General features: G+C 47.3%; 3 protein-coding genes and 1 non-coding gene across 4 annotated transcripts; 2 read left to right on the forward strand and 2 right to left on the reverse strand.

Moving 5' to 3' along the window:
- The first annotated feature begins 8,805 nt into the window (after nucleotides 1–8,805).
- TIPIN (TIMELESS interacting protein) lies at nucleotides 8,806–20,765 on the forward strand. Its single transcript, XM_004578337.4, has 7 exons — nucleotides 8,806–8,966; nucleotides 9,084–9,162; nucleotides 10,074–10,149; nucleotides 13,091–13,213; nucleotides 13,467–13,530; nucleotides 17,015–17,221; nucleotides 20,581–20,765. Exons 1-7 carry the CDS (start codon nucleotides 8,837–8,839, stop codon nucleotides 20,763–20,765), a joined length of 864 nt encoding a protein of 287 aa, XP_004578394.2. The 5' UTR covers nucleotides 8,806–8,836.
- On the forward strand, nucleotides 14,684–14,819 carry LOC118759367 (small Cajal body-specific RNA 14). The gene has a single exon (XR_004996159.1). It is a non-coding gene; the product is annotated as a small Cajal body-specific RNA 14 (non-coding RNA).
- A 2,775-nt stretch (nucleotides 20,766–23,540) lies between the features above and the next one.
- On the reverse strand, nucleotides 23,541–31,310 carry LOC105942242 (DIS3-like exonuclease 1). Its single transcript, XM_058665276.1, has 11 exons — nucleotides 31,167–31,310; nucleotides 30,302–30,377; nucleotides 29,497–29,649; nucleotides 28,969–29,144; nucleotides 27,928–28,089; nucleotides 26,181–26,425; nucleotides 25,586–25,678; nucleotides 24,923–25,456; nucleotides 24,194–24,348; nucleotides 23,927–24,102; nucleotides 23,541–23,552 (listed from the first exon to the last, which is right to left on the reverse strand). Exons 1-11 carry the CDS (start codon nucleotides 31,308–31,310, stop codon nucleotides 23,541–23,543), a joined length of 1,926 nt encoding a protein of 641 aa, XP_058521259.1.
- Nucleotides 31,311–33,733: 2,423 nt separating this feature from the next.
- Nucleotides 33,734–39,584, reverse strand: LOC131480440 (DIS3-like exonuclease 1). The gene is made up of 5 exons (XM_058665277.1): nucleotides 39,243–39,584; nucleotides 38,684–38,840; nucleotides 34,964–35,146; nucleotides 33,982–34,114; nucleotides 33,734–33,838 (listed from the first exon to the last, which is right to left on the reverse strand). The coding sequence occupies exons 1-5, from the start codon at nucleotides 39,514–39,516 to the stop codon at nucleotides 33,734–33,736; spliced, it is 852 nt and encodes a 283-aa protein (XP_058521260.1). The 5' UTR covers nucleotides 39,517–39,584.
- Nucleotides 39,585–70,009: the final 30,425 nt, after the last annotated feature.

Below are 70,009 nucleotides of genomic sequence, written 5' to 3' on the forward strand. Positions count from 1 at the left end.
CATCCAAATGCAGTCAGGGAGGTTTTATGTTGAATAATGTCCCTCAGACTTCTGGTCTTTAAAATACGCTTCTTGCTTACAGAAAGGCACTGGGAACAGCTCTCTAGCTCCCTCACCTGGTGAGAACACATATCTCACCATCACACACTTCATAGTTTTGAGTGAAAAAGTACCTACAGTTTCTGATTTTTCAGAATTTTAAAATATCTTACCATTTGGGCCAGCTATGTGACATAGTAGGTGAAGCTTCCGGTGCGGCTCCCTGTTGATGGCCTGGGAAAGCAAAGGAGAATGCCTGAAGTCCTTGGGCCTCTGTACCTACATGAGAGCTTCCAAGAAAGCTCCTGGCTTTAACTCGGCCCAGCTCCAGCCACTGTTGGATATCTGAGGAGTGAACAAGTGGGTCGAGGACTTACTTCTCTGTCTCTCCTCTCTGTCACCATGCCTTTCATTTAAAGTAAAATAAATCTTTAAAAAAAAAGGTCAAATTGTTCTGGCTTCTCTCTATAATTGAATGTCTAATTCCACTCTATCTCACTTTTTTTTCCCTTTATTTTTGACAATCTTTACATAGTTGATTGGGGTACAAAAGGTTAAGGGCTACAGGAAAGTGGGTAAGACTATTATTTCCACATTCTTATTATTTTTTCTATATCTGGGGTAAAGGAGGAAATAAAGAGAGAAGTCCCACCCAGCCTTCCACCCATCCCAGGTCCCTGATATGGGGCATGCTCCAATGGCATGCTCAAGTGGTTTTGATAATTCAGCAGTTATGAATTGCTGCCAATCTTACCATTCTAAGCATGATGAAATCACTGCAGAATCCACTGGTTAACATAGTCCAGCTTGAGGGCCCTGCGGCGTGGCCTAGCGGCTAAAGTCCTCGCCTTGAACACGCCGGGATCCCATATGGGCGCCGGTTCTAATCTCGGCAGCTCCACTTCCCATCCAGCTCCCTGCTTGTGGCCTGGGAAAGCAGTAGAGGACGGTCCAATGCTTTGGGACCCTGCACCCGTGTGGGAGACCTGGAAGAGGTTCCTGGTCCCGGCTTCGGATCGGCATGCACCAGCCGTTGCAGCTCACTTGGGGAGTGAATCATCGGACAGAAGATCTTCCTCTCTGTCTCTCCTCCTCTCTGTATATCTGACTTTGTAATAAAATAAATAAATCTTAAAAAAAAAAAAAGTCCAGCTTGGAGTCTCCGTTTTCCCAGATTTTCACTTCCAACATACAACTGGGGTAGTTGACTGAGTTGTTCTGTCCTCTGTTGTGGTACCAGGTGTCCTCTGCAGGTTCCAATGGACTGCCATATCCTCCATGTGCACCTAGATGTGCTGTCCACTGCTCCATCTGAGCCTCTGAGGAAGCTCAGCTTTGACACTTGAATTCCATGGTCAGACCATGGAAGCTGCACTTCTCTTCGTGGTTGGGGTTCTGGGCCCAGCAGTTCGATTGGGGGGAATCCCAATCCCAGGTGAGAGTCTTGTGTGTACTTGCCAAAACAGGGCTTGGCACAGTCCGTAGCCCCCAGTCAGCTGGTGGTTGCAATTGGTGGGTCAGTTCTGTTTACAGCCCTGTCTTCTACTGAAACCAATGGGTGTTGCAGTCCAGACTGGTTCTGCCCAGCATACACTCGGCCCCCACATAAACCAGTGGGAGCTGCAGCCTAGTTGGAGCAATCATAATCTATCTCACTTTTGGAATTCTTTCTTATCACTCTGCATTTCCATCCAGTTTTATTTGCAATTGAAATTCTTTAATTTTCCCTACCACTAATGCACACGGAGAGAAAGAGAAAGAGAAAGAGAGAGAGAGAGGGAGAAAGAGAGGGAGAGAAATCTCATGTAGTGCTTTACTGCCCTAATGTCACAATGGCCAGGGCTGGGCCAGGACCAAAGTCTCAGACTAGGAACTCAATCCAGGTTTCTCACACAAATGGCAGGAACCCATTACCTGCTGCCTCTGAGCAGGTGCATTACAAGGAAGCTGTAATCGTAGACAGACACAGGCACTCTGAATGTGGGATGTGAGTGTCTTGACTTGGTCTTAAGCCCTGCCTCAAAGCCCTCTTCTGGGAAGCCTAACACAGGGGAGAAAGGAGTGCGCTTGCCTGAAGGAATATTGTATTGTAATAGGTACTTAATTTTTAAAATTTCTTTTCTTTTCTTTTCCTTTCTTTTCCTTTACTTTTATTGGAAAGGTGTATATACAGAGAAGAGACAGAGACGAAGATCTTCCATCTGATGGTTCACTCCCCCAAGTGACTGCAACAGCTGGAACTGAGCCAATCCGAAGCCAGGAGCCAGGAGCTCTTCTGGGTCTCCCACATGGATGCAGGGTCCCAAGGCTTTGGACCGTCCTCGACTGTTTTCCCAGGCCACAGGCAGGCAGCTGGATGGGAAGCAGGGCTGCCGGCATTAGAACCAGCAACTACATGGGATCCCAGTGGGCACATGCAAGGCGAGGATTTTAACCACTGCACTATGGCACCGGGCCCCGTAATATTCAAATTGGTGAGACTCCACCTACACCAACTCCGACTCCTGTCCTAGTGTGTCAGTTAGCTCCAAGCCTGGGAAAGCTATCTGTATAACAGACCAGATGGAAAGGAGAGAGAAAAGCAGGGCAGCCTGTATGAGGTGAAGACTTTGTCAGATACAATGTAACTTGCCCCCAGGAACACCAGATGAGTGATTCATTCTTGAAGCAGGACCAAGGACCTGAAGGGGTGCAGAACAGAGGTGAGATTGAGAAGATGTGAATTGGTAGAAATCTTTAGAAATCTTGGGGGAATGCTGTCAGCTTCCAGTTGCAGTGGAAGTGATCAGTGTTTAAGTGTGCTTACTCCATGAGAGACTTCTGTTTGAATTCTAGGCCCTTGCATAACCCCCAGTGGTAAGCCTCCGACACACACTCCACTCCACTTTTTAAAAGGTGATAGGAACAGTCTGGTTATAAGTGTTTATTTATTCCCATCTGCATCTATACTGTTCTATCAATAATATGGTTATAGATAAAAATGAATCTATGGGAGATATGGGTAGTAATATTATCAATAATCTTAATTATACCCTTAATATTACTACACTTTTGTCTGAGAAATATGACCCAGAAATAGCTATAATAATAGACCTTTTATGTAAATTATGCTGTGACTTAATAATGGATATAGTATGTATGTGGAGCAGCCGGGACACAAACTGGTGCTTGTAGGTGGAGGATCAGGCTGTTGAGCCATTGCTCGCTCTGTGCCCAATATTGGTACTTTAATTGAAAAATGTTATTAATATATGGGGCCCAGCATGGTACTGTAATGGTTAAGGTCCTCGCCTTGAACGTGCTGGTTCGCATACGGGTGCCGGTTCTAGTCTTGGTGGCTCCACTTCCCATCTTGCTCCCTGCTTGTGGCCTGGGAAGGCAGTTGGGGATGGCCCAGGGCCTTGGGACCCTGTACCCGGGTGGAGACCTTGAGGAGGTTCCTGGTTCCTGGCTTCAGATTGGCACAACACTGGCCATTGCAGCCAGTTGGGAAGTGAATCATTGGACGGAAGATCTTCCTCTCTGTGCATCTGCCTTTCCAATGAAGTAAATAAATATTGAAAAAAATTTTATTAATATATAATACACTTTTCTTCCCCTGAGGAACAGTGTAGCAATTTGATACATATGCGCAACATAAGCCAATCTACCCAGGCGTCTAGTCTGTCGGCTTTCTTCTCTTTGTATTAGGAGATCACCTGCTTCTTTTATCCAGGACACAATACATCATTGTGCGATGTCTTTATTAAAACACAGGAAAGTAGAAAATAATGTCTCCCAATTATCTGCTAGATTTATCCACACTTGTTATTTTAGTTTCAGGTGATGCTCTTAAATTTAGCTTCACAGCTAATATACTATATCAAAACAATATATAGTTAGATTCCTGTCCCACATTATTTGTGTGTATTTCCCCCTATGTATGATTCTAGCCAATGGAAAGCATGTCAGGACTCGCTGTTTCTAAAACAGAAAAGATGACATAGTCAGGGGATTTTCACGTGTGCACTCCTACCTCTCAAATCCTTATTTCTCTTGTGTTTTGTTAGAGTGTGGGAAAAACGTTACTGTTGGGCAGTGTGAGATTCCTTTGTGCTGAGATTACTGTCACTTTGCTAGGCCAGGAGGCGCCTGGACTTTGGGAGGATTCCGCTTTGGCAATAAATCTGTTCCTTGTTGCCCTGCAACCTTGTGATCTAACCCAGGTGCAGGAGGGCAAGGGCACAATTCTTCTCTGGTCCCAGGAACAGGAGGAATGTAAGGGTGTGAGAATGGGATCAGCCATAAAGATAATGGTCATGCGAACTGAACAGACTGCCTGCGCCTGAAGCCCATAAAAACTAACATGTCTAAGGTTGTTACTTTTGATGTATTTCTCAGCCCAAAAGGGCCTATGTAATCTTCTGTCTTGGGCTCCTTCGGGGTAAGTCCGCTGCTTGACCGGCCTGCTTGCCCCAAGTGCGGTCTGACCCCAGCATGCCGGCGAAATAAACTCTGTTTGTTGTTTGCATTAGCAGTGAGACTCTGTCGTTCTCTGGGGGTTGACTAGCTCGCACCGGGGCTTTAGCTCGTCCGGGACTTTAGCCTGGACTCCTATGTTCAAGGAATCCTATTCACTCTCCAAAAGTGGCAGTTTCTTATCCAGTACTGGGCCTTTTAACCTTTCTATTCCGATTGCAATTCAGTTTTCTAAAAACCGCAATTCAGTCCTACAGCTTAAAAATTTGCCACAAACCACGCACCGCACCCAGCGAAGGGGCGGACATCGCGCATGCGCCTTCGGAAGGGCACGGGAGGGATGCCGGAAACGCGGAGCCGGACGTGAGTGGGCGGGCCAGAGCAAGCGCAGATTTGGCGCCAAACTGCGAGTTATTTTCTCGCGGCGGCGGCGGCGGCGGCGGCGGCCTGGAGTCTCACGAGGAGCAGCACGGCCCCCTGTAGCTGGATCTCCGCGTTGGGTTTGTGGCTGTTGTCCGGGAGGTGAGAGCGCGGGGTGGCCGGCGGGCGAGGGGGCTGAGGCGGAGGGGCGGCGGGCGAGGGGGCTGAGGAGCCGAGCGGAGAGGCCGGGCTGCGGGGCCGGCGGGCGAGGGGGCTGACGAGCTGGGCAGAAAGGCCGGGCGGCGGGGTCGGCGGGCCAGGGGGCTGAGGAGCCTAGCGGAGAGGCCGGGCGGCGGGGCCGGCGGGCCAGGGGGCTGAGGAGCCGGGTGGAAGGCTGGGCGGCGGAGCCGGCGGGCCAGGGGGCTGAGGAGCCGGGTGGAAGGCTGGGCGGCGGAGCCGGCGGGCGAGGGGGCTGAGGAGCCGGGCGGAAGGCTGGGCGGCGGGGCCGGCGGGCGAGGGGGCTGAGGAGCCGGGCGGAAGGCTGGGCGGCGGGGCCGGCGGGCGAGGGGGCTGAGGAGCTGGGCAGAAAGGCCGGGCGGCGGAGCTGGCGGGCGAGGGGGCTGAGGAGCCGGGCGGAGAGGCCCGGCGGAAGGCCGGGCGGCGGGGCCGGCGGGCGAGGGGGCTGAGGCGGAGGGGTGAGGGGCTGGGCGGCCAGGGCCAGGCCTGCGGAGCCGCGGGGGAGCGCCCCGAGGGACTGAGGCGGACACCTGGCTCGAGCGGGACTGGATGGACGGGGAGGCCGGCCCGCGTCGCCCTGTAGGGCAGACTCCTTGCTCTGCTGCTCCCTACAAGAGCCTCTCCCCGGGAGGCATCGTGTTCCTGATGGGTCCCGCGTCCCCAGCTTCTACCTGGGATTCTCCAAACCTTGCGAAACGCGCTGGGAGTTGCCGGGGAATTTTTAGGGGTACCACCCGGGGAAGGGGTGGGGACGTCCACTCAGCCTCGGGAATTTGGACACGGGAGGTGGAGGAGACTGGGAGCGAGTTGTGTTTGGGAGATTAAACTTGTGGCTGGCTCTTGCTTGGGAGTTTCTTGTTGTCTGTGTATTAAGACAACTCACTTTACTGATAACCCGATATCTAATATGTCCGTGCTTGTCCTCGACTTCAGAGTTCCTTGTCGGCCTTGAAGAAGTATGAATCCCGCTTCCCCCAAAGGGGTTTCATCAGGATGGAGCTAAACCAACTCCTCCGGGCGAGAAAGCCGCCTTAGATGAAGGGAGGCCTAGCTGCCTTTCTAGTTGGTTCACTCATTTTTCATTGGGGATTTTACACAGACGAAGAGGCAGAAAAATCTTCCGTGCGCTGGTTCACTCCCTAAATGGCCACAACAGCCAGAACTGCGCTTATCTGAAGCCAGGAGTCAGGAGCTTCTTCTGGGTCTCCCATGCAGATGCAGGGTCCCAAGGCTTTGGGCTGCCATCAGCTGCTTTCCCAGACAACAAGCAAGGAGCTGGATGGGAAGTGGAACAGCATCCCCCATATGGGATGTCAGGGCCACTGGACTGAGAACATAAGTGCCACATGGAGTCTCCCAGCCCTGCCCCTGGCCAGGAGTGTTTTTTTTTTCCCAAAGATTTATTTTTGTTGGAAAGTCCGATGGATGGTTCACTCCCCAAGTGACCACAGCGGCCGGAGCTGAGCTGATGGGAAGCCAGGTGCCAGGAGCTTTTTACAGGTCTCGCACATGGGTGCAGAGGCTCAAAGACCTGGGCCATTCTCTACTGCTGTCACAGGGCACAAGCATGGAGTAGTTGGGACAGGAACTGGCACCTATATTGGATGCTGGCGCTTGTCGATGGAGGATTAGCCAGTTGACCCGTTCTGGCTCTTTTCTGCAAATCTGCCTTTCCAATACAATAATAAATTTAAAAATGTCAAAGATGACGTAATTGACATTGAAATGGGAACAGTGAGAAGTTTAGTTTTGTACATGGGGAGCTATTGATGCCTTTGAGAGTTTAGAGTTGAAAATGGAAAGTCACTCAGAGTGGAGGCCTTGTGTAGAAATAAAAATTAGTTCTCCATAAACAAATAATTGTTCACGTGCATAAATGAGTAAAGGGGGCCTGAGGCAGAGTCTTAGAGCTCAGTGGGAGATTGGAACCCACAGATAACTCAGCAGAAGTGTCCAGGAAGGGAAGGGAACTTGTGTGTGTGTGTGCATGTGTGTATATGCTGTGCTTGCGAAGTAAAGAAAGAAGCTTTGGGGCCTAGCACGGTGGCCTAGCGGCTAAAGTCCTCACCTTGAACATGCTGGGATCTTGTATGGGCGCTGGTTCTAATCCTGGTATCCCCGCTTCCCATCCAGCTCCCTGCTTGTGGCCTGGGAAGGCAGTCAAGGACAACCCAAAGCTTTAGAATTCTGTGCCCGTGTTGGAGACCCAGAAGAGTTCCTGGCTCCTGGATTGGCTCAGCACTGGCCCTTGCAGTCATTTGCGTAGTGAATCATCGGATGGAAGGTCTTCCTCTCTTGCTCTTTTCCTCTCTATGTATCTGACTTTCCAATAAAAATAAATGAATCTAAAAAAACAAAAAGATATAAACCTGGGGGGAAAAAAAAGAAAGTAGCTTTCACAGAAAAGAGGATTGGCCTGGTGTGTAAGGATGGTCGTGAAAAGCATGCTTTTGAGTTACCCACTGTGGGTCATCTCCCCTTTTTTGAAGGACTTCTGGAAGACCAGATTGTAAGCAGACACACCTAACATTATTCAATAGTAATTCCAATGGTGTGGTCTGCGTTAGAATTCAGTTTTTCTATTTCTGGCTTAGTCATTTATTTTTCTCTATGTATTTCTTTTTTTTTTTTTTTAAGATTTACTTATTTGAGGGCCCAGCGTGGCCTAGTGGCTAAAGTCCTCATCTTGAATGCGCCAGGATGCTATATGGCGCCAGTTCTAATCCTGGCAGCTCAACTTCCCATCCAGCTCCCTGCTTGTGGCCTGGGAAAGCAGTCGAGGACGGCACAATGCTTTGGGACCCTGTACCTGCGTGGAAGACCTGGAGGAAGTTCTTGGCTCCGGATTGGCGCAGCACTGGCCATTGCAGCCACTTGGGGAGTGAATCATCGGACGGAAGATGTTCCTCTCTGTCTCTCCTCCTCTCTGTATATCTGACTTTGTAATAATAATAATAAAAAAAAAAACCTTAAAAAATTTACTTATTTGAAAGCAGAGGTACAGAGAGAGGGAGAGAGGTCTTGCATCTGCTGGTTCACTTTCCAAATGGCTGCAGTGGCTGGAGCTGAGCCCATTCAGAGCCAGGAACCTGGTGCTTCTTGGTCTCCCACGTGGGCGCTGGGACCCAGGGACTTGGACCGTGTTCTGCAACTTTCCCAGGCATATTGGCAGGGAGTACGATAGGAGGTAGAACATGGGGGACTCAAACCCTTGTTCATCAGTGTGGTATGTCAGCACTCCAGGTGGCTGCTTTACCTTCTGTGCTGCAGGGCCAGCCCTTAAATTTTTAAGATTTATTGATTTTATTGGAACATCAGATTTACAGAGAGGAGGAAAGACAGAAGTGGCCACAATGGCCAGAGTTGCGCTGATCCAAAGCTCGGAGCCAGGAGCTGCTTCTGGGTCTCCCAAGCAGGTGTAGGGTCCTAAGGCTTTGGGCCATCCTTTACTGCCTTTCCATGCCATAAGCAGAGGGAGCTGGCAGGGAAGTGGGACAATTAGGATATGAACTTGTACCCATATGGGATCCGAGCACATGGAAGGTGAGAACTTTATCCACTAGGCTACCACACCAGAGCCCCCTGAATTGTGATCTTCTTTTTGTGGTGTGTGAGTTGTGACTGTTTGAAAGAAGAATTTGCTATAGATGGAAGTTGACTTATATAAGATGGAGAGATGAATGCAATTTTATACATTTAAATGAATTTTGAAAAGGTACATTTTTCCACTGCAGGGGAAGAGATGCTAGAAGCGCAGGAGAATGGCCTGGTTGACCTACCAGATTATGAACATACAGAAGATGAAATGTTCCCTCCTTTCCCCGCTCCGGCCTCTCCAGAGAGACGAGGTGAAGAGGCAGAGCGTGAGGAAGGTCTGTATGGAGCTGCAGGTTAGGGTTCCATGTCCTGTTACGTGCTCACCAGCTTAGCTGTGTTGCAATTTGTGAGGCTTCAATTATGTAATACTAAATCTTAGTGTATTTCATTAGCATCAGGGAGTGGAGTACCTGTTCCTGTACCTCCAAAGAGAACAGTTAAAAGGAACATGCCCAAGCTGGATGCTCAGAGGTACAGTCACGATTTTCTTGTACATTTTGTATTTTTTCTTTATGCCCATCTTTTTTCTGTTGTTGTTAAAGATTTACTTATTTTTTGGGCCCGGCGGCGTGGCCTAGCGGCTAAAGTCCTCGCCTTGAAAGCCCCGGGATCCCATATGGGTGCCGGTTCTAATCCCGGTACCGCCACTTCCCATCCAGCTCCCTGCTTGTGGCCTGGGAAAGCAGTGGAGGACGGCCCAAAGCCTTGGGACCCTGCACCCGCGTGGGAGACCCAGAAAGAAGTTCCTGACTCCTGGCTTCAGATCAGCGTGCACCAGCCATTGTGGTCACTTGGGAAGTGAATTATCAGATGAAAGATCTTCCTGTCTCTCCTCCTCTCTGTATATCTGACTTTCCAACAAAAATAAGTAAATCTTTTTTTTTTTTTAAGATTTTTTTATTATTATTGGAAAGCCAGATATACAGAGAGGAGGAGAGACAGAGAGGAAGATCTTCCATCCGATGTTTCACTCCCCAAGTGAGCCGCAACGGGCCGGTGCGCGCCAATCCAGTGCCGGGAACCAGGAACCTCTTCCGGGTCTCCCACGCGGGTGCAGGGTCCCAGTGCATTGGGCCGTCCTCGACTGCTTTCCCAGGCCACAAGCAGGGAGCTGGATGGGAAGTGGAGCTGCCGGGATTAGAACCGGTGCCCATATGGGATCCCAGTGTGTTCAAGGCAAGGACTTTAACTGCCAGGCTACTATGCTAGGTCCGAATTTTTCTTTTAATGGTAGAACTTTTAGTTAGAGTGATTTAGAAGTCAGAGATTGCTAGAATTTTTTGTTTTTCAAACTCGGTAGAAATGATGTTTTTTCTTCTTGCTAGTCTTGGTTTGGACATGACGTTGGAATCGATATATTCAAAATATGTTTTTGCCTACAGGTTAATTTCTGAGAGAGGGCTTCCAGCCTTAAGGCATGTGTTTGATAAGACAAAATTCAAGGGTAAAGGTCATGAGGTAAGAAATTCCTGGATTTTATGTTATTTATTTTCTTATGGAAAGGCAGATTTACTGAGAGACAAATCTTCATCTGCTGGTCCACTTCCAAGTGGTCGCAGTAGCTGATCTGAAGCCAGGAGCCATCAGTTGTTGGTCTGTCTCGTGGGTATGGAGGCCCAAGGACTTCAACCATCCACGGTTGCTTTCCTACACCATGGCAGGAGCTAGATTAGACGTGGAGCAGCCGGGTCATAAACTGGTACCCATATGAGGTGCTGCCGCTGCAGGTGAGGATTAACATGCTACACGCATGCTATGCCACTGCATCAGTTCCTGGTTTTCATTTTAAACTTACATTTTTAAAAAATAGCAATAGTGGGGCCTGGCGCAATGGCTATATGGCTACATTCTCACCTTCAAAGTACTGGGATCTCATACAGGTACTGGTTCATGTCCTGGCTGCCCTGCTTCCCATCAGTTCCCTGCTTGTGGCCTGGGAAAGCAGTGGAGGGTGGTTCAAAGCCTTGGGACTCTGCACCTGTGTGGCAGACGTGAAAGAATTTCCTGGCTTCTGGCTCCTGATCAACTTCGCTCCGGTCGTTGTGGCCACTTGGGAGTGAACCAGGGTAAGAAGATCTTTCTGTCTTTCCTTCACTACATAAATCTGATCTGCCTTTCCAATAAAAGTAAGTAAATCTTTTTTAAAGATCTGTTTTTATTGGAAAGTTAGATATACAGAGAGGAGAGGCAGAGAGGAAGATCTTCCATCCATTGATTCACTCCCAGGTATCCGTCATGGCTGGAGGTGTGCCGATGTGAAGCCAGGAGTCAGGAATTTCTTCCTGGTCTCCCAGATGAGTGCAGGGTCCAAGGTCTTGTGCCGTCCTTGACTGTTTTCTCAGGCCACCAGCAGGGAGCTGATGGGAAGTGGAGCAGCTGGAACACAAACTGGTGCCCATATTAGATCCTGGTGGATGAAAGGCAAGTATTTCTCTGTTAGGCTATCACTCCAAGCCTAAAGTAAGTAAATCTTGAAAAACAAAACAAAACAAAAACCAAAAAAATCGTGATGGATGTTTAAATTTATAGTTAAGGCTATAGTAGGGACACTTGCAGCTCATGTTGGAATAACTGAGTTCCTGTTCTACGCCTGTTCTCAGTTCTGCTAATATGCACCTTGGAGACAGCGAGTGGTAACCCAAATGGAACCTAGGTTGAGTTCCTGGCCGTGTCCTTACCTGTGTCATAGTCAGCATTCAGGGAGTGAGCCAGTGGGTGCGAGAGCTATTTGTGTGTCTGTGTTTCTTTTCCCCGCAAAGATATAAAGGAATACATTGTGAAAATAGTGATCAAACTTTGACTCATTATGTTCTTGGGAATCCCAGAATACTTTACAGATAGTATAATTACTTATATCTCTTGAGAAACAGTTGTGATGTAGTGGAAATTTTTTTTTTTTTATTTTTTAGTGAAGATTTCATTTATTTAAAGACTTATTTGCTGTTTGAAAAGTGGAGTTACAGGGGCCCGGCAGCGTGGCCTAGCGGCTAAAGTCCTCGTCTTCAACGTCCCGGGATCCCATATGGGCACTGGTTCTAATCCCGGCTGCTCCACTTCCCATCCAGCTCCCTGCTTGTGGCCTGGGAAAGCAGTGGAGGACGGCCCAATGCATTGGGACCCTGCACCCGCATGGGAGACCCGGCAGAGGTTCCAGGTTCCCGGCTTTGGATCGGCGCGCACCGGCCCGTTGTGGTTCACTTGGGGAGTGGATCATCGGATGGAAGATCTTCCTCTCTGTCTCTCCTCCTCTCTGTATATCCAGCTTTCCAATAAAAATGAATAAAAATCTTAAAAAAAAAAAAAAAAAGAAAAGAAAAGTGGAGTTACAGAGAGCAAGGAAAGTGAGAGACCTTTTATCCTCTGTTTCACTCCTTGAATGATGCAATGGCTGGGCCAGGCCAGCTGAAACTAGGAACCACGGGCTTCTGGATCTCCCGTGGGGGTGCAGAGTCCAAGATGTTAGACCATGTTCTGCTGCTTTCCCTGGTACATTAGTAGGGAACTAGATCAGAAGTGGAACGGCCAGTTCCAAACTGACACCCATATGGGATGCTGGCATTACAGATTGAGGCTTCTCTCTTTTGTTTTTTGGAGGTTTATTTTTATTGGAAGGCAGATCAGATTTACAGAGAGGAAGATCTTCCCTCATTTACACTGTAATCAAAGGTTAGTCTCAGTAAAGAGTCCAACAAATTACAAAATGCAACGGTAGGTCTAACATTTGTGTAATGTTTTCAGATATGAAAACAGGGCACTGAGAGTGAAGTGGTGAGTCCCACAGAGGCAGGAGGGGAGTTTGCAGCTGTGCAGTCCCCTGCGCCAGAGCCTGGGCCTTTGTTCTCCCCTGGAACGTGCTGCCAAGGAGAGAAGACCTTTTATGTTAAAACTGGCACTGCTAGTGTTTCTCTTTAGTCAGATTTTTTTTTTCCATATAAAAAATGCTTACTTGCAGTTTTAAACATACAGAAGTACCTGGGATTGTTAACTTTCTTACTAGTCTTTGCCCTTGCATTCTCCGCATGTATTCTGTTCTGAATGCTTGCTTCTCTGCATGTGGTTCAGGAACCTATCACAGTCATTTGCAGATATTTTATTGAAGCATATTTGGGAGTTTTACTGTATGTATGTGATAAGATTTAATATGGGATTCTTCTTCAACATTATTACATTTTCATACAGGGATTTTTTTTTTAATCTGATTTTTAAAAGTCTATATCCAGTGTTCTTTTATACCGCCATTCTCTAAGCCCTACGTCAAGATTTTTTCTTTCTGCGCTTCCTTCTGAAAGTGTCTCAACCTTACTAATATAAAATGACACCAGTGACTTTGGTGTTGCTTTTCAGCTCTGCAATCTGCTGACAGGGCCCTCCGTTTAGCATTTTTCTTTTTATGTGCCAGGCTGAGGACTTGAAGACGCTCATCAGACACATGGAGCACTGGGCGCACAGACTGTTCCCCAGACTGCAATTTGAAGATTTTATTGACAGAGTTGAATATCTGGGAAATAAAAAGGAAGTTCAGGTAAGTGTTGAGGTGATTATGAATATCATTCACAAAACAGGGATAGATAGAGTTGGACCTGAATTGCTTTTTGGGATCTTCAATTTGAAATGTGTCTTGGTAGGGAAAATTAATAGTGGTTATCTGAGGAGCAGTTTTGTTTTGTTTGTTTTTTTTGAGCAGTACTTGTAAAACTAAGAATTGCTTAAACGACCATTCCCCACTGTAAAATTATTGTTGAAAATGTCAAAATACTTTTTTTAAAAATTTTCAGACCTGTCTAAAACGAATTCGACATGATCTCCCTATTTTGCATGATGATTTTGTTGGCAGTAACGGTAAGAATGTGGGTTTATTTACTTTATAATAATTTTACTTTTAAAAGTGGTTGTGGTTGTTATGGGCATTATTATAGAATTGTATTTTTAGTCTTTGATTCTGTATATAATTACAGTACTGTATTTAGGAATGGGTTTAAATGCCTTGACACACTTGGATATTGTAAAATGTGGTTAAAAACAAAACATGGTTGAAGGGGTCTGGCACCTTGGTATAGTAGGCTGTTTCTGTCTATAGCACCAGCATTCCATATGGGCACTGTGTTGAGTCCTGGCTGCTTCACTTTTGATCATCTGTCTGCTTATGGCCTGGAAAAGCAGCAGAGGGTGGCTCAAGTTCTTGGGACCCTGCAGCCACAGTGGAGCTGCCAGGATAAGAACCGGCGCCTATATGGAATCCTGGTACGTACAAGGCGAGGACCTTAACCCTTATGCTATCACGCCTGGCCCTACTTTTTTATTTTTAAAGATTTATTAATTTTTCTTAGAAAGGCAGGTTTACATAGAGGAGAGACAGAAGGATCTTCCATCTGCTGGTTCACTTCCCAAGTGAGTGCAACAGCTAGAGCTGAGCCAGTCTGAAGCCAGGAGTCAGAAGGCAGGTAAGGGCAGTCCTCTACTGTCTTCTCAGGCCACAAGCAGTGAGCTGAATGGGAAATGGGACAACCGGGATCAGAACTGGTGCCCATATGAGATTCCAGCGGATGCAAGGTGAGGACTTTAGCTACTAGGCTACAGCACTGGGCCTGGGAAGAGATTGTTTTTCCACTGATAGACTGCCTAAATGGCTACTCTGGTTGGGGCTGGTCCATGTCAAAGCCAGGAACCACAATTTCCCTAAGAGTCTCCTATATAGATGATACCATCTTTGGCTGCTTTCCTGGGTGCCTTAGCAGGGAGCTGGCTTGGAATGCAAATCAGTGCTCTAATATGGGATGCTGATACCACAGGCAATGCCTGAGCCACAAAAAAGGACTTTTGAGAACTCTAGGGATCCCTCAGTCCTTCATAGCACTCGTTTATAAAAATACACATCATGAGATGATGTGTGTATACAGCATTGGAGAAGATAGTTCTGGGGAATTGGGCAGAGAAAGCTGTGAACGAAAGTTTGCCTTTTACCTATGTAGATCCTGGCTTGAGCAGGGCCTCTGTGACTGTTCCTGGTATGGGTTGCATTTGTTAGTTGTGCGGTGTAACCATAGACAGTCACACACATCAAAGCACGTGGTTCCTGCCGACAGAGTCTGTATAGTTATCAGATTTTCTGTGCGATGGCTCCATACATGAATGTTTGTCTCTTGTTTCTTCATAGATGTGGCAAATGCATGCTCTACATGGAGTTCTACAAGGCTATTTATTTATTTATTTATTTTAAACCCTTTATTTTAAAGAGTTCCAGAGAGACGTGGAGAGACACATTTTCCACAGCCAGGAACTTCCTCTGCGTCTCCCACATGGGTGATGGGGTCCCAGCATTTGGCTCACCCACCACTGATTGTCTAGGCCCTGAGCACGGAGCTGGAGCGGGTATAGCAGCTGAAACCTGAGCCTGCACTCCTGTGGGGTGTTGGTGTTGCAGATGGCAGCTATGCCCACTATACCACAGTGCTGCTGTCACCCAAACTTATTTTAGAAGTTGCTTTTAAAAAATTGTGAAGGAATGTGGTTTAAGCAATTGAGGATTTTAATTATGGCTATTCTGCATACTGATGTCCCAGGATTAATTTGTATAAAGAAATGAGCTACTAAAGTACTGGGTTAGTTTATTCATTCAGCAGCACTTTTGGAGGCACTGACTGTGAAAAGATGAGTCCCCTTAGACAGGTCAGACTAGCAAGAAGTTAAGACAGATAGGTCATTTCCAGTTGAGTGGAGGGTGATTCTGTAGGGGAGAGGAGCGCTCCGCGGAGGAGGGATCCCATAGAATCTGAGTGACAAGCAGTGAATGTTAGGCCCAGGTGACTTGGTGCAGAGGCGTGCCTTCCCAGGGACAGCCGAGGGAGCAGAAGGGGGCCTAGATGTGGGCTGTGCGTGAGGAGGCATGAATCAGATCCTGATTTGCTGTAGAGTCTGTTTTGTTTGTGTGTGTGTCTTAACAGAATAATCTCCAAACCTTTTTTGTAGATCACAAGAGTAAAATGTTTTGAATATTTAATGTGCCAGTGAAGTACATATGCTTCTGTTCTAGTGTATGACACTTATTTTTATTCTTGCCAAAAATATATCATGTTACAGTTTCAAAGTAAGAACAGTTGTATTAAATATTCCATTGAATAAATATTTCTAAATCTCTTCTCCCACACGGGTGCAGGGTCCCAAGGCTTTGGGCCATCCTCCACTGCTTTCCCAGGCCACAAGCAGGGAGCTGGATAGGAAGTGGAGCTGCCGGGATTAGAACCGGCGCCCATGTGGGATCCCGGGGCGTTCAAGGCAAGGACTTTAGCCACTAGACCACGCCGCCGGGCCCAAGATTTGGATCTCTCTCTCTCTTTTTTTTTTTTAAGATTTATTTTTGTTTCTATTACAAAGTCAGATATACAGAGAGGAGGAGAGACAGAGGAAGATCTTCCATCCGATGATTCACTCCCCAAGTGAGCCGCAACAGCCGGTGCTGCACCAATCCGAAGCCGGGAACCTGGAACCTCTTCCAGGTCTCCCTTGCGGGTGCAGGGTCCCAATGCATTGGGCCGTCCTCCACTGCTTTCCCAGGCCACAAGCAGGGAGCTGGATGGGAAGTGGAGCTGCCAGGATTAGAACCAGTGCCCATATGGGATCCCGGGGTATTCAAGGCAAGGACTTTAGCCGCTAGGCCACACCGCCGGGCCCTGGATCTCTCTCTTTTTTAAAACAATTTATTAATCTATTTTATTGGAGGGGCAGGTTTACATAGAGAAGGAGAGACAGAGAAATATCTTCCATCTGCCAGTTCACTCCACATATGTATTCATAGCCGAGTTGATCTGAATTCAGGAGCTTCTTCTGGGTCTCCCATGTGGTTGCAGGGTCACAAAATTTTGAGCCATCCTCTACTACTTTGCCAGGCATAAGCAGGCAGCTGGGTTGGGAAGAAGAGCTGCCAAGACACGAACTGGCACCCATAAGGGATGCTAGCATTTGCAGATGGAGAATTTGCCAGTTGAGCCATCAAGCTGGCTCCAAGATTTGGATTGTTTAAGTTCTCTTACTAGGTCAAGCGTAAAATATTACTAATCATCCCTAAAAACTCTTCTCTTCATGTATATTTTAATTAATACTTCCATCTCTCCAACATTCCTTGTTATAAATAATTTATAAATGTATCTTGTCTGAGGTAAGCATGTATTTTTACATTCTCATGCCTCACAGTTGTTTCTTCAGGTCTGACACCTTGCCCATTTAAATTAGCTTTCTTTTTTTTTTTTAATTAGTTTTCACTTGAGCCCTTTGAGTAACTAGTTAATACTACAAATCCACTAATTTATTTTTTCCTTTTGTGATGCAGAAGAAGTAGGGGAAAATAATGGCCATGATGTAACTGCTACTGAATTTGATCCCTTTTTCACAAACTCGTCTGAAAGGGAGACGTTTGTTTCTGACCCAAGTAGAACGCTAACAGATGAACAACAACAGAGAATTGAGAGAAATAAACAACTGGCCTTGGAAAGAAGGCAGGCGAAGCTGCTGAGTAATAGTCAATCCTTAGGAAATGGTAAATATTATGCTTTTTTTTTTTAACGTGCTGCCATTAATATATCAAAGTCCAATATAAATTTGATGTTTGCATTTATTAAGTTGGAATTTAAGTTAATGTATGTTGAAGAATGAATGACTCAGAGTGTATGTTTGCTTTTTAAGCTCCCCAAAGAGTGATTGATTCATAGGTGGCTTTCTGGATAGCTGAATACTTTTTTTTTTTTTAAGATTTATTTATTTTATTGTAAAGGCAGATGTACAGAGAGGAGGAGAGACACAGAGGAAGATCTTCTGTCCGATGGTTCACTCTCCAAGTGGCTGCAACGGCTAGTGCTGCGCCGATCCGAAGCCTGGAACCAGGAACTTCTTTCCAGGTCTCCCTCGTGGGTGCAGGATCCCAAGGCCCTGGGCCATCCTCGACTGCTTTCCAAGGCCACAAGCATGGAGCTGGATGGGAAACAGAGCAGCCAGAATTAGAACCGGCACCCACCTGGGATCCCGGCACGTACAAGGCGAGGACCCTAACCATTACGCTATCGCACCGGGCTGGACTGAGTACTTTTAAAAGAATAGTTTGGGTGTGTTTGTCCTAGTGGTTCAGCTGTAGGTTGCGTGGCCTGGTACGCTAGTCTAGTGGCTAAATCCTCATCTTGCATGTGCTGAGATCCCATGTGGGCATTGGTTCCTGTCCCTGCTGCTCCACTTCCAATCCAGCTCCCTGCTTGTGGCCTGGAAAAGCAATAGAGAATATAGTGCAAAGCCTTGGGACCCTGCACTTGCTTGGGACACCTACCTCCTGGCTTTGGATCAGCTCAACTCTGGCCATTACCGCCATTTGGGGAGTGAACCAGTGGAAGGAAATCTCTGTCTCTCCTCTCTATAAATGTGGTCTGCCTTTTCATTACACCAATCCAGGAGCTGCACCTGGGTCACCCACATGGATGCAGGGACCTAAGCTCCCCTACTTTCCCAGGCACACGCACAGGGAGCTGGCTTACAAGCTGGAGCAGCAGTGCTTGAACTTGTGCCCATGTCATAGGCTATGCTTTCCTTGCTGTCCCATAACATGGGCACTTTTTTTTTTAATTTTTTCATTCTGAGATTTATTCATTTGAAAGTGTACAGAGAAAAAAGAGATACCAAGAGGTCTTCCACCCACCAGTTCACTTCTCAGATGATTGCAACAGTTGAGGCTGAGCCAGGTTAAAGCCAAGAGCCTGTAAGTCCATCTGGATGGCAAGGACCCACAGACTTGGACTGCTTTCTACTGCCTTCCCAGGAATATTAATTAGCAGGAATTAATATAGTAAATGGAACAGTCTGGATGGCATCTGGTGCTACAATATGGGATGCTGGCATTAACGGTACAGATGGTGATTTAAGCCACTGGACCACAGTACAGGTCCCTGCAAGTTGGTTGGAATGAAAGAAGCAGGATTTCATGTTTTTCTCAATTTCCAATCCAGTATTTCCTCTAAAAATGGGGAAATAAGGTATATAGTAAGTAGAACATTTCACTCAATGTAAATGCTCAAGTGAAAACTTATAATGAGGGCCCGGCGGCATGGCCTAGCGGCTAAAGGCCTCGCCTTGAACGCGCCGGGATCCCATATCGGCGCCAGTTCTAATCCTGGCAGCTCCACTTCCCATCCAGCTCCCTGCTTGTGGCCCGGGAAGGCAGTCGAGGACGGCCCAATGCATTGGGACCTGGAAGAGGTTCCTGGTTCCCGGCTTCAGATCAGCACAGCACCGGCCGTTGCGGCTCACTTGGGGAGTGAATCATCGGATGGAAGATCTTCCTCTCTGTCTCTCCTCCTGTCTCTGTATATCTGACTTTGTAATAAAAATAAATCTTGAAAAAAAAAAAAAAGCAAAGGCTATGTTACAGGATTGCAAGTTCCTTCTAAGAAAAAAAAAACTTATAATGATATCACTTTTTTTCCAATTAGAATGAGTTTGTTTTATATTTACAAGTAGATGTTTTATTAATACCATGTGAAAACATAGAGCTGCAGTGCCTTTTTTTGCCACCAATGCCAACATATAACTGAAAACATTTTTAAAGATTAATTATTTTTGTAAAGTCAGACATATAGAAAGGAAGATCTGTCCACTGAATCACTCCCCAAGCGGCCATAACAGCTGGAGCTGAGCCGATCCAAAGCCAGAAGCCTGGAGCCTCTTCCCAGTCTCCCATGCGCTTGCAGGATCCCAACAGTTTGGGCCGTCCTCGACTACTTTCCCAGGCCACAAGCAGGGAGCTGGATGGGAATTGGAGCTCCCGGGACACAAACTGGTGCCCATATGGGATCCCAGCGGTGTGTACAAGGCGAGGACTTTAGTCACTATGCTACCTCGCCACAGTCCTAGTTTTTATTTTATTTACAGAGAGGAGGCAAATCTTTTTTTTTTCTTTTTACTGATTGCATTGCATTATGTCACACAGATTTATAGGCACTGGGATTCCCCTTGCCCCTCCCCAAACCCTCTCCCCATGGTGGATTCCTCCACCTAGTTGACTTACCACAGTTCAAATTCAGTTGAGATTCTTTCATTGTAAGCATTTACCAAGCATAAAGTGCAGCATCTTATTGTGCAGATAAGTTCAACGGTTTCTTGGGAAGACCATCTCTGGTCTAAAGGTAGAGCCGGCAGAGTATCATCCCGATTAATTAAAAGCCCTGACATATCATCAGTGACAGTTTATAACGTTATGGAATTGAGGAGACAGATCTGAAATCAACAGGTCCTCTTTCAGTTGGCTAGCCAATATGAAGCCAGGAACCAGGACCATCTGCACCCTTGTCCTTGCCAAGGACTTTGGCTATCTCTCTCCCCATATGCTCCTGGTATTTGAAGGAGGAGGATTCACCTGTTGTGCTAACCCCATGAAAATAAGGCTCACTTCGTGTTTATAAATTTGTTCACTTATTATTTACTTGGATGGTTAAGTGGCTGAGAGGTCCTCCATCCTTTGATTTCTACCTCCAAATACCTGCAACAACCAGAATTGGCCAGGCTGAAGCCAGGAGCCAGGAGTTTCCTCCATGGCTCCCACATTGGTGGGAGGAACCCATGTATTTGAGGCATTATCTAGTGCCTCCCAGGTGTGCAACAGGAAGTCTGATCTAAGTGGAGGCTGGGCTTGAGTTGAGGTCCTGCAGTGTGAGATGCAGGCATCCCAAGTGGCAGCTTAAGCTGCTGTGCCACCATGCCTGCCCTGCGCTGTAGGTCAAATGTATTGGACAGCAGAGTCAGACTCATCCACTGGCTCACTTCTCACGTGCTAAGGACTAGGCTGGGTTCATAGTTAGAGATTTGTCTTTGCGGTTAGACTAAAATCAAAAAGCAGTAATGGTTTTATTTCCCCTTCAGACACTGTGATGAACACATCCAGGATCCCGATCATTGAAGACATTGATACTGCTGAGGATCAAGAGGAGGAGGCCTCTGGAGCGAGCACAGGCGTCTCAGACGGGCCGCACGCCTGCGCTGTGGCCGAGGAGGAAGGAAGCACCAAGGGACAAGAGGACGTGCTGTGGCTGGGCCAGTCCTCTTAGAATGGCCGCGGAGCTGCATACTTCATCTGGGTAAAGGCATCTGTCACTCGTCCACTGTATTCTGTGTACTTGGTGTGAAAATCCTGAGGGAGTCTTGTGCAGATTCATGTCTAAAACTCAGCTGTAGTTATTCAGCATATTTATTCTCTCTACTGTTAGGACCTCCCCAAATGATCAGTGGTTAATAAGCAGCCTCTGCTGTTGCTGTGTGCCTCGGATGCCTTGTTCAGTGGATGTTGAGACATAAATACAATTCTTGTTGCCATTTTGTTGTACACTTTATACTTGAGGTAAATGTTGACAGTTGAGACTTCCCTGAAGAACTTGACTCACGAATGCCTTAACAATTGACACACACAAGACGACAGCTCGTTGCAAATCCTGCGGTGCCTAGAAGTAGTCAGCATCAGGTGACTTCGTAAGCAGATCCTGAACATATTTCCAGAGTATCAGGAGGTGGCTACAGAACCGTCACAGTACTAAGGCTGATTCTGTCCAGTGACAGTCTAAGAACATTGCTTTGTTTACATTTCCCTTGATTGCAAGTTGTACAGGTACTGTTACTGTTGAGAAGAAATGGAAAAATAGACTCAGCTCCAATGTTGCATGGGTTTGTGACGGACCTTTTCTCAGTGTTTTGGAGCTACCCGTGAATGGACCTGTGTGTTCTCCAAAACCGTGTTTAAGAGTTAGCTGCCTTCTGGGCCCGGCGGCGTGGCCTAGCAGTTAAAGTCCTCACTTTGAACGGGGCGCCAGTTCTAATCCCAGCAGCTCCACTTCCCATCCACCTCCCTGCTTGTGGCCTGGGAAAGCAGTCGAGGACAGCCCAAAGCTTTGGGACCCTGCACCCATGTGGGAGACCTGGAAGAGGTTCCTGGTTCCTGGCTTCAGATCGGCTAAGCTCTGGCCGTTGCGGTCACTGGTGGAGTGAATCATCGGATGGAAGATCTTCCTTTCTGTCTCTCCTCCTCTCTGTATATCTGACTTTGTAATAAAAATAAATAAATCTTTAAAAAAGAGTTAGCTGCATTCTGAGTAACTTCTTGGAGATCACAGGTGCTGGGTCCAGTGCTGTAGACCATTGGCTGAAGTCCTCGCCTTGTATGCACTGGCATCCCATATGGGTGCCGGTTCTAATCCCATCTGTTCCACTTCCCATCCAGCTCCCTGCCTGTGGCCTGGGAAAGCAGTGGAGGACGGCCCAAAGCTTTGGGACCCTTCACCTGTGTGTGGGAGGCCCAGAGGAGGTTCCTGGCTCCTGTTTTCGGATGGGTTCAGCTTCAGCCATTGTGACCACTTGTGGAGTGAATCAACGGATGAAAGATTTCCCTCTCTGTATTTTCCAATACAAACAAATTAACCTTTTTTTTTAAAAAAGATCACGGGTGCTGAAGGATTGTCTTCAGTGCTTCACAGCCTCGGGAAAGATTTGTGGACACGTGGGGAACATGCCCCGTGGGGATCCAGGTGGAGTTCTTCGAGGTGGAGGGGATCATCACCTTGACAGGCAGTTACAGCCTAGGTCTGGCGCATGGGGGGAGATGCCCATGAAGTAGAAGAAAGCAGCCGGCAGAAATAATGCCCCATGGTGTTTTATTAGCTTTTATTGATTCAGTTTTTTGAAGAACCGACGAGTTCGTGGAAGGAGGCTGACGACCTGAATACAGTTTTTTTTACTGACTGCACGAAACCCTATGAAAGCCATTTGGAATTTTTAAGCCAATAAAAGCCGATGGGTTTAACACTGGTGGGTCTCTTGAGTTTTTTCCGTAGCAGTGTGTGTCTTGTGACGCCCTCTATGTTTAGTACCCGTGTAGGACCATGGCAGTCATTTTCCTTCACATACGTCACTACCTGTGACAGGGGAGAAGGTACACTGTAGTAATTAAGTAAACCACACTGTCCTTTTCCTTACAAAGGACACAGCATATAAACGGACTCACCTGGAGTTCGTCAAACAGATATAAGTTGGCCAACTTGTCATGTACGGTGACATAGGTGATCTTGCGTGGGAAACGGTTCTTGTCATTGTTCCAAATGAGAACATCTTCAGGGTCACATTCTGCCATGTCTCTTACTGGTAGATACACGGGAGCTGTAATTCCCACCCTGGATCATGGCCAGAAACAGTGATAGTTAGAGATTGAAAGCCTATAAATTACTTGCAAACATTTGTTGTTGCAAAGGGAAACAAGTATTTTGCTAGGCAAGTAAAATCCCGGGGCACCTGCGGTACCCTCGTCCCATAGGATGTGCTGTTTCCAGGCCAGCTGCTCTCTTCCTCGCTCAGACTCCCTGCTAGTGTCTGGGAAAGCAACTGATGGTATTAACTACTCGCCACTGATGTGGGGACTGCAGAGTTCCAAGCTCCTAGCTTCTGCTCCAGTCGCCATGGCCTTTTGGGGAGTGGATATCACCACTCTGACGTGCATAGCAGTGTAAGAGGGACAGTCAACTCTGCATTCACTGAGCCGTGGACACGTACTTCCATCTATGTCCTCCTGTCTGGTAGGATCTCTCGCTACCCGCTGCACTAGACGAGACTTACTTTGGGAGAAACACCAGCACGCTGCCCGGGCAGATTGCGTAGACGATTGCCTTCATTTTGCCAGATAGACATTCCCTAGAGCATATGATGTGTTCAGTGGTCTGCTTTTTGCATCGTTTGGCTGACTGTAAGAAGCAACAGACCCCCGTGGCATTAGAAAAGAAAGGATTCCTGACGGTCTCAGAAGAGACTTGAACTCCACATCCTCACAGCAGCCACACATTTACTCAACACAGAATCTGGGAAGTTGCAAAACCTGCAGTCAGTTGGCATTCAGCTTTACTGTCCGGGATTGGTCCCTCGAGGGATCATGGAAAAGTTATATTCTTTCATAAAGGAAGCCTGTTTGTAGTTCAAGTTAGGGACGTGTCCACTGCAAACCTGTCCTACTTAGTGTGATTGTCAGCTGGAAGTCTCCCTGTCTCTGAGAGTCGAATCTTTCTGCCTCGAGGAAAGCATTGAAGGTGAGATCTCAAATTCCATGTGTGTTCTCTCTCACATTTGGGAATGTTAGGAGTTTGGTTCAGAATCCTTCCAGAATATCACAACTACACAATGCAGCTCATGTGCTCTTTAAGAGGCAAGGGCTAAGGGTTGTAAAATCCCTACTTACTTGTCTTTTCTCATTCAGGTATTCACATAGTTGTTGGAGATCTTCGTTGCTTAAATTGTCCTCCGTTTCCGTTTTCTTTTCCTTGGTAAGAGCTGCCATCAATAACCGGTGTACTACAATATCTGCATATCTCCTTATCGGAGATGTAAAATGGGTGTATTTATCTAAAGCGAGACCTGTAAAGGGAAGCCATAAGATCAGAGTAAGCAAAAGGGCCCACTTGCTCAGGGTTATGGCTGCACCCAGGAGGCTGTTTTAGTCACTTACCGTAATGATAGAACTCCTGCTCTGAACAGGATCCGGTGGAGAAATACAGTGTGCTGCCCATGGCTTGCCCGGCGAGGTGATGCAGCAGTGTCTTGAAGTAGGGGCGGTTGGGGCCCCTTACCTTTTCAAGAGAGTCCTTCAGTGTCTTGTTGGACCTGGCAGAGAACAGAGCCTTTGTTCAGTCCCCTTGCAGAGAGAACCCTTTACGTGTCAGCAGCTACACACATTTGTCTCCTACTCATTCCAGAAGCCTAGATGTCGGAATGTGCTGGTTAATCCTTGGGCAGCTACCTGGGAACACATCTTGGATCACTGCATAAGGTGGCTCAGTGTGGTCTGTGCGATCATGTGGGAAACTCAGATTGAAGCTCTTGGCTTCCACCTGGGCCAATCCCAGGCCCTTGGGCCATTTGGAGAGTAAAGCAACGGGCAGAAGATCAATCTCTATTCTGCCTTTCAAACAAATCTTACACCTGTGCACTCTCCAACTTTTGTTTGTTTAGATCCTGGGAACTGTGAAGGATACTGAAAGTGTAAAAAAGAAAAAAACAACAACAAAGAATGCAGTTTTGCTGAGTGAACAGCTAAGAGCTCTGTCTTAACACAATTAGCATGAGGCAAGAATTTTGTCTAAATAAGCCCGCTTTCCTTTGCGCTCTTCCCAGCTCTGACTGCCGGGCATGTGGCTCAGTGGCTGGCGCCTGCACGTTTCTGTGGTGGCGCACTTACCGCGTATCTATGTCACAGCCCAGTGCTTTGGTGCACGACAAGAGATCTTGAAATAACTTCTGTCGAGGAGGAGGATGACGGCGCAGCAGAGACTGATGAGGAAACTCCTCGTAGATCCTCTTGGCCACCCAGTGATTGGCCAGGATCATCAACTCGTACACCATGTCGTGGGCATCCAGCCTTAGCGCGGGGCTGATGTTGACGACTTTGTTGTTTTCGTCTAGTTTCAAGGCAACGTCCAAGTATTTCAAATTCAGGGCCCCTTGGCTGGATCGCTGGTCCCTGAAGTGGTTAGCTAGGACCCTCAGCTTTTGGAGAGCCCATGTTAACTCCTTCAGCTTGGTTTCTTTGCTCTTCTTGTCTAGGTCTTTGTCGACGAAGATGGCCTCGGCGGCACTCAAGTTCTCGTCCAGGAGATCCTGGGCCACTCTGTAGGTCAGGTTATAGGCCGAACGGATGATGGTTCTTCCATACCACACGTTCTTGAAGTCATAAGAGGTCCCCTCCAACTCCCATATGACGCTTACAGCATATCTGCAAGACCAGTGACCGCGGGCACATCATGACTTCTCTCCAGACTGGAGGTTCAGTGAGGGGCAGTGGGGAAAGAAGGGGCAACAGAGGCTGAGGAAGGAAGTGGTCCGAGCAGGGAGAGAAGCTTACCTGTCGGCGCCTTCTCGGAGGGAGCATAAGTCCGTACTGAGGACAGCGGGGATCATATCGTAACGCTTATGGGGCAGAAATAAAGTGTTGGCCCTGAAAACAATGCACACATGACCTTCAGCAGAGAGAGACGACCTGCTGAGATCGCATCTCCCGGGAGGGAGAAATGGCCACCTTGACCCTCCCAGTTCCCTGAGGCTGTTGTGTTTGTATAAACTGCAGCAGCCTGGGGTGATACAAGTATTCCCAGGTTCCCACTTTGCTAAGTGACACGCACTCTTCCGGGAACACGCGAAAGGCAAACGATGTGAATCTTTTCCAGCGGCAGAAGAAACGCTGGCGTGTAACGGCCCAGCAGTTCCATGGGATTGTGTATATATTGCTACGGCAACGCTTAACCTACTTCAAGTCCATAGGAAAGAAAGCATGCTCACAAGTAAGGTCAGGCACTGTTTGTCTACAAGTGGTGGAAGAGAGCTGGATTCCTTTTCTGGAAGGAATCCTCACCGTGGCGCTGAGAGAAACCTCTGAAACTGGCATAGACACCAAGTCACATAGACACATGTGACCGTCGTGGTGGCTGAAGCCACATTACCTTCTCCTGGCTTCATTATCCAGGCAGGAGTCTGGTACCACGAAGTAGCTGACGTCAGCAGTGTGGATGCCGAGTTCTAGGTGGCCGTTGTCCAGGATGCGCAAGGATAGGGCATCCTCCAAGTCCTCGCAGCCCTCCGAGTCGATGGTGAACACCAGTTGGCTTCGTAGGTCTCTCCTCTCTTTTTCCTCTGTTGGGCTTACCCGCCAAGGGTCCTCTGGAGAGCTGACTGGTAACTCACTCATCTGCAGGAGAGACATGGCCTTCTCAAAAACTCCTGCACCATGGCTTTCTGTCAAATTTTTTTCTGGAACAGCATTACTGCAGGGAGGTTCACCACCCCCCCGCAGTGACATCATCCAATGTTCGGGTGTCGCAGCTGTGGTCCAGCAGGGCCAGGTTCTGTCGGGAGGGAACGGGAAAGACACAGCTCCCTATTCGTGACACCCTGGTGTCCTGATGGGAAATGCCACAGCATTGTTAGGGAAGGGACTGGAGGAAGAAGTGGGAGACTTTTCAGAGCACAGGTACTTTATCCCAATGATCCATGTTTAAATGTAAAGCTTCTTTTAATTCCATTACGTTGTGTGTGGGGCAGTTGGGATCAACATGTCTCAAATATTAGAAGCTCATTGCTGGGAATGATTTGGACAGGACAGAATTAGGGCACTTTGTCCCCTTGCCTTCACAATTACCTGTCTCAGGCATTCATTTGCCATTAACTAGGCTAAAAATGAAGGGAGACGTCTAGTCCTGAAGTCTAAACCCACATTTTACTGTAATGGTTTCACTAAGCTGCCGCAACAAATCAACAAAATAATGTCCAGAAGGTACTGTTAAACATGAAAATTTAATGATGTAAACTATTCGAAAGTATTTTTCTATTATAGCTCTTGTTCTGTCAGAAAATGGTCATGAAAAGAACCCCATATTCTTCCTGATGGTGATGCAAACTGGTCCAATTTCTCTGGAAAAGCAGTCTGCCAACACGTGACAAGTGATTTCAATTTTCTGTGCCCTTTGACCCTCATGTTAAAAATTACTTTCCAATGGAGGGAGTAATCAAAGAACAGAAAAGGCAATGTTGATAAACATGTAGCTTTGCTACAACATTGGAAAAAAAAAAAGCCAGCAAATGCCCAAAGCTGAAGCAAAACTGGGACACAATCTATAGCAATTTACCATAACTATTAAAATGAAGCATTTTTGGCAATATGTAATGATTTCAAGTGAGACGTCATGGAACAGAAAATAGCATGCACATGCCATGGGTATATACAGCTGGGTATGAGGGTTTTTCAATGATCATAACATTTTGGAAACAGCCAATGTGCTATATTTACAGGATTTTTTGTTTTCTGGAAAGGTTAGGAAAAGGTGACTTTCTGACTTGTGGATCCTGGCCTTCCCGCAGTTCTGGGTTCAGTGATTGCTGAGGAGGCAATCTTTGCTGGGTCTAGAGCTGTCTGCCTTCGAGTTGTAGAGTTGGATATATTGTGACCGTCAAGACATGACATGAGCAGTTGGAAGATGTAAAGATTGAAGAGCTGTGAAGCTGCAGGGAATGAATCCTATACCACAAGCCAACTTGGGTCTGGCTCAAAAACAAAACAAGAAACAGGACAAACCAGGATGCATTTTTCCCCATTATCTGACTTCCCCCGGTGGGTTTGACATCCTTCTGATAAGACCTTGCACAGCACCAAGAGTGTCTATCCTTAGACCCAAGGCCTCGGGGAAATCTGACCTCAGCTTCCGAGGAAGGTAGCTCGAAAATGTTATTTTCTGCCATAATGACTCTGATGGTTGCATCCAGGTCTCTGGCTTGTCCGAGGTCATGCACCACATGTCCTTCTGCATAGACGCTCTTTGAGGGCCAGCTGTCGATGTGTACCAACACCCTGTGAGACTGCATGAGAGGAGACAAAGTATGAACATAGCACTGAGGGGTTCAAAGCACCTGCAGACAGAAGTACAATTCCAACGAGAGTGTCCAGTTTTGCAGAAAGGGCACTGTGTTGGTGGAGCCTGCAAATGGCTGGCCTCCTTCCATGCAACAACCAAGGGGGCTGGAGAAGGAAAACCAACTGTAATTATGTTCTGAGTCCTACTAGCAACACAAGGGGAAAACCCCAAGATGCGGGATCCAGGGTAAGTTTTGAAACCAAGGTCTCCTGTGTCAGGGTGCAGGAGGTACTCTCCAGAGGTAAGCGCTCTTGGGTGGAGACCCTGCTGTGAGGTAACCATGGCGGTCACAGCCCAATCACCTCCACTGTGGCTTGCCTCTGAGAACCCATAACAAGAGACAACGACTGGATCACCAGGCAGCGGATCCATCACCAGCTGTCATTGTCTCATTTACAGGCAGGTTGCATTGGGCAGGATGTGTATTTCCATCTTTCTTGCTATATTCTTTTCTGCATCATTGATTCAGTGAGGTGCCCCTCCACTGACTCCGTGGGGTACATGGCTCATAATTCCCCATTGCTCATCTGGGAGAAGCTTGTTAGTGTTGGCAAAGTTTAAGTATTTGAAAGTTTCTATGTTGGATTGGCAGAACAGTGTATGGTGTCTCTGGCTGTCCTACACGGCTCGTTCTAGGATGGCTCTTTTCTCTGGCCCTCATTGAGTAATGTCGGTATCCTTCATCGATAGTTCCTAACAAAACAGAACTCTGGCCCATATGCCTCCAATAATTTTCAAGGGAGTTAAGAATGCTTTCTGACCCTGTCTGGAAAGCTGGTGGAGACAGAAGTAGGCCACTCCAGAGGTGCTGTATATCCTTTACCTTATAGAGTTTTACTTCTTTGGCCGTTACCAAAACTTTTGGGATCCTGTAATCCCAAGTCGGTAGAGCGATAAGTTTGGTTTCGTCGTCGCTGTCTCGAGAGGCATGTCTTATACACGATGTGACCGTAGCTACGAAGTCGCGCCGCTTCTTCTCAAGAATGCCCACCACAAAACCTTTTGGTAGACAAAACAGAAGAAAGGGTTAACTGGCTGGATGCCAATCATCTGTCCCAATCATCTGAGCCAGTCAAGAACAGGAACCGTCATGTCACATTTACCTCAATCATATCAGCATAAGTCAAGAGATCCATAGCAATCATTGCACAACATGACGACTGTGGTGAATGTCAATGCATCACATTAGGTTGAAAATGTGTCACCTGTCAGTTCCCTCCATGTAGCCACTCAATAACGTCATTCATGTTGCCAATATAAATAATGATTAGTCCTGGATTGTTAAGTGGAACAACAACAACAAAAAGCCCTCTAAGAAGGTTGGGTGCCGGAATGGCAGTCATTGGCTCACCTGTTGGCATGGGCTCTCTTTCTTTGACTATCCATCTTCTTCCGCTCCTGATTATCCACTTATCTTTAGGAAACAGCTCTACCGCTACCTTATCTCCATGGAATGCGCGGTTCCTGGCTGTACTCCACAGAATGATGATATCCGAATCGAAATCTGTGTTTTTGGGTAGAGCAAAGGAGTCCTGTTAGTCCATGCCACAGAAGCCCGGCAAAGCTACTCTGCTCCAGTGAGCGCAGCATTCCCCCACACGCCTGTAAGGCCACACTGCTGCTTTCTTTCTACAGCTTGGGAAACTTGCCCAGATCAGCCTGCACACGTCGCCTTCAGCTTTTGAAGACCAGTGTCCCTTTCCCCAGGCAATGACTGGAGCCCTATCAGATCCCTTCATGATTCTACAGCAATTTGACCCAAGGGGCATCACCTGCAGGTGCAGGGATGACATTGTGTTACCCCAGGAACAAATGGGTGAAAGCCTCCAGAAAGCCACTGTTTTCTTTGCAGCTAGTGAAGCTGTTCCCTATCAAGGCTCTTCCCATTTCCACTCGGTTCATTTAAGAACTAAGAATGCTCCTGTTTTTATAACTTATTTGTTGCCTCCTCCTCTCCCCCATTTTACTTTTTTAAATAGAAAAGCAGTGAGGCCACTGAGGCTAGACAGAGCCACACCCTACCACATCACCTTGGCTGCATGTTGAGCCCCAACCCCTTATCAGGTCTGAGCCCCCGGGCCCACAAATTCCTTTACTTCTCTGTAGTGTAGCTTTCCTTTAGTGTGGACGTGGATGCGTGGATGCGAGGCTCTTACCTAAATCTTTGTTGTCAAGTCCCTGGTGGCGCACAAAAGCTTCATACGATTTGCATCTGTTTACGTGTAGATATCCCTAAAACCAGAATAATAATAATGACAATAATACATTAATGTGAAATCAATCTGTGCTTATTTCACCTCCAAATGCTTAACAAATGTTAGAGGAAACTATCCTTGTAAGGTTTGACATTCTCCCTTAAACATTCATCACTGAAGACTCTTTTCTCCAGAAAAAAATTCCATCCACTCCTGGCTCTGCTCATTATCTCAGAATCCACAAGGTTAGGAGGCCAGAAGAAAAATTCAGGTCCCAAAACTTGCTCCTAGGAATGCCAAAGACTGACTGGGATACACTGGCCCTTCTGGGCAATTCTTGCTGGACACAACTACACACACACACACATACACACACACAAATAAGTGTGTCCAAGAGTTGAGCTTGAACCATTTCATCCTATTCTTTCTGGGTGTCCCAACAACATCTGCAGTCTAATTCTGGCGTGGTGGGGGGCAGGGAAATCAGAGAGGCCCTTGAGTGACAGGAAAATGGCAATGAAATTGACGAAGTTCCATGTCATCAATTTCCCAAGGTTGCCACATCTCCAGACCTTGGTGGGAAAACAAGGGACAAGGAGGTATTCACAAGGCTGCCTCCCTCCACCACAGGGAGCCTCAGCATGGAACATAAGCAGCATCCGGAGAGGATGATGTCAACCAGGCAGCTGGTGCCTACAGTGTGAAGCCTCCAGGTCACCGTGTGGGAAGTCTGCTCTTGGGCTGCCTTGCCTGCACCCATCTGGTCTACAACCTCAGACAGCAGACGAAAACAAACAAACTCACAACCATTGATTGCCATCCTTACCTGGATATATCTTCCAGATTTGACTCTTGCTTTCAATACTTCCTCTGGAAGATGTGGGAAGAACTCATAACACGGATACTCGTGTCTTTGTATCCATTCTTTAAAGGCTGTCAAATGGAGGGACTCAAAGAGTTTGTGGACCATCTTAAGATTAGGCCAGAATTTGTCCAAATACTCCTGTGTGGGACCGAGAAAGGCATGGGGAAATGAGGTTAGAACACAAATGAGCACCTGTGTGGGACTACGGTGCAGTCCCTCGCTAGCACTACAGCCCGCTGAATGAAAGCAGCAGGTCCTTCCAGAGCCCCATGCTGCTATCTCATTCATGCCAGAAAGTTAAGCAGGAGCCTAGGGAGGCCATGACTTAGCACTTTCCAATCTGTCTCACTTCATGTAGTCCTCAGGATCTACAGAAGGCAGAGGCAATGCTTTTTCTTCTTCTTCTTTTTAATATGTATTTCTTAACTTGAAAAGGACAGAGTGAGAATTTCCATCCTCTGGTTCCACTCTCCAAATGGCCAGAACAGCCAGGGCTGGACCAGGCTGAATCCAAGAGCATCTGGACGTCTCACCTGAGCAGCAGGAGCCATCCCTTGCTGCTTCCCAGGCGCATTAGCAGGGACCAGCTGGGACTCGAAACAGGCACGCCAATATTGGGTGCCAGCATTGATTGATACGTGATGGCCTAAGCCTCAATCAGGTCCACTAACTGTGATCATGATTCCAAGTCTCAGGCATTCTAGCACATTTCCTTATCTCAAATTGTAAAGCAAAGACAGTGCTTATTGTCACCACCAGCATTCCTCACACTGATTTCAGAGTCGTGTTTGAAGGGCTTCTTTTCTTTCCTCGATCCTTCCAGAAGTTCTGTCTGGGTAACACTAATATTCCCATGCTATGGCTATTGGCCAATTATCAGGATCAAACTTCTGTTGTCATGGGACGTTCTGGAATGTCTTTTTGTCTTGGCCCTTCCATCTAACTTCATGTCCCAGAAAGATTCCTGCATCTTCACTGCATCTTTTTCTTTTTTTTTCTAGCTATCAATCAACTCGATGTGACACATGAAGTTTGCTTGTGATGGCTAGGCAGAATGAAACAATCCTGTACTGCTGGACCACAAAGGCAAGTAATTCTCACAAAGAGTAGAAAAATATAATTTTTCCAGTCAACTGTCCTCTGTAGGAATAAGACATGATATATTGCAACAGAAGCAACTAGTGACATAGCTATTCATAACCAGTACCCCTGGAATTCTCTGGCATGCCAGAACACTCACTTTCTTACAGTAGGGTCAAGAAAATCCTGGGCATGCACTTGGGAGCCCTAGAATTCATGGTCCAATGAGACTTTCTGCAAATCCACAGCAGTCTGGAGTTTCTGCCTCAAAACATACTGTCTACGAGAGGAGCAGGATGGACCAGCTAGACAGAGACGGTACATATTTGCTGAGTAGTAGCCATTCTGCTCTTCCAAGACACCCAAGGGAGAGGACCAACTGTGTTCCTGCAACTACCCCAGACTGTCCCTGGTTATGCCACGTCTAGCCTTTAAATATCACCTCCACCTCCTTCATGTATCCCCTTTTCCCCCCATAAGCAATCACAAGTGGGGCAAACTAAAGAACAACTGAAAAAAACAGATTAGCCTTCCAAATGATTTTGCTTTTAAGCACACGTGCAGAGAAAATTATTTTGGGGGTTAGGTGGGCTGTATTGTGGCACACCACATTAAACCCACCACCTGCATTAATATTAAAAAACAAAACAAACAAACAAACAAAAAAAACCCACCACTGCCTGCAATGTTGGCATTTTATATTGGGGCACAGGTTGGAGTCCTTGCTGCTTGGTTTCCATCCCAGCTCCCTGCTAATGCGCCTGGAAATCAGAAGATGGCCCAAGTCCTTGGGCCGCTGCCACCCATGTAGTTCCATGAACCTGGCTTTGACTGGCCAAGTCCAAGCCATTGTACTATTTTGGAGTGACAGCTAGAGGATGGAAGGTCTTTGCCTCGGTCTCCTTTTTTTCCTGTTAAAGATTTATTTTTATTGGAAAGGCAGATTCACAGCAAGAAGAGACAGAAAGATCTTGTGACCTCTGGTTCATACCCCAAGTATTAATGGCCAGAGCTAAGACCATTTGAAGCCAGGAGTCAGGAGCTTCTTCCAGGTCTCGCACTTGGGTGCAGGGTCCCAGGGCTTTGGGCCACCCTACTGCTTTCCCATGCCATAAGCAGGGAAGCAGGGAGCAGGAAGGGAAGTGGAGCAGCCAGGACATGAACTGGTGCCCATATGGGATCCTAGTACACAAGGCAAGGATTTAGCCACTGAGCCATCATGCTGGGCCTTGCCTCTCAATCTTTAAAGAAAAGAAAAAAACAAAAACAAACAAACAAACAAACAAAAAACACCACCAAAAATTCTGGAGGCAGGATAGTAAAATTTTCAGAGTTAGACTGTGTGTTCTAATCCTATCATTTTCTACTGTGCTCTTGGACGAGTAGCTTCAGTTTCCTCACCAATAAGGACAGGATAAAAACCTGGTAGATTGTCCAAAGAATTAAATTCAAACAGAGTATGTCTGGTCTAACAGTTGCCTATTAACTTGAGGTAGATCCAGGTCGAACTGCTTGCTATCTCGGATGTCAGCAATAAGACTCGTGCTATAATGCTGTTATGATTGATGTTTTTGTTATGTCAGCAAGAATGAGTACTGAGCTGATCTTGACTGCTGTGGGTGTTTCTGTGTTGCCAAAGGGATTTAGAGATGCAGGGGCAATCCTTGAGGAAACACACACAGGTTAATATGCATACCTTGAAGTTCATCACTAGTACGCCTTCTGCTTTGTTCTCGTATTCAAAAACTGCGTGTTCATGCGTCACCATGACGATGGGCATCTTTTTCTGGCAGTGGTGATAATACCATACAGCTGCAGCGTAGATATTCCTGGAAAACACAGACCCGTGAACCCTCCAGTTCACATTAAGTTTCAACCTGTCATTCCACACCAACCAATCATTCCTTTACTCATTCCACAAATACTTAAGAGCATCTATTCTCACTAAGGCATGAGCAAATAAGAATGCCATTTCAAAAAGCCCGGTGCCGAGCCACAGGAAGTGCCAGGAAGCCATCTCTCAGAGAGCTCAGAGAACAGAGCCTGGGTCTGGGAACAGAAGACCTGCTAACGTCTTCAAGAAGTGCCGGCCGCAGACAATCCCCTACTGCAGGTCTTGGAAGATGCTTCCACGGCCTCCCAACGGCCGTCCCATAGCACTGGCTGGGCCTTGGGTGTCCTTCTCCCCTGCCCTCGCTCAGCAGACACCCCCCTTCCAAGTGCTTGCATTGGGTTCTGTTCTATGGGTGGGCTTACATCAAGGTTCTGCCCTCTCTCAAGCAGTTGTCAGAATTAATCTGCCAGTTCTATTTAGTTGTCCTCCACCTGCCCCCCTGCAAAAAAAACACTTAAAAGCAGGAGCCCTTGTTCCCCGCATCCCCACCCCCAAACACTGTCCTTTGCCCTCTGGATCTCTGGCAAAATCCTGCTTTGCAATTAGGTTTGGGCAAATTTCCTCTGGGTACCTCCATGTCCCTCGTTTCATTTTTGTATAAGACATATCAATTACATATTCATGTGATCTAGCTAAAACGTTGGCCTGTTGAGCATTTTTGTACTAATCATGGTTCCCTAAGACTCTTGGTCTGGCTTTGCATGCCATAGGAATCAACTTCCACACAGTCAGCCATGTGGCAGTAAACGATAAGCAAGAGAAAACCACCAGAGTGGTGCCATACCTAGTACTCCACCTAGTGTCGTACTCATTAATATCGAGGCTGCGTCTGTATCTCCATGAAATGTCACCTGATTTCTCTTCTGATTCTTTATGTGGGATGTAGCAATACTGTTGATATTCATTGGCAAATAAGATGCAATCGTGGTTGGCTTCCCTTATCACGTCAGACAGTGACAGGTACAATCTGTGACATAGGAGAGATAAAAAAAAAAAAATCAAATGGCAGCCCTCCGGCTGGGACTTGCCAAGGACAGCAAGAGGGAACACTTTCTCTGGGCCTTAGGGTGCCTCACACCAGGGTGCTGCTGCTGCTGCTGCTGCTCACTGCCACCTGCTTTGCAGGGGTTCTGGGAATTATCTTCCAATTCCTCTCTCCCCTCTCCCCTGCACAGACTTTTGATGGTATTCTATCCAGACCTACCTAGCCTCTTTTTTTTTTCTTAAAGATTTATTTATTTTTATTACAAAGTCAGATATACAGATAGGAGGAGAGACAGAGAGGAAGATCTTCCGTCCAATGATTCACTCCCCAAGTGACCGCAACGGCCGGTGCTGTGCTGATCTGAAGCCGGGAACCTGGAACCTCCTCCGGGTCTCCCACACGAGTGCAGGGTCCCAAATCTTTGGGCCGTCCTCGACTGCTTTCCCAGGTCACAAGCAGGGATCTGGATGGGAGGTGAAGCTGCTGGAGTTAGAACTGGCGCCCATATGGGATCCTGGGGCGTCCAAGGCGAGGACTTTAGCCGCTAGGCCACACCGCTAGGCCCCCTAGCCTGTTTCAAGCTGAGGGGAGCACTCTGTGTCTCAACTTATTCTAGAAATGCTACACGGCACAAATATTTTACTTTTGTCTGACTGCCCTAAGAACGGATAAGTGAAGCAAATTTAGGCATTAGGGATTTATCTGTGTATTTTATTTATTCAGCAACATGGCGGACATCAACAAAAGCCAGCCTCATCCTTCACTGGGAGTTATCAAAGTTGAAAGGTTTTTTTCTCATTGACAGATAATCCCAGGCCTGCCAGGTCAAGCCACAAATCAACGGGCAAGTCTCCCAATTTCTAAGGTCAATTTCTAAGGTGCCTCTTTTTTTTTTTTCCTTTTTTGGAAGATTTATTTTATTTTTATTGGAAAGTCTGATATACAGAAAGGAAGAGAGACAGATCTTACATTCGTTGATTCACTCCCCAAGTTGCTGGGACGGCCAGAGCTGCGCTAATTCAAAGCCAGGGTCTCCCATGTGTGTGCAGGGTCCCAAGGCTTTGGGGCATCCTCAACTACTTTCCCAGGCCACAAGCAGAGAGCTGGATAGGAAGTGGTTCGACGGAACATAAACCGGCTCCCATATGGGATCCTGGTGTGTGCAAGGTGAGGCTTTGGCTGCTGGGCTACCATGCCGGTCCATCTAAGGTGCTTTAATACTGATGGTTATATAACATTACAGAAACCCTGTTTCACCGTGAAGGGCATCACGGGCTTGGTGCTGTGGTGCAGCGGAGTGCTGGTTCAAGCTGGCTGCTCAGCTTCCCTATCAGCTCCTTGTTGGGGTTCTAACTGGGACTCTTGCCTTTCCAATCAATAGTTACAGAGCAGGTAGGGAGAGTGCCGAGTGGAAACAGTTACAGTGAAGGAAAATGAAACAGTTCAAAGGATCCTGATGGTTGGAAAAGACAAATGTAAAAGTAGGTAGGTTTTGCCGCAGTTCGACAACACTTAACGTCATGTGGCAAAGCATACAGTCACTCATTTCAGTGGGGATTAAGAGATGGGATATCCAATTCAAATTTTAATTACATGCAGCCTCAAAGCGCATCTTCCTCCATGTCAAATGAAGCATACCACCCTATCACCACATTGCATGCTTCATGTGTCAGCTACCTATCTGCCAGACAAAACAGTGCTAGTGTGGGCTCATGGTTCTGATCTCCTAGGATGCCCAGTCTCATCGTATTTATCTCTCATCTGCATTAACAGTGAGCTGGAACCTGCATGCGTGGAGTCTGTAAGAAGCATCCCAGCCTTTCAAATGGGTTTCAGAAAGTGCAATCCAAGCATAAGTTTTGGGATTCCAACCTGGCATTGGGCTGTGAGGCTCAGAAAGACTGCCCCAGTCTTATTTCTTCAAGCCCCAACAGGCCAGCAGGTTTGTGGTGAGAGGAAGTGAGACACTAAGGCCTGCTTCCCCAAGGCCTAAGTGCTTGCCAGGGGGACAGTCAGAGGTCTCTTTCCTAACTGCTTGTGTCTTGCTTCTGCATTTAGTGTAGAGACACAGGCACTGGAAAAACAATCATTTTCCATCAACTTTCCCTTTTTTTCAAAATGTTCAAGAGAAAAGGCATTTAAAAGTCTGGGAATGTACTTTGAACTGTGTTTCAAAAACAACTTTAATATCAAAGATATTTTAGAAAGCAGAAGTTGAGGGCCTGGTGTCGTGACCTAGTGGCTAAAGTCCTCATCTTAAACGCGCGAGGATCCCATATGGGTGCCGGTTCTAATCCTGGCAGTCCCGCTTCATATCCAGCTCCCTGCCTGGGAAAGCAGTCAAGCACGGCCCAAAGCCTTGGGACCCTGCACCCGCGTGGGAGACCAGGAAGAGCTCCTGGCTTTGGATCGGAGCAGCCCCGGCCGTTGAGGTTACTTGGGAAGTGAATCAACAGATGGAAGAACTTCCTCTCTGTCTCTCTTCCTCCTCGCTCTCTATATATCTGAATTTACAATAAAAATAAATAAATCTTCAAAAGAAAAAAAAGATAAAACAGAAGTTGAAAAGGCTCCTAGTGTGTTAGCAGTTGAAATGTATAAAAACAAATTGATTTTAGTAGCTGAAATTGAAATGACACTTGGAGCAGGAGCAAAACCTGGATGTGAATAAACATCTCTATCTTTGTGTCTGAAAATCAACTTCACATTTTAAAATATTCTATGTGGAAAAACCTATAGTTAATGTACATTAAAAAAACTGAGCATATCTTTAAAGCATAATTTATCATTTTCACATGTTTAAAAAACAAAACATTTCAAAGGATGAATAAGCAGTCTCTGCTTATGAAACAACTTGGGGCATTAAGAGGTTGAATATGCAATTTCAAATGTTAAATCTATGCAGCCTCGAATCCCATCTTCCCCCTGTTAAATGAAGCATTTTTGGGAATTTTTAAAAGATGGACAACTATTCTTCATTTAGGTGGAAGGTAAGTATTTTAGACAGGTTCAATTAGAAAGCCTTTCATATGAAACACCATTATTAGTAAGCGTTACAAATACTTTCTAAACAAAACAATGGATCCTTCTGGAAACAGTATTATCTAAGAATTATTAGACTGTCTTTGATCGGATTAAGGCTTAAGGGAAGGCAGCGAGCCTGCCAAAAAGCCTATAGACTCTTTTTTTTTTTTTTTTTTTTTTTTAAGATTTATTTTATTTTTATTACAAAGTCAGATATACTGAGAGGAGGAGAGATAGAGAGGAAGTGGAGCTGCTGGGATTAGAACCAGCGGCCATATGGGATCAAGGCGAGGACTTTAGCCACTAGGCCACACTGCCGAGCCCGAAGCCTATAGACTCTTAAATGTCCACATTCTGGGGACAGTACAGCTTATTGAGCTGATACGGGTTAGCTGGTGAAATTTCATGTTAGCAAAGTCCTTTGTGGCAAAATAATTTCGGTTCCCTCTCCGAGACACTTTGTCCATGCAACAAACCAATAAACATGAAACATACGCTGTCCGCGATGTCGAAGAATAGAGATGCTTCCACAACGTCTGCGTGAAAACGATCCCCTTCAGGCACCGCGACTCAAAAATTTCCCAGTAATCTTCGACAATCTTCCAGTCTGGGAACATGTAATGCGTGTAGTCTGCGGGCAACAGCTTTCCCTCTGAAACGTCATTCAGGGAAGATTAGAGAACATGGTTACCCCCAACTCCTTAGCATGTCCAGGACCCTGAGCCCCAGAGTGCCAAAAACAACTTCCACAAGAACCTGTGAACAAGACAAGTCGTCTTGGAACACGGACAAGGTTCAGCGGAACTCGGTGCCTTTGAAGTTGTGATGGGCGCGAGCTCCACATGCATGCCACGCTCTTTGAGGGGCTTTGGCTCCTGGCCCAGCCTCTGCAGATTCTTCTCAGGGCCTGGCTGAGCTCCCTCACTGGGTGGTGCCTTCCAGCCGGCCTGGCCTGCGCAGCGTCTGGCTGAGCAGTCAGACCCGGCGGCCGGCTGCTGCCACCTGCCTCCCAGGTCCGCGGGGCCCTCCGGGTGCTGGCACCCTGGTCACTCACCGTTCCGGCATTCGGAGGGCCGGGAGCAGAGCGCGCTGTTGCAGGGCACGCACGGCAGCAGGTAAGTTTCCTTCACGTAGTCTGTATCCAGACAATAATCGTAAACAGGAAACATTTTCCTGCGTTTATTGTTGCTTGGGGCTTCCTTTTCGACAAAGGCCAAGTCATCATCCAAAGTGCTCTCCTCTTCGGACCAAGAATCCTCCGAAAGGTTCTCATCGTTGGGGTCGAAGGCCTGCGGCCTGGGGCTGAAGCGGTCTCCTCCGGAGCTCATCGTGTGTCCGAGTCTCCAAGAGGGAAAGTGGCAGGCCGCTGGAGAGTCCGGTCTAGAGCCGAAGCTGAACGTCCTCTCAAAAGTGGAAGGAGAAAGTAGCAGGCAGCTCGCGTCGGGGTCCGAAGCTCTGCCAGAAGTGCTCTGCACGAGTGATGGGGCAGGTAGCCAACAGTTCTTTTATTCCTGTGGAGAAAGATTTAGTGCAACTGAATGGGATTATTAGTGATCTACACCCCTGGGTGGGAATGGGGCAGGTCAAAATTGCTCAGGATTCTGGAAATCAGTGAGTAATCCTTTTAGTCCAACTTTTCCTGCTTACAGAAAAAGTCATCCCTATTCGAAATTGCACGTGTCTTTCATATGTGCAAAAATTCAAACCCTGCAGATCAAATGCGACTCAGTGTATAATTTCAAGGCTCAGGTCCACCCTAACATGAAAGCATTTTGGAATCCCCGGCCAAAGAAGGCTTAACCCTGTCAAGGACAGACCCCCGGTGCCTGGGTCCTTTTGTTGATCGCCTCTGCTCCTTCCGGGATGCCACATGCTTGGTGTGGATGGATGGACCCCATGGTTTTGGTTCCTTTTGAACTTGCCCAGATTGAAGCAGTCTGTATCGTTTTACAGACTGTGAGAGACAGGGTAAGCCGAGGCAAGAGCCCAGGCTACTTGGTTGTCAAGTGGTGTCATCAGAGGTGCTTCGCTGAGGTCATGCCAGTTTAGTACAGTGAGTACTGATGAAGGCAGCTCAAGCAGCTGCTGAAACATCTGAGCCACCCTCCCCCACCAACTCCCAATAGGCAGGCCTGGGAGTGCCCTGCAGGGCTCTTGTGGTACCCCCTCACGGTGGCTGGCATGCTTTGCGGAAGGCAGCCAGCAACGCTGGGACCCCTTCCGTCTTCCTTGAAGGTTGGTGCTGGAGACGCCAGAGGGCAGGATGGGGCACCTGCTGTTGGTTGAGACTGCTGTGTCCCATGTGGGAGTGCCTGGACCTGAGGGTCAGCTCTGCTTGCCACCCAGACTTGCCCGAGAGAAGCAGATTTGGAAAAGGGTAGTGGGAAAGGGCGCCCACAGGATGAAGCAGGTACATCCCAGGAAAGGGAAGTTTTTTGTTTCTTTTTCTTTTCTTTTTTTTAAGGTCTAGCACAATAGACTAGAGGTTCAATCCTCTTCTTGCAACTGCTGGGATCCCATACGGGTGTGCTGGTTCATATCCCTGCTGCTCCACTTCCCAGCTAGCTTCCAGCTCCCTGCTTGTGGCCTGGGAAAGCAGTAGAGGATGGCCCAAGCCTTGGGATCCTGCACCTCTGTGGGAGACCTAGAAGAATCTCCTGGCTCCTGGCTTTGGATCAGCTCAGCTCTGGCTGTTGCAGCCACTTGGAGAGTGACCCAGTGGATGGAAGATCTATCTCTGTTTCTCACTGTAAATCTACCTTTCCAATAAAACATAAAATAAATCAAAAAGAAAACACAAATCCTTAATCCATTTTTATTTGAAAGGTAGAATTACAGAGAAGGGAAGCCCAAGAGAGGGGTGGGTGGAGATCTTCCATCCACTAGTTCACTCTCCAAATGGCCATAATGGCCAGAGCTGAGCTGATCCAAAGCCAGGAGCATCTTTCAGGTCTCCGTGGATGCAGGAGCTCAAGCACTTGGGTCATCCACTACTTTCCCGGGTCATTACTAGAGAACTGGATTGAAAGTGAAGCAGAGGGACCTGAAGCAGTACCTATATGGGATTCTGGTACCACAATTGGATGGTTAACCTGACATGCCAGTTATGGGATCCCCAAGGGGGCATTTTGATGGACAAGTTGGAGGATAGAACTACATTTGGGGTTTCTTTAGTGGCTTTCAGCTCAGCAGACCTAACTAACTAGCTGCCTATTCCACATCATGGGCACTTTGACCTTCCCCTGATCTCCTAGCCACACTCACTGGATCTATGAATTGAACAATGAAATGACCACACACCTGCCAACCTCCTGTGGCCAGTTCCACCAAGAGTATCTTGTAAGAGTATCTGGCAAGGCCATGTTACTCTTTCAAACCCTCCACATCGGTCCTCTAGGCCCTCCCTCATCGCTCAACCTGGCCATGTGTCTGTTCATCACTATTTCATTTCATGTCTCTTCTGTCTAGCAGGCCAGGCTACATGCCTGATGTCAGTCAACCCTGAGATCTTTACCTAGTACTTCCTCACTGAAGGATGCCATATGTTTCATTTCCCATACGCATGCCACCACTTCTGTCAACAGTGTTGGCAAGAACTGGTTTTAAGAGGATTTCTTTTTTTTTTTTTTAAAGAATTATTATTATTGGAAAGCCGGATATACAGAGAGGAGGAGAGACAGAGAGGAAGATCTTCCATCCGATGTTTCACTCCCCAAGTGAGCCGCAATGGGCCGGTGCGCGCCGATCCGATGCCGGGAACCTGGAACCTCTGCCGGGTCTCCCACGCAGGTGCAGGGTCCCAAAGCATTGGGCCGTCCTCTACTGCTTTCCCAGGCCACAAGCAGGGAGCTGGATGGGAAGTGGAGCTGCCGGGATTAGAACCGGCACCCATATGGGATCCCGGGGCGTTCAAAGCGAGGACTTTAGCCGCTAGGCCACGCCGCCGGGCCCAAGAGGATTTCTTTTAAACTGCTATTTAAGAAAGGTTTACTTTTTGAAAGGCAGAGTTGCAGAGAGAAGAGGGAAAGATTGTCCATCCACTGCTTCACTCCCCAAATGTCTTCAAAGACCAGAGCCGGGCCAGGCTGAAGCCAGAAACCTGGAACTCCATCTGGGTCTCCCACATGAGTGGGCCATCTTCTACTTCTTCTCCAGGTACATTAGTGGGGCGCTAGATCAGAAATGGAGCACCCAGGAGATGGGATACCAACATGGCAGGTGGTGGAGTAACTGACTGCACCTCAATGCCAGCCCCTAAAAGTGTTGCTTTTACCACTTACTAGACCACTTGAAGGCCATGTTTTCCAACTGCTTCATTTTTCTCCTAGATGACCAGTGGCCGATCTCCTTGCCCGTATGACGCAGACAGTATTTTCTTGCTCACTCATGGAGACTTAAGCAGCTATGTCACAGTGGCAGTCCAACCATCTCTTTCTTTTAACACTTAGTTTTATTCTATTTGAAAGGCAGAGTTACAGAGGGACCCACATCTATGACATAGCATCCTATATGGGTGCTGGTTCCAGTCCTGGCTGTTCCATTTCTGAGTTAGTTCCCTGATAATGTTTTGGGGAAGCAGAAGAGGATGGCTCAAGGTGTTTGGCCTCCTGCACCCACATGTGAGACCCAGATGAACTTCCTGGCTACTGGTTTCAGCCTGGCACAGCCCCTGCTGGTGCTGCTATTTGGACAGTGAACCAGGGAGAGATTTCTGTCTCTCCTCTCTCTCTAACCCTACCTTTCAAATAAATAAATGGGAAAAGAAAAAATCAAAACCGAGAAACACTTCAGAGTAAAGGAGAGGCAGAGAGAAAGAGAGAGCACATGACCTGCATTTGGCAGTTTGCTCCTTAGATGCCCACAACAGCTGGGCCTGGGCTGGTCCAGAGCCAGGAGCCTGGAGCTTCTTTTGAGTCTCCCATCTTTCCCTGCTTTTCCAGATGCATTAACAGGGACTTGGATCAGAAGTGGAGCACCTAGGACCCAAGCTGACACTCAGTTGGGATGCTGGTGTCACAGACAGGAGCTTAAAAACTTGACCCCAATGCCAGGTCCTTATGACCATCTATTTGAAATCTTTCATCATCCACTTGCAGTTTTATGAAATTGTTTGCTATTAGGTTCATGGAGTTATATCTTTTAGCAACATATTGCTGTTCTAGACTTAGAGGTTTCGGTCTTCTAAATGGAAATTTTTTGTCTGAGGTTTCTAGGAACTGCAACACTTTGTAAAGGAGAATTATGAAACAGATAAAATGCAATGCAGGGTTAGAACAGTTATGTTCTTTTTTTTTTTTTTTTAAAAAAGATTTATTCATTTTATTGCAGCCAGATATACAGAGAGGAGGAGAGACAGAGAGGAAGATCTTCCGTCCGATGATCCACTCCCCAAGTGAACCACAACGGGCCGGTGCGCGCCGATCCGAAGCCGGGAACCTGGAACCTCTTCCGGGTCTCCCACGCGGGTGCAGTGTCCCAATGCATTGGGCCGTCCTCCACTGCTTTCCCAGGTCACAAGCAGGGAGCTGGATGGGAAGTGGAGCTGCCGGGATTAGAACCGGCGCCCATATGGGATCCCGGGGCGTTCAAGGCGAGGACTTTAGCCGCTAGGCCATGCTGCCGGGCCCAGTTATGTTCTTTTAAAAACTGTTTTCCTTTTAATTTAGAACTGTTAGAGGATTGCTGCAGGATGTGAATCAAAGAACCAGTAGGTAGGAAATAACCTATAAACAAGGAGAGTATTCTTGGTAGAGAAGGTAAAGAGATCATTATTTTCTTCAGAGAAAGGGGTACTCAGGGACTGACACGATGGCTCAGTGGCTAAATCCTCGCCTTGCATGCGCTAGGATCCTATCTGGGCACTGGTTTATGTCCCGATTGCTCCACTTCCCATCCAGCTCCCTGCTTGTGGCCTGGGAAAGCAGTGGGAGGAAGGCCCAAAGCCTTTGGACCCTGCACCTGTGGGGAAGACCCAGAAAAAGCTCCTGGCTTCTGGCTCTGGATCAGCTCAGCTTTGGTCATTGTGGTCACTTGGGGAGTGAACCAGTGGACGGAAGGTCTATCTCTCTTGCTCTGTGGAAATCTGCCTTTCCAATAAAAATGAATAAATATTTTTTTTTAAAAAAAGAAAGGGTACTGAGGTATTAAATGTGTTGTAAAAGGATTAGCAAAGTTAAATGCCATCTGAGATAAGGTTGGAAGCGATTATTTCAGGGCAGGGCTGGCATCTCCTATGTCCCATCACCAGCTGATGACCTCTCTCTTTGTTCCATGATGCATTTAACTGTCCTAAAAGGATCATATGCTGATGCCACATGTTTTTTTTAATCTTTTAAATCAAGGGTATGTTTTTAGAGCTTACTTAGATAATGAGAAACTTATGCTAGAGGAAAATTTCTCAAGTTTCTTGTTGTCTTTATTGAGTCTTCAATTTTTTTTTAAAGATTTATTTATTTATTTATTTATTTTTGAAAGTGGGTAATACCATTGTTTCCACATCAGTATCATTTTACCCTGTATCTGGGGTCAGGGAAAAAAACAAAGGGGAAAGCCCCACCCAACCTCCCACCCATCCCAGATCCCCAACGGGAGGCGCGCTCTGAGGGTCCTGCGCATACAGTTTTGATAGTTCATTAGTTCTGGATTGCTGCCAATCTCTCAGTTCCAATCGCAATGAACCCTATTCAGAGTCCACTGGCTGACAGTCTCTTCATGGTTGGGGTTCTAAGATCAGCAGTTCAGTTGGAGGGATCTCCAAACCAACTTCATCTGAGATGATCCCAGGCCTGATTCTTGCTCGAGTTTGCTAGTACAGAGTCCAACACCGTCCGTCACACCAATCAGCTTATGCTCATGCTGGTCGTTGGGATTGCTGGGTTCGTTCTGTTTCCAGCCCTGTCTTCCTTGTGAACCAACGGGTGTTGTAGTCCAGTTCGATCCTGCCCACTTCATACTCGATCCTCACGCAAACCGTTTGGAGCTGCAGCCTAGTTGGGACGACTCCCCATAACCCCCACCAGTTCTGCCCCCTACCCTGGTTCCCATGCTTGCCAGTACGCACCGCAGGCTTGTCAAGTCTGTCCCACATCCTGTTTAGCTCTTGCACGTGTCGATGGGCATTGAAGCCCAGCTCAACCCAACCAACCTACTATCCAGCCCACACACCTACTGGCAGGTACCCTTCTGTACAGCCACCCCTCCCCCTGTCCTGGTGTAAAAATTTATTTATTTTATTACAGTCAGATATACACAGAGGAGGAGAGACAGAGAGGAAGATCTTCTGTCCGATGATTCACTCCCCAAGTGAGCCGCAACGGGCCGGTGCGCGCCGATCCAAAGAAGTTATTTCTCTGCTTGGCCACTCCCATACGTCCCCAGATCCTCTTCCCTGGGAAATCTGCAGCCACCCCACATGGGTGTTGGGGTGGCTTGTCCTAGCCTGGCAATCCCTGCTTTCCCCATTTCTCTTAATAAACAAACAACAGGAATAAAAAAGTGTAAGCAACTATACTGACATACTAGTACAGTTAACACAATTTTGGCATTAAGCAGGCTCAGAACGCCTGCCAGCTATTGGCTGCTTTTCTGGCCGCAGGATAACGCTTGCCTAGGTACAAGGCAACCTAGGCAGTTGCCTACAGCTGGGGCTTCATTGAACCGTGATTGCTTGGAAAAAAAAAAGATTCTTATAGGAGTTAACATTGACTGTTTTTGAATGTTTGAGTGATTATCTTAACTCTAAGTAGACTTGGACTCCAGCCATGACTTGAAGTGTTCAGGTTAAATGAATTATTACTCTGCAAAAGTTTAAGATTCTATTTTGACTAATTGGTTTGATCCTTCACTTTAATTTAGTTTAATTCCTTCAATTGAACATTCTGACCTGAGTCTTTTGACTTTAAGACTTGTGGGTGTTTCCTTGTATCTCAAAGGATGGCATTCTGAACTTGGAGAGATGATGGCTGTCTGAGACAATTTAGGTTGTGTTAAGAAGCATCATAAGGTTATAAAATGATGCCAAAACTTTGTGTGCTTACTAAAAGGTCTAATGTTTTATGTTGCAGGGTCAATGGGTTGCAGTTCTAGAGTGAACCCATCCACCCATGGCTGTAGCAGACATAGATTGTCTGCATGTTGCATGGGTTGGGTTGGTGCAGGCATCTATAGCTCCTTCAATCGTTTAAGGAAAGAGACTTAGGGGAATAAAAAGAGAGATGGATAGGTGGTAGAAGGTCATGAAAAGCTTAATCTTAACTGGAAGGACACAGTTATCCTCCTTGGAACCTTCTCTGCCTCCTCATCAGGAGAATTGAATCCCAGTTTCCTGGGTGACAGGCGGGAGTACTTTTCACTATACTAATGAAGAGACCATCTTGGGTACCTTCTTTTTTTAAGGTTTCTTTCTTTCTATTGGAAGGTCAGATTTACAGAGTGAGGAGAGACAGACAGGAAGATCTTCTGTGTATTGACTCACTCCCCAAGTGGTCGCAACGGCCAGAGCTGAGCTCTGATCTGAGCCAGGAGCTTCCTCCAGGTCTCCCACATAGGTGCAGGAACCCAAGGCCTTGGGTCATCCTCTTCTGCTTTCCTAGGCCACAAACAGGAAGCTGGATGGGAAGTGGAACAGCAAGGACAGGAACTAGCACCCATATGGAATTCTGGTGTATGTAAGGCAAGGACTTTTAGCTACTAGGCTACTGTAGTGGGACCTTGGGTACCGTCTTAAGTCCCAGAAAGATCACACTGCTTAAACACACTCATGACTGTAGGTTTCCAGCTCAGGCCATGCCTGATCTTAGAAAGAAGCTTTAGAGATTAGGGACAGGACTGAGCACTCTGTTGGCTGGCATCCTAAAGGTTGCCTTGCCTCGTCGGTCTGCTTCAACAGAGGCCAGGAGGAAGAGAAAGAAACCGAGCAGATGGAGCAGGCAAGCGTAGATGCAGGCCTCGCAGAGAGCTGCTTTACTCCGTGACCTGGCATCAGGGGCACCCGACAAGGCCGGTTCATCCCAAATGGCATCTATGTTTCAAGTGAAAAGTTAGGGCATCACAACAGAAGCTGGCACCCAAAAGAGTCCTGTCCACTCTGCCAAGAGCTGGGTCACTGGAAACAGAATTGTGCTGTGGGTCAGAGGACTCCCAGGCTAGCACGCCTCCATCTGGCTCCCACACCCACGGGTGCTACTGAGGCTCTGTGGCCAAGGGTGAGTTTGAAGGAGCAGGGAGCACATGAATCCTCTCTTTCTCTCTTTAGATTCTGGAGTTGCTCATCCATGCTGGCTTCCTGTCTGGGTCAGCTCTCTTACCAGTCCCGACTGGTAATGACAATCAAACATGTGCTTTCCCTAAGGTGGCTTAGATCTCCCTTGCAGTGTCTTTTTGTTTATTTATATTGGAAAGGCAGATCAAATTTGTGGAGACGAGAAGAGAGATTTTCCATCACTGATTCACTTCCCAAATATGGCTGCAATGGCTAGAGCTGAGCTGATCCAAAGTCAAGAGCCAGAAGCTTCTTCTGGGTCTCCCATGTGGGTTCAGGGTTCCAAGGCTTTGAGCCACCCTCGACTGCTTTCCCAGACCACAAGCAGGGAGCTGGATGGGAAGTGGAGCAGTCTGGACATGAACCAGTGTCCATATGGGATTCTGGGCTCTTGCAAGGTGATGATTTAGTTACCGAGCCATTGCCCCAAGCCTGTAATGTCTTTTTTTGTATCCCATGTAAGAAGATAGATCTATAGGTCCTGGCCTCAAAAAAGCCTGCTCAATGGTGATCAATATCTACAGGCCCCTCCTTGTCAGTTCCCATTTGCCTTTAAACAGATCCGAAAGTCACAGCGGACTTTTTTTTTTAAATTAATTAATTAATTTTCTATTTTTTATTTTAGTTTCTTCCAGCAGGGTGGCAACAGGAACGGGGCTGGAGGGGGAGAAAACTAGAAGGGATATGTTTTCTGGATGGTGGCAGGATGGGGGCTACAGGGCGGGGAAAGAGGCCAGGATGAAGGATGGGAAAGAGGCAGGAGAAGGGGGAGAAAGGAAAGAAGGGGAAGAGAAAAGGGCACAGCTGGCCTGGCGGTGCCGTCTCCCCTGAGGACTGCCCTCCTTCACTTGTCACCTGAAGGGCCGAGGTCTTGGGGCGGGTAGAGAGATGATGTAGAGCAGCTATGATCTCTGGTCGGTTCTCCCTTTACAGACTCCAGGTTAGGATCTTTGACCGACATCGTTAAGCTTCCTAAAAGAATGTGGCTGTCAGGTGTCAATGCAAAAGCACAGCTGCTCTGCTAGGAAGGGAGCAATTGAAGGCTAGTCGTCACCTCTGGGGAACAGTGACTGGGGCCCTGGAGAAGCTACAGGCCATGTAGCATATTTCTCCAGACAGATCCAGCACCCCTAGATACAGGGAAACAGTAAAACTCCTCTCTCAGGCTCTCAGGAGTAAGCTGGAACAGAGCCCTTCTCCTTTGGAAAAGAGAAGAAAGCTCAGCCTCTGTCAGGGAGAGACTGCTGTGTTTAGGGCCCCGGTACGAGGGTCACCACGTGCAGTTTTCAAAACAGGGGGCCTGGGGCTTCTGCGGCAGGCTAATCCCCTGCCTGCCGCTCCAGCATCACATATGGGTGCTGATTTGAGTTTCTGCTTCTCCACATACTATCTAGCTCCCTGATTGTGGCCTGGGAAAGCAGTCAAGGATGGCCTAAAGCCTTGGGACCCTGCACCCCAAAAGAAACTCCTGGCTTCAGACTGGTTCAGCTCCGGCTGTTGCGGCAACTTGGGGCGTGAACCAGCAGATGGAAGATCTTTCTCTCTGCTTCTCCTGCTCTGTATAAATCTGCCCTTCCAATAGAAATAAATACATCTTAAAAAAATGTACTCTTGGGCTTAACCAAAAGGCCAAGAAGTGATGCATTTTCCTAAATTAATACACCCTTGCTTTACAAAGTGAGGGTGGGTGTTGTGGTGTAGCAGGTGAAAGGGATGCTGCTCCACTTGCTATCCAGCTCCTTGCTAATGGGTCTGGAGAAAAGCAGCAGCAGCAGATGACCCGAATGCTTGGGCCCTGCACCCACATGGGAGACCTGGATGAAGCTCTTGGCTCCTGGCCTCCACCTGGCCAACCACTAGACATTAGAACCATGTGAGGAGAACGAGCTAACAGATGGAATTTTACTCTCTGTCTGTAACTCAATTTTTTGTTTTTTTGTTTTTTTTTTTAAAAAGAAATTTGTGTGAGAGTTGCAGGGTCATTTGTTCAAGCCCCCCTCACTAGATACTGCATGTCTGTGTGAAGGTGTTCAAGGATTTCTGCCCAGTTCTAAATGGCACAGTCCTCTGGGAGGTGGGCTGCAGCAGTGGTCTGCCGTGGTCTGGGTTAAAGGACAGTGCCACAGTGCCTGATGGCTTGTGCTCTGTTGCTTTCCCTTCCTTTGGCCCTTTAAGGACGTTGTGGTGCAGGGGGACAGCCCACTGCTCTCATAGCTGTTGTGCTCTGTTGCTGATGGAAACCTCTGGCTGCAGCTTCCTCTCACCGATGTCTGGCTTTGTCTGGGCTGAGTCCCTGTGTGCTTACGCTGCAGCAAAGAAGCTTGTAGCATTTTCATGCATTTCTACAGACACATCCTGGGAGTGCAGACCTCAGCAACTGCCGGATTAGAATCCGAAGGTCTCATCAAAAGCTTTGGCTAGGGAACCTGGACAGCCTAACACACAGCTAAAAGAACAGGGAGGGGAAATGCTTCAAAGAATCCTGGAGGTGAGCTCCAAGGGCTAGAGTGCCTATTAAAAGCAGGCTTTGATTTATTTAGTATTTCTTTATTTAAAACCATACTGGTGGGGACCCAGCACGATGGCTCGATTGGCTAATCCCCTACCTGCAAGTTTCAGCATCCTGTATGGGAACTGGTTTGTGTCCCAGCTGCTTCACCTCTCATCCAGATCCCTGTTTATGACCTGGAAAAGCAGTGGAAGATGACCTGAAGCCTTGGGCCCCTGCATCCACGTGGGAAATCTGGAAGAAGCTCCTGGCTTTGGATCGGCTCAGTTCTGGCCATCGTGGCCACTTGAGGAGTGAATAGTGGATCTTCCTCTCTGTCTCTCCTTCTCCTTGTGAATCTGCCTTTCCAATAAGTCAAAGTCAGATATACAGAGAGGAGGGGAGACAGAGAGGAAGATCTTCCGTCCGATGTTTCACTCCCCAAGTGAGCCGCAACGGCTGGTGCTGCGCCAATCTGAAGCCGGGAACCAGGAACCCCTTCCGGGTCTCCCACGCGGGTGCAGGGTCCCAAAGCTCTGGGCCATCCTCTACTGCTTTCCCAGGCCACAAGCAGGGAGCTGGATGGGAAGTGGAGCTGCTGGGATTAGAACCGGCACCCATATGGGATCCTGGGACATTCAAGACGAGGACTTTAGCCACTAGGCCACGCCGCCGGGCCCAAGTTTTAAAGCAAGATTTATTAGAAAAGTTGAGAAAAGAGACTCCCGTCCTAGTGACAGGAGGGGGCTCTGAGATAGAAAGGACCCTTACTCCCTGCCATAGTGGCAGGAGGAAAAGTAAAAGACCCGCATTTATTTATTTTTTAAGGAATGATTCATTGATTGATTTGAAAGGCTGAAGGATAAGATGGCGAGAGTGAGTGGGGAAGAGATCTTTTTTTTAAAATAAGACTTATTTATTTTTATTGCAAAGTCAGATATATGTACAGAGGAGCAGAGACAGAGAGGAAGATCTTCATCCGATGATTCACTCCCGAAGTAACTGCAATTGCAGGTGCTGTACCAATCTGAAGCTGGGAGCCAGAATTTTTTCTGGGTCTCCCACACGGGTGCAGGGTCCCAAAGCTTTGGGCCATCCTTGACTGCTTTCCCAGGCCACAAGTAGGGAGCTGGATGGGAAACAGGGCTGCCGGGATTAGAACCGGAGTCTATATGGGACGCAGGCACGTTCAAGGCGAGGACTTTAGCCTCTAGGCCAGCGAGCCGGGCCAAAAGTGGGGAAGAGATCTTCTACATGCCACTTTGCTCCCCAAATACCTACAACAGCAAGGTCTGGCCAGCCAAAGCCAGGAACCTGGAACTCCATCTGAGTCACCCACGTGGGTGTCAGGAGCCTTGGCTCTGGACCCCGTCATGCTGCCTAACCTGGCACAGTAGTAGAAGGCTGGATTGCATGGGTGGAGCAGCTGGGAGTTGAACCAGGGCTCCAACATGGGATGCAGGTTCCCTACGCGACAGCCCTGAGAATTTCAGAGCTGACCCCGCCCTAACCCAGATTCTTAGGACACTTGTGATGCTGGCGGGCAGGAAAGATGCTGGGTATTAATATTAAGGAAGCTGTGATGCCAGGGGTCAGGGCAGCATCTGAAAGTGTCTTGTACACCCGAGGAATCCTTGTACTTTCACTCGGTCGCCTCTCCGTGGGAGTCAGTGGAGGACAAACGGCGTCTGAGGTTGCTCTGCTGCTTCCATTAGGGATAATTTGTTCAAGGCTGTTTTTTTTTCTCCTCAATTTTTTTTTTATTGATTACATTGCTTTATGTGACACAGTTTTATAGGCACTGGGTTCCCCGCCTGTTCCCCAACCCCCGCACCCATGGTGGATTTCTCCACCTTGTTGCATTACCACAGTTCAAATTCAGTTGAGATTCTTTCATTGCAAGCATCTACCAAGCATAAAGTCCAGCATCCTATTGTCCAGATAAGTTCAATGGTTTCTTGGGGATACCATCTCTGGTGTGAAGGTAGAGCTGGCAGAGTATCATCCCGATCAATTAAAAGCCCTGACATTACACCAGTAACAATTTATAACATTATGGAATTAATTGACATGGTATTGAGTATCCAATGTTAAAAGAGAGAAAAAAAAAAAAGAATGCGAGTTCTAAACCACATCCTGTGACTTCTACATTGACATTTCAATTATTAGTTTATATACAACCAGGTTCTATGCACCTTAAAATGGGTATAGATTACTATTCAGCTGTCTCATGTCTATTTTAATTTTAGTATTTAGCAGTTCATAGTGTTGAAGCATGATTTTGCTGAACCTGTCTGTTTTTCGGGTAGTCTAACACTATAACTCTAACTGGACATATGTCAACAGTTTAGGTGAACAGTTTTAGGAGGGGTGTGCAGAGAAATCTTCAATACCCCAGTGAGGAGTAACTAATCCTTGTGTCCCACTCAGTGAGTTATAAGTGCATCCCCGCTGACCATTTCCTGTCTGTTTCTAAGCTTTCCTTGTTGTTCTCTGACTATCTATTCTAGGTTTTTGTTTGTTTGTTTGTTTTGAGGGGTTTCTGGAGTGATCCTGATGGTCATTACGAGAGAGGGTGGAGACCCAAAGTTGGAAGCAGGCAAGGACCAGAGAAAGCTCCGCTCCCTAGTCCCGAAGGAAGTTTACTGTTCTTCTGTTTCTGCGGACCACTCAGTGCTCCTGGTTGTTGTTCCGATGACCTTGGATCCTGCAAGGCAGGATTTGGGCTTCTTCCATCCCATGTGGTAGATCCAAATGGGGGTGGGTGACCTCAGAGTTCTTGGCCTCCGAAGGCACTCCATTTCCCCATAGTCTCTTTGGCAGTTGGGATGTAGTCCTTGGTGCTCGTACTGATAGTCCTTGGTGAGGATCTGGGAGTCTTCAGGGTTGGGATACAAGCCTCCTCCTGTCCGCCTGCTCCACTCTGGAGTTCCCCCTGGTCTATGCGTATGACCTCCTGTTAAGAGGTTGTTAGGATTACTCCTGATTCCCCCATATGCCTTTGTAGTTTTGCTATTGTCTAATGCTGATTCGAGTCTGTTGTCTATGAGTTACCAGTTATGATCCTAATAGGCTATACTTCCCGCCTTCCTCACACCTTCTAGGGTGATGTAAGATTTCTCTGCTCTCCCTCCCCATTTCCAAGTAGCATAGGGCCTTGCAAGTATATTAGGTTTTACAATTCTTTGATGTAGATCATAAGCAATCTGACTCATATCGATAGTTGGTACATTGGTTACTGCACAATATCTTATTGCATGAGATACAGGCTGTTTGAAATAATCTTATTGTTTTTCGGATTGACATCATTTCATAACAGCTACATCAACAACAGCAACAACAACAACAACAAATTATAACACCCTGAAAAAATAACGCACCACTGAGTAACCAACACATGCATGACAAAAAGGAAACACAGAAGTCTCTTGGGAAAAATGATGCCATTGTACACTTCTTGAGCACGTGATGAATTCTGCTAGAGAAAAGAGATTATTTGGAAGCAACCGAACTGAAATAAAAACATCAAAACACATGGGATACAGCCGAAAAAGCAAACAGATAATAAAAAAAACATTATAGATTGGACTGTTGGAGTTACACTTTCCATGTTGGCTTCCTTCTATGAGAGAGAATATATGGTATTTGTTCTTTGTGATTGACTCATTTCACTGAGCATAATGGTTTCTAGTTGGGACCACCTGGTTTTAAATAGAATAATTTCATTCTTCTTAGTAGCTGAATAATATTCCATGGAGTAGATGTACCACAGTTTCTTTAACCACTCTTCCTTGGACGCACATCTGGTTTGTTTCCATGTCTTTGCTGTTGTAGATTGTGCTGCTGTAGATATAGGATTACAGATCCCCTTCTCACATGCAGATTTCACTCCTTTTGGGTATATTCCTAGGAGCGGGATAGCTGGGTCATATGCCAGGTTTATTTGCAATTTTCCAAGCGCTCTCCATACTGACTTCCACAGTGGTTGTACTAGCCTACACTCCCACCAGCAGTGAAGGAGGGTGCCTTTCTCCCTACATCCATGTCAAGGCTGTTAAGCCCGGATTTTCACTTCTCCCTGCAGATACAATGGCTCCCTTTGGGCATTCTAAACGCCCTGCGAGTCCCCATAATCCACTTTGCAATGATTATTCTAAATGTCCTGCTTGACTCTTGCTAATTTTTCAAAGAGAAAACCGTTTTTGCTCTCGCCAAATTGGGAATCAGCAAGATTTTCAGTGGTTTGTTCTCCTGACGTTTTGTGTAAGACCACGAGAGGGCACTGTTTAATTGTTTAGTTTTGCAGTTGAGGCGTTTCCTCTGCGGAAGGCTCCTCTGAGCTGACACCTTCCTTGAAACTCAGCCTTTCACACCTGACTCAGAAAACGCCTCTGATGACTTGGGGCCACAAACCGGGCAACCCCAGTGTTTTAACACAAAGGTCCCAGTGCTGTAACATTGATTAGAAATCAAACTTCACTGATTGATAAAGCAAATCATTCAGGTCTTGAAGCAAACTACAGGAAAATGACTAGCATTTTATAATTAAAAACTTGTAACTGTTTTATAATTTAAAAAATGCATGGGCCTGGCACCTTACCCCAGTGGCTAACTGCTTGCCTTGCATGTGCCAGGATCCCATATGGGCACCAGTTCTAATCCTGGCTACTCTACTTCCCATCCAGCTTCGTTCCTTTTGGATATATGTGATTGCATTACATGGGAAAAAAATCCTTAAAAAAATATGAGCATCACTATTTGCCACTTTTTTTGGTATTGATGTAATTTGCTGAAATTACACTTTCATTCATCTTGCAAGGTTATAATTTGCAACAATTAGATACACTTATTGCAGTGGGTAAATGTAGTTTATGGAATTTTTTTTTTTGCCATTTTATTATGAATTTCTTTGAATAAGGGAAAGTGAATTCCATTTCAGTCTTGATTTGAAAGACAATGAATTCTAAAACCTTACAATTACAACAGAAGCATTGTGAAAGAGTGGGAGAAGAGTGATTAACAATGATTCTAAACGTCCAGATGTTGGATAAATACACATAATGTAATACATGTTTGAATTTGGGGGCTGGTGCTATGATGTAGTGGGCTAGGTCTCTTCCTGTGGTGCTGGCATCCCCTATGGGTGCTGGTTCAGGTCCTGACTGTTCCACTTCTGATCCAGCTCCCTGCTTATGGTCTGGGAAAGCAGTGGAGGATGACTCATGTCCTTGGGCCCCTGTATTCACGTGGGAGACCCAGGGGAAGCTCCTGGCTGCTGGCTTCAGATTGGCCCAGCTGCAGCCAGTGCGACCTTTTGGTGAGTGAACCAGCACATGAAGATCTCTGTCTCTCTCTCTCTCACTGGCTTTCTTTCTTGTTGCCTTTCAAATAAAAATAAAAATTCCAAGAAAAATATTTTTAAAAATCAAATAAGAATAAATACATCTTAAAAATTAATTTAACTTTTGTTAATAAAATAGAAAGCTATGTACTATTATATTTTATTTCCCTCAAAGATTTACTTATTTTAAAGACAGAGTTACAGAGAGAGAGGGATAGACAGATAGTAGAGACCTTCCATCCACTGGTTTACTCCTCAGATGGCTGGGCTGGGCTGGGTTCCTGGAGCCAGGTGCTTCTTCAGGACTTCCAGGTAGGTGCAGGGGCCCAAGAACTTGGGCAGTCTTCCACTGCTTTCCCAGGTGCATTAGCACGGAGCCAGATCAGAAGTAGCACTAGGATTTGAACTGGAGCCCATATAGAATGTCAGTTGCACAGGTTGTGCCTTAACCTGCTATACTGCAACTCTGGCCTTAACTTTTGTGTATAAAAGAATAAGTACTATGCTTTTGTATGCGACTCTTTTTTCCCCCTCCAAGTTTTATTTGTCTATTTGAAAGGCAGAATTACAGAAAGAGAACAAGAGAGAAATCTTTCATTGGCTGCTCTGCCCACCAAATGGGCTAGAACTACCATTACTGAGTTGAAGCCCCTGGCTTCACCAGGTCTCCCACAAAAAACTGAATTCCAGCACCATGCACACTTGAAATTCAGCCTGGAAAGGAGCATAGGCCTCGCACACCTGGATTCAGCCTTGTGACACCCCAGGCAGAGAGTCTAACTCAGTCATGTCCTGACATCTGACCTGCAGAAACTCTGAATATAAATAATGTGAGTAAATGAATATGCTCTAAGCATAATAGCAACTTAATACAAGCAAACAAACCCATTTGGTCATTGGTTCAAGTCCCAGCTGCTCCACTTGCAGTCCAGCTCCCTGTTAACATGTTTGAGAAAGCAGTGGAACATGGCCCACGTGCTTGAGCCCCTATCACTGTGCCAGCTCCCAAAGGCAGGAGCTTCATCTGCTACATCACAACACTGGCAGCAGATAATATTAAAAAAAAAAGATTTATTTACTTTCCTGGAAAGCGTTACATACAGAGAAGGGGAGACAGAAATCTTGCATCTGCTGATTCGTCCTCAAATGGCCATTTAGGCCAGAGCTAGGCTGGTCCAAAGCCAGGAGCCAAGAGCTTCTTCCAGTATCCCACGTAGGTGCAGGGTCCCAAGGACTTGGACCGTCTTTACTGCCTTCCCTAGCCACAAGCAGGGAGCTGGATGAGAAGTGGAGCAACTGGGACATGAACTGGCACTCATGTGGGATTATCATGGTATAGGTGAAGGATTAGCGTGCTATGCCACCACTTCCTCCCCTACCAATAATATTCCTAAGAAGGACACTTTGCGATGACTGCATCTGTATGGAATGCCTGGTTCAAGTCCTAGCTCTACTCTGATTCCTGTCTGTACCATGCGCATCCTGTCAGTTAGCAGGTGATTGCCACTCATGTGAGAGACCCGGGTGGAGCTTCTGGCTCTTGTGGACCCACATCTAACCATTGTGGGTCTTTGGGGAGTGAACGAGTGGAAGGAAGATCTGTCTTCCAAATAGATATACTTAAAAATTAAAATAAAAAAAAAGAGGAATGGGAGGACCAAAGTTACAATCCAGAGGTTGGACGGATGTCATGAAGGGTGAATAATACTGTCTTGGTTAGAGCAGGCTGACAGGGAGAAAACTCCACTGGGGCATGCTAACCTGAGCGCTGTTCATTTAAGAGCATTGTGTTCTGCTGTCACTCAGGAGCACAGCCCCTTTTTTGCTGATGCGGGTGCAGTGTTGGGAGTCCAGGCAGTCCCATAGGTTGAGAACGGCCCATCATGTTTGTTCCACCCCTCAGGGCACCTTGCCTAAGAAGGGGAAAGTTGCATCCTCCCAGTTAGGATCCTTGCTTAAAAGCCCTCTGAAAGTGGCAGGTGACAGGAAGTCTGGCTGTTTTTGGTTTTTTGGGTTTTTTTGGTGGGGAGAAATTTGCATTTAAGCATCAGTTGCCATCATCACAGGCCCCTTTCACTGTGAGGCTGGCTGTGTGGATCACTGCCTGTCTACATGCAGAATTGTGATGGGGTCAGAGCCCTGACTGCGTGGGGGTAGGGGTAGAGGTGCTTTGGTGTTAGACAGGGGATGCTAGGGGCTTTTCTTTCCTTCTTTCTTTTAATCCTATTAAACCTGACATTTTAAGAGATGTCATTAACTATTCTGCCCGGAAGGAAAAAGGGCTTGGATCTTAGATCTCTTTCATTCAAACCATAAGGCTCTCGTCCTGTTTATCATCGAAGCCTTCGAGGCCTTATTTTCTTTGACTTGGAGAACTGAAGGCATTTGATCGCCTTCCAGTTCCACAAACAATGTGCTTTAGTGAGCTGGAGGCGTTCACTGTTGATCAGAGAGCAGAACTTCCTCCGACCCGAGGCCAGTGGCACCTGCTGGTCCCCTTATCTGGACGCCAGCCAGAAGGGCCCTCTTTGAGCCGGCAGAGTGCCATTATTTGAGATGTACTGAAACTATAGACAATAACCTGAAACCAAAGCCTCGCTAATAGACACGGGCCACACAGCGGCATTCACAGGACTTACACGCCGTGCAACAACACGCACAGCCACCAGCCTATTGATTTCTGGCTAGCAGGATGTGAGAAGTGTGCTGTTTTGTTTCCATTGGTGTGAAGCTAGTTCAGCCTCTTATCCAAAACATAAAAGGAAAAAGTGACTAAATGGGAAGTGAAAGTGTAAGGTGCATGATGGTGGGGATTAGTCCTGAGCACCCCAGGACAAACCATGTTTTTCTGCTTCAAGGAGTTTGCTTTAAAAGGAAGCTTTAGCAGGTGAGGGGTTGTAAATGAGGATACTTCAAAAAGTTAGTGGAGGGTACAGTATGGTGGCCTAGAGGCTAAAGTCCTCGCCTTGAACGCGCCAGGATCCCATATGGGCACAGGTCTAATCCTGGCAGCTCCACTTCCCATCCAGCTCCCTGTTTGTGGCCTGGGAAAGCAGTGGAGGACGGTCCAAAGCCTTGGGACCCTGCACCCACGTAGGAGACCCAAAAGAAGCTCCTGGCTCCTGGCTTCGGCTTGGTGAGGCTCCGGCTGTTGCGGCTGCTTGGGGAGTGAATCAACGGATGGCAGATCTTCCTCTTTGTCTCTCCTCCTCTCTGTATATCTGCCTTTCTAATAAGAACAAATAAAAATTTAAAAAATTTTATTTATTTACTCATTTTGAAAGAGTTACAAAGAGAGAGGGAGAGAGAGAGAGACAAAATAGAGAGATGAAGAGAGATCTTCCATTTGTTGGTTTAGCCATGAGATGTGTAGGGCTGGGCCAGGCTGGGCCAACAGCCAGGAGCTTCATCATTCTCCAGTGTGGGTGGCAGCGGTCCAGGTACATGATCATTTTCCGAAGTTTTTTTGAGTAGTACGGAGTAGCATGGAGCTGGATTGAAAGTCAAGTTACCTGGACAAGAACTAATGCTCATATGGAATGGTGGCAAAGCAGGTGGCAGTTTTACTTGCAATGCCAACAACGCTGGCCACAAGCAGGCCGTTCCTTGTGTCCAGACATTCAACGATACCAAAAGATGTGGAATCTGAAAAACAGCAGAGGTTAGACTACTACAATCTCATTTATTAAAAAACACACAAAATGGGATCAAGTGTTTGGCTGAATGGTTAAGCTGCCAGTTAGAATTGTGCAATTCCATGTTGGAATGCCTGGGTTTGAGTCCAGGCTGAAGGATTATATGTATATCTATTATATTTATATATATATATAATTGGAAAGTCAGATTTATAGAGAGAAGGAGAGACAGAGAGAAAGATCTTCCATCTGTAGGTTCACTCTCCAAATTTCTGCAGTGGCTGGAGCTGAGACTATCCGAAGCCAGGAGCCACGAGCTTCCTCTGAGTATTCCACATGGATACAGGGTCCCAATGTTTTGGGCATTTTCCACTGCTCTCCCAGGCCACAGGCAGGGAACTGGATGGGAAGTAGAGTAGTTGGGTTACGAACCGGTGCCTATACAGGATCCCTGTAACCGCAAGGGGAGGATCAGCCAATTGAATCACTGTGTCGGGCCCAACCTATGTAACATGTATAAGTGGAAATGGACAAAAAAAGAGGCCACAACAGGAGATGAAGAATCACCTCCAGCACAAGAACAAAACACAGGCTGGTGTCCATTGACATGTCCCCTGAACAAAGGACCCTGGCACCTCGCAAAGGCAGGAGAGGTCACCTGCTCAAACTTGGTGCTGGGCGCGGGCAGGCGTCCTGGATGGAGAGCTGAGACTCTGTACCAGCTGTGGGCTTTTCAGCAAGAGGCACCGGCTTCACTCGCCTAAAGCTGCACCTCATCCTGGGATTAGTACCCAAGAAGAGCCTCCTGCTTGCTAGAAGGAGGAGATGCTTTCCTGGGTTGACTTGAGGACAAATTAGAACGTTAATTTTCCTCCCTAAAGGAGCAACGTTTAAAAAAATTTTTTGTTTGTTTGTTTGTTGAAAGACAGTCACAGCAACAGAAGCCAGGAGACAGATTGGCAAGGGTCCAAGTACTTGGGCCATTTTCCACTGCTTTCCAAGTGCATTAACAGGGAACTGGATTGGAGGTAGAGGAGCTGGGAGTTGAACTGGTGCTGTTATGGATGCCAGCATGGCAGGGAGTGACTTAACCCACTGTGTCCCAGTGCCCATCCCAGAAAGATTATTGAAATCAGTCAGATTTCAGCTGACTGATGTATCTCGTGGCATCTACAGTGCCTTTAACATTAAAGAAAAAAATCATTTGCCAACTATTGGAACAAAATTTGGTTTTTGAAGACTCCTGATCCACTGTACTGGGCCAGCATTCTCCCACATGCCCAGCTCCAGGGAGTGCTTGTCCCTTGCAGAATGTGGTATGCATAGCACAGGACTGTAACATTCCCTGATCTGATATCAACTGCCTCCCTACCGGTCCACCTGGTTCCTGTGGCCAGCTGAGTTTGCAAGTCCTCAGAAAATAAAACCGAAGAACCACTTTGTGGCAGCACGTCACTGTCCATGATGGGTTAAGTTGGTTTGTGGAGTTGGCTGGAAAGAGCTATACCCTCTTGATTCCAACACATTCTCTAAGTCCCAAACAGCCAGCCAACAAACTGGAAGACTGTAATCTGTTCATATATTGGTGCCTCTTTCTCCAGTAATGTTTTATAGTCTGCCTAAACAACTAATGGGGAATGCAAAGCCAGATATGCACTTAGGTATCAAGAGATTCAATTTCCCTGGCTATTTGGAAACAGAATTTCAAAATCCTGCTGAGGATGGTTATGTGGTCTCAGCCTGGGTGACTGTACAGTCAAGGGGGCATGCCCACATAGGGAATGGACGTACTGTCCCTCCATCCTGGCCAGCACCCATCTTGCTGACCCTAGTTGTGGGGGTAAATAAACCATGGGATCAATTGAATTTCAGTCTGCCTGGGTTAGAGCCAGGGACCTTTGTAGAATGTTTTCCCCGGCAAACATGTTGACTTGTGATGGGTATTTCCAGGGCAACTCCTGAGGTTTTCATTTGAGCCGTGGAGATCAGAGGAAGTAGAGTACTTTGCCTTCTTGCCTATTTTAGCTTAACCAGGGCTACAGGCTTTCTGGCAGTTAGTGGGGAATGTTCTTAGGGTTTTCAAAGTGAGCAATAGTTACAGGTGTTCACATCTGTCTTCCTTGTAGAAACACGCTAGGACACACACACAAATTCAAGGGTGGGCATTGGGCACGGTGGCTAGGATGTGGGATGGGATTCCCACATTTCATATCAGAGTGCCTGGGTTTGAGTTCAACTCTGCTTCCAATTCCAGTTGTTGCCCACATGGTGTGAGGCATGGGTAATGGTTCAGGTGGTTGGGTCCCTGATGCTCAAGTGGGACCCTTGGCTTCAGCCTGGCCCAGTACAGGCTGTCTCACGCATTTAGGGAGTAAACCAGAAGATGGATGATCTCCCCCTGTCTCTCTCCCTGCCTTTCAAATAAAAAAAAAAATAAAAATTTTAAAACTCAGACATGAATGTAGCTTACAGGCCCAGGAGCTTCCAAGCCGATGTGGAAGTAGAGGCACAAAGAGGAGAAAGCTGAATAATTGCATATTATGTAAAACAAATGAGATGTCATAGGTGGTAAGAGAATAATTGCTAAATGGATGGGAACGGCACTAAGTGGATTGCCTGGATCTCCAGGGAAGACAACTATTATTTCAAGCAGGGGGTGGCCAAACAGTTGTAGGCTGGTGGCTGTTCTGAGTGTAAACCAAGATGAAGGGGAAGACCCTGAAGACACGTGACAGTGGGAAAATGGAATGTGGCCTTGGCTGTGACAAAAAGCCAGGTCAGACAAGAGGGAGTAGCTGTCTTGTGTAGGGTTTGGGTGGCTGGACACTACAGAGGACTGGTGTGATCCAAGTGGTGTATTAAAGTGTAGGCCTAGGTCTTGACTCCTGCTGAACCAAGTGTAAGCTGTGTCTGGGCGCGGACCAGGTATTGCTGGACTGCAACATCCAACAGTAAAAACCAGAAAGGATATGGGCCAATTGAGCAAGGCCACTGTTTTTGCCAGGACAGGAGGTGCACAAAGTCAGCCTGGGCGAAGGACCCACTCGTGTGTGTGACAACTGCCACTGGGAGGAGACTCGATAGGGGAGACTGGGAAACTCCTTTGTTGGGATGCAGTCCTGCAGGTGAGCGCAAGAATGAAAGCAAAGAGCATCCCAGACCCGCCGGCATACATGTAGGTCAGGTCTGAGGCCAGACCAGGCTGGGCCAATTCATAACATCCACTGGCAGATATGAGAGCCAGGACAGGGTGCAGGAGGAGCCAGGTTGGTCTGCAACACCAGGTAGTTCACATTAAGGCCGGGGCACGGATCAGTCTGGGCTGGGCTAGGCTGAAGCACCCACCAGCAGGAGCTGGAACTGGGGGAAGACTAGATTAGTCAGGCTGTATAAAACGATAATGGATGCTGAGGTGAGGCAAGCCATGCCAGCACGGGGTCAGTGGGTACCAGATTTGTGAGCCTCAGGGGCAGGGGTCCAGTGGGGTTCAGGTCACTTGGCCTGGGTCTTGGGGCCTGCCTGCAAGGTGAGAGTGTCAGGTTCGTGAACCCCAGGGGTGGAGGATTTGGCAGGGCTCAGGTTGCTTGGCCCAGGTCCTGGGCCCACCTGCATGATGGGTGCCGGGTTTGTGAGCCCTGAGAGTGGAGGATCTGGTGGGACTTGGGTCTCCTGGTTTGGGTCCTGGGCCCATCTGTGAGGTATGGGGTGGGGGGGATCTGGTGGGATTCCGGTTGCCTGGCCTGGGTCCCTGTGCCCACCTGTGAGGTTGATGCCCGGTTCGTGCCTGGGGGTGGGGCATCCAGTGGAGGTTTGGTCGCCTGGCATGGGTCTCTTGGCCTGTCTGCAAAGTGGGTGTTGGGTTTGTGAGTCCTGGTGGGTAGAGGATCCTGTGGGATTTGGGTTGCCTGGCTCGGGTCCTTGGGCCCACCTGTGAGGTGTGTGCCGGGTTCATGATCCCAGTGCGTGGGGATTCGGCAGGGCTTGAGTCACCTGACCTGAGTCCTGGGGCCCACTGACTAGGTGGATGCTGGGTTCATGATTCTGGGGTCTGGGGATCTGGCAGGGCTCGGGTCACTGACCAGGGTCATTGGACTCTCCTGCAAGAATATGCCTTCTTCATAGGCCTGGCGGCATGGCCTAGTAGCTAAAGTCCTCACCTTGAACACGCCGGGATCCCATATGGGCGCCGGTTCTAATTCTGGAGGCTCCACTTTCCATTCAGCTCTCTGCTTGTGGCCTGGGAAAACAGTCAAGGATGTCCCAAAGCCTTGGGACCCTGCACCCACGTGGGAGACCTGGAGAAAGCTCCTGACTCCTGGCTTCGGATCGGCGCAGCACCGGCTGTTGTGCTCACTTGGGGAATGAATCACTGGGTAGAAGATCTTCCTCTCTGTCTCTCATCCTCTCTGTGTATCTGACTTTGTAATAAAAATAAATAAATATTAAAAAAAAAAGAATATGCCCTCCTCCTGGCTTCGGATTGGCACAACTCTGGCCATCGCATGGAAGATATTCTTCTATGTCTCTCCTCCTCTCTGTATATCTGACTTTCCAATAAAAATAAACAAATCTTAAAAAAAAAAAGAATATGCCCTACTTAGTGAAAAAGATGGAGCAATGCATACATACCCTGACACACATGGAGAATATGGCAGCCCATTTGGTACCATAGCAGAAGAACAGAACAAATTGGGCAACTACCCCAGACAAACGATGACAGCAAAATCTGGGTAAATGGAGACTTGAGGTTTACTATGTCAGCCAATGGACATTGAGAGGGCTGCATCATCTTTAGATTGGTGAAACTGATAGCATTTCAGAACTATCCAAAGTACTTGGGCAGAACCCTTGGAACATGCACACACCGAGATCCTGGGTTGATACTGAGTGGTGGTTCCCCATTCCTGGGTACTAAGACATTTGGGGAGCGGGGTGTGGCTTCCCTTTATCTCTTCCCTTCCCCCAGAAACAACAAGAAGAACTAACAAATTTGGAAATAATGATTTACCTACTTATCCCTAAGCCTTGATCCTTCCCACCCTGATCAACCATGTAATTATCATGAAAAAACAAAGAACAAAACAAAACAAAACAAGCAAAACATGGACCTGGAGGTGGTGCCAGGATAACCCGGAGGGATGAAGGTAGCAGAAGAAGGGAGGTGGGGAGGAGAAATGACTTCAGCTTGAATAAGCCAGATGGGCTTGAGATGGAAGGGTGATGGAACTTGGAAATGACCAGAGGGGAGCAGTGACAATGATGTCATGATGGTGGTGGTGAGGGGTTTCTATTGGTTTGCAGCTAGGTACCAAGATAATTGTGGTGCTTAAACAAGCCAAGGGCAGAGGAAGGCCCTGAGTGTGAGTGGGGGAACAGTGGGTGGATATGAAACCAGCTTTGAGGCCCCATGGGGCACCCAGATGGCAGTGACAGGGTTCTCACCCTGTATTTTCGACTGCTGCTGACCCCTGTGTCTCTTAACCTGCACCCCGTAGACTCAGCTCCAGCAGCTGAGGATGAGGGAACTCCTTGTGTAGATGCCAGAGCCTTCCTTCTGCCCACCCTGTCCTGCCTCCAGGACCTGGACCTGGACCAGGTGAACCTGGGCCCGTCTAATTCCACCTACTGCACATCCTAACCTGGACGAGCGAGTGTTTTATGTAACTTGAAAGATGGGGCTTCCAGGCCATGTCCCCACTCCTCTTGGGGGCACACTCTCTGGGATCCCTCACCATCTCCCAGCTCTCTGGACCCTCTTTCCTGTGGTCATGGCTTCCTGGGGTTGGAAACTCTTCCTGATGCTGACCCGCACCGTGGAGTCCCAGGCCTCCTGAGGGTCCGTGAACTCTCCTACTTGGGGAGAAACTCCCCAAAGCAGCTACAGGTAGTGACATCCTGAGGTCTCGGCTGAATGCTCATGCATTGCCACAGTGCCTTCCCCAGGAAGGAGGAGAGAAAAGGTGGTGGTCCCTGACGCTGGTTTGGAATTTTTGCTAAAAGCTAAGCCGAAGTCACGTGGGCCCGAGCACGATGCAGTAGAACTGCATCCCATGCAAATCCATTCTGACTCTTACTCCTTTGTCCTCATCTAGTTTTCCCGTTCCTCCACCCTTCTGCTCCCTCCCCCTCCCTCCCTTCCCTCGTCTCCCCTCAGTCTCCCCACAATCAGACTGTACTGGGGTTCATTCCAGACCTTCCCGCCACTCCCAGGCCTGTCCAAGGTGGGGTGTGGGTGGGGCAACTGAGACCATGACTGGTGCAAGGGCCAAACTACATCAAGACGACTCTTGTCCAGGTACCAGCCCAGTTTCAGCAGCCTTATTTCAAAGACTATTTCTATTCACTAAAGTCGAGCCTAGTGGCTTCATTGTGTTTGCTTATAATTTGGGTAGCATTTGTTCCCTCATGCCAATTTCTTATTATCAGTTCAGCACTCACCACAGCCTTAAATATTCATGAAAATAGAGGCACTATTTTGACAAAAGCGATGCCTGCTTTCCACATCCTCCCGAGGATGTGTGCTGCCCGTCTGGGAGAGCAGGGCTTAGTGTTGAAATGGCTGCTCCCCACACTCAAGTTCACGTTCTTGCGGCACTGACTCACTGTTCCTATTCTGCAGAGACTGAATGCAAGTGATTTAGTGGAGCGGCTGTCATTCAAGCGGGACCTTAAAGCAAACAGGCTCTCTGTGGCCAGTGGAGACCTTGGGCTTTTTGTTCAGAAGTCCTTGCTCAGGCTTCCAGAGCCCAGAACCACCCCTGGGTGTTGCACACTGGCTTCTGTAGGGACCTGGTGACTGGGGTCTTTCTTCTTCCTGCCCCTGCTGTTTCTTTGCCTGTGTAGTAGGACCTTGTGCTCTGGTGCATTAGAAAAGCCAAGCAACCAAACAGCTTCGCTCAGCATTCAAGGCGAGATTGTTCTCTGAATTCCATTGTTGGGAAGAACTCAGCGACTCTGGTGCCACATGTGTGATTGACTTCCAATTAGGGGTTGTGCTGTACAGCAGCGCTGTGTGCTATTCCCCTCCCAGCTGTTCCTTGAGCCAGAAGGGGGACCCCCTGCGTCACCTGAGAAAGGGTGGGCTTTGTAATTCTGTCCTGTTGTCCTTGGTTTCCTCCCCACCCTTACTCCCAAGCTCAGATATTGCATCTGTAATTAGTGATGCAATACTAATACCTTCTATTTGCCCTTTTGTGCCTTTGCAAAAATGTTTTGTATGTTCTTGCAAGGGATTTTTCACAAAAATATCCTTTGGCACAGGGCACGCAGATAGTACTGCCTGTCTCATTTGATTGCAAAGGAAACAGACCAAACAAGGTAAAGGACTCATCCCGGTTCTTTCCGCACATGTAGGATGTGCCAGGCACTGGGACCAAACTGCCTGAGTTTAAGGTGAGTGGTTTCCCTGCAGGCATGTGTGACACAAACTCAAGACACCTGTTGGTGCATTCAATGATTAGATAGGGTATGTGGAAGTCAGCAATCTCATCTTTCAGAGTGAAACCCAGGGAGGTTGAGTCACCTAAGAAACAGGGGCTACACACACTGGGAAGGGTGTCCCACCCACCCTCCCGGCCTATTGCTCCTGGGTGTTCTGAATGATGACATCATTGCATCTCCCCTGGCCTCTGTCAGAAACTTGGGCTCACCCGCAACTCTCTTTTATCCCTATCTGAGTCGTCAGCAAATCTCAGTGATCCTTTCAAATAAACTTCAAATCCATCATTAAAAAGAGAAAGATTTGTTGATTTTATAAGGCAGTTAGAAATACATGGGGAGAGAGATTTTTCTTCTACTGGTTTACTCCCCAAATGGCTGCAGTGACTGAAGCTGGACCAGTTCAAAGCCAGAAACGTCTTCTAGGTCTCCTGAATGGGTGCAGGGATCCAAGTACTCCGTGCATCTTCTGCTATCTTCCTGGATGCATTAGCAGGGAGCTGGTTGGCAAGTGGATCAGCTGGGACTCAAAGTGGTACTCACAGGGCAGGAGCTTAGCCCGCATCACAACACAACCTCCCCGCCTCCCCAGTCTACCACGGTTTACCACTTCCGCTATCACCTTGGTCTAAGCCTTCATCGCTTCTCATTTGGACGCTGCAGTGGTCTCTCTTATGGCTAGTCAATGAGCCCATCTTCTCAGAGTCATGCCTTCATGTGATTTTATAGCTTTGACTCCCAGTTTGCCTGGGAATCACTCTAAGCAGCAGCATTTGGATCTGGGCTGTGCATGTCTGACCTACATGGCAAGAAGTCTACATCGCTGGGTGCCCAGAGCCACTTATGCCAAGTACAGCTACTCTATGGGAGATACTAAATAGAGTGAGTGGAGACCCCAGGAAGCCATGGGGTGAGAGGATCGAACAGCAGGCCCTGCTGGGCCTCAGCTGCTCACTGTCTCTCATTGACCAGACACGTGAGTGAGCAGCCTGCACTAATAGTCCACGGAGCAGAAGCGCCTCATCAGACCACAGGCTCAAGACAATTAATAAAATAGTAGTTGTTTCAAACCATTAAGTTTTGGGTTACTTTTCCTACTTCTTTTTGTAAAATGATTTATTTCTTTATTTTGAAAGTCAAAAGTATATATAAATTTATATATATATATAAATATGCTGATATATATATCTATCTCCAAATGTCTCCTCCTTCAGGGGAGTCTTCCTTCAATACTCAGTCTAAGTGTAGAATAGCACCCCATCATCTCTGTGTCTTTATTTGTAGCTCCTCACTTTATTTCCAGCTCATCTCTTTATTTCCACCTACAAAATAGAGAATTGATATGAATGGCACATGCATGTGTAGGACTATGCATTTATCATTGTTTTAAGCACTTTGTATATATTGACATGACTAATCTTTATAGTAACAATGTGGATTAGATATTATTATTATCCTATTATACAGACAAAAAAAAAAAACACATCAAGGCAGGGTACAGGGTCCCAAGGCTTTGGCCCATCTTCCACTGCTTTTCCAGATTACAAGCAGGGAACTAGATAGGAAGTGGAGTAGATGGGACATGAACTGTTGCCCATATGGGATCCTGGTGCTTGAAGGTGGAAGATTAGCCTGTTGAGCCATGGTACCAGAGCCTAGGTTATGCTCTTCTCAGTATGCATGTGTATTACACGCTGAGATGTATGTGTGTGTGGTCTGCATGTCTTTCACTATGACAGCCATGGAAGCAGGAGTTTAGGTTTTTCCCCCTGTTCCCCAGGTCTTTTTTTTTTTTATAAATCTTTTTTTTTTTGAAGATTTATTCATTTTATTACAGCCAGATATACACAAAGGAGGAGAGACAGAGAGGAAGATCTTCCGTCCGATGATTCACTCCCAAGTGAGCCACAACGGGCTGATGTGCGCCGATCCGAAGCCGGGAACCTGGAACCTCTTCCAGGTCTCCCACGTGGGTGCAGTGTCCCAATGCATTGGGCCGTCCTCAACTGCCTTCCCAGGCCACAAGCAGGGAGCTGGATGGGAAGTGGAGCTGCCGGGACTAGAACCGGTGCCCACATGGGATCTCGGGGCTTCCAAGGCGAGGACTTTAGCTGCTAGGCCACGCCGCCGGGCCCTCCCCAGGTCTTAAAACAAGGTCTCTGGCATATACTAAGTTTTCAGTAAAAACACAATGAATGAATAAATGGGAAAAAAGGCTCTCAGTTGTCTTCCTTGTGAATTTACTTGTGTCTGGAGAGAACAGCTATACATCTAGCAGCTCCTCAATAATCGTATCTTTAGGAAACCTCTTCCAGGACCTAGGCCTGGGTCGGTTTCCTTCTGCACCTGCCCCAACCCTTTGCCCACTGCTGATTGCCTCATCATGATCACCATCGTGCAAGAGGAGAAAGAATGTACTTGCGTTCACCCAGTCCATCCAGCCTACCATGCTGGTGCTGTGAGCAGGTGCACTTGCTAATGCAGAAGCAGTGTCCCCCTAAACTCCCAGAAAATGCAGATTCCAGGCCAAGGACCACATAGAGGAGAAGGCATCTTCAGAGACTTTCACTTGATCTTTTTTTTTTTTTAAGATTTATTTATTTTTATTACAAAGTCAGATACACAGAGAGGAGGAGAGACAGAGAGGAAGATCTTCCGTCCGATGATTCACAAGTGAGCCGCAACGGCCGGTGCTGTGCCGATCCGAAGCCAGGAACCAGGAACCTCTTCCAGGTCTCCCACGCGGGTGCAGGGTCCCAAAGCTTTGGGCCATCCTCAACTGCTTTCCCAGGCCACAAGCAGGGAGCTGGATGGGAAGTGGAACTGCTGGGACTAGAACTGGTGGCCATATGGGATCCCGGTGTGTTCAAGGCAAGAACTTCAGCCACTAGGCCATGCCACCGGGCCCTCACTTGATCTTTTTTAGCCCTGGTTATCAAAGGCATCTTATTCCATGGGATTTCATGTCAACTTGCACAGTTTTAGAAAATAACCTGAATGGGTGCTAATTATGCAGGTGGTGAAGTTGCCTAAGGTGGCTGGTACAAGTCCTTGGGTCCCTGCACCCATGTAGGAAATCAGGATGAAGTTCCAGGCTCCTGGCTTCAGCATGGCCTAGCCTTGGCTGTTGTAGTCATTTAGGAAGTGAACCAGCTGATGGAAAATCTCTTTAGTTGTCTTTCTTGCTCTGTAACTCTGCCTTTCAAGCAAACAAATAAATTTTTTTAAAATTTTATGGGACTTTTAAAAAAAGATTTATTATTTAATTGGAAAGTCAGATTTACAGGCAAAAGGAGAGACAGAGAGAAAGATCTTCCATCCCCTGGTTCACTCCCCAAGTGGCCGCAATGGTCAGAGCTGAGCTGATCAGAAGCCAGGAGCCATGAGCCTTCTCTGGGTCTCCCACGTGGTGCAGAGTCCCAAGGCTTTGGGCTGTCCTGCACTGTTTTCCCAAGCCACAAGCAGGGAGATGAATGGTAAGTGGGGCAGCTGGGATATGAACTGGTGCCCATATGGGATCCTGGTGCGTTCAAACGAGGACTTTAGCCACTAGGCTACTGCGCTGGGCCTACAAACACATTCTTAATAAACAAACAAACAAACAAACAAACAAATAAATAAATAAATAATGGGAAGTACATTGGGGGGTTGTTCTTTACTC

The sequence above is a fragment of the Ochotona princeps genome, chromosome 6 (genome assembly GCF_030435755.1).
Source record: "Ochotona princeps isolate mOchPri1 chromosome 6, mOchPri1.hap1, whole genome shotgun sequence".
Taxonomy (NCBI): Eukaryota; Metazoa; Chordata; class Mammalia; order Lagomorpha; family Ochotonidae; genus Ochotona; species Ochotona princeps.

Bases quoted from the DNA above. Each gene is read 5' to 3' on its own strand.
- TIPIN (XM_004578337.4), top strand. From the start codon at position 8,837: ATGCTAGAAGCGCAGGAGAATGGCCTGGTTGACCTACCAGATTATGAA. The intron at 8,967-9,083 runs GTCTGTATGGAG...GTATTTCATTAG, and splicing joins AGAGGCAGAGCGTGAGGAAG to CATCAGGGAGTGGAGTACCT. The intron at 13,531-17,014 runs GTAAGAATGTGG...TTTGTGATGCAG, and splicing joins TGATTTTGTTGGCAGTAACG to AAGAAGTAGGGGAAAATAAT.
- LOC105942242 (XM_058665276.1), bottom strand. From the start codon at position 31,310: ATGGTCCACAAACTCTTTGAGTCCCTCCATTTGACAGCCTTTAAAGAA. The intron at 28,090-28,968 runs GTAAAGGATATA...CCTCTCATGCAG, and splicing joins AAGAAGTAAAACTCTATAAG to TCTCACAGGGTGTTGGTACA. The intron at 26,426-27,927 runs GTCAGATTTCCC...TCTCTCCTGCAG, and splicing joins TACCTTCCTCGGAAGCTGAG to ATGAGTGAGTTACCAGTCAG.
- LOC131480440 (XM_058665277.1), bottom strand. From the start codon at position 39,516: ATGAGCTCCGGAGGAGACCGCTTCAGCCCCAGGCCGCAGGCCTTCGAC. The intron at 38,841-39,242 runs GTGAGTGACCAG...ATGACGTTTCAG, and splicing joins GCCCTCCGAATGCCGGAACG to AGGGAAAGCTGTTGCCCGCA. The intron at 34,115-34,963 runs GTATGGCACCAC...TGTGTTTTCCAG, and splicing joins GACACTAGGTGGAGTACTAG to GAATATCTACGCTGCAGCTG.